Below are 64,060 nucleotides of genomic sequence, written 5' to 3' on the forward strand. Positions count from 1 at the left end.
GTTGAACCTGGTGACTGTGTTTTCATGGGAAACTCAAGTTCTGTGAGTGTCCATGGAAAAGGAAAAGTGATGTTGAAACTTACTTCTGGAAAAATTGTTGCCTTACAAAATGTTTTACATGTGCCTGATATTCGCAGGAACCTTATTTCTGGAGCTTTACTTAATAAAGAAGGCATTAAGTTAACCTTCGAATCTGATAAACTTGTACTCACCAGAAATGGTGATTTTGTGGGAAAGGGTTTCTGTAATGGGGGGCTTTTTATTCTTGATGTTGATGTAATCGTTGATAATAATAATTCTGTTGGTTCTGTTTATATTGCTGAGTCTATTTCTTTGTGGCACTCTAGGTTAGGACACGTTAATGTAGCCTCTATTAAGAGGTTAAAACAACATAATTTAATTCCTAACTTTAGTTCTATAGAGTTTGATAAATGTCAAGTCTGTGTTGAAGCTAAACACCCAAAGAAACCTTATAATAAATTTGTTAATAGGTCTTCTTCTCTACTAGAGTTGATTCACACAAACTTAGGTGACTTTAAGAACACTATGAGCCGGGGAGGGAAACATTAATATCACTTTTGTTGATGATTTCTCCCATTTTACCAAGGTCTTTTTGTTAAGTACTAAAGATGAGGCTGAAGCTAAGTATTTAATTTATCAAGCTGAAGTCGAAAATCAATTAGACCTTAAAATAAAAAGGGTCAGATCAGACCGGGGAGGGGAATATGATGGGAATCTCCTTAAGAAGTTTTGTGAAGAAAATGGAACTATTCATGAACTTTCGGCCCCCTATACCCATGGACAAAATGGAATAGCTGAAAGGAAAAACAGGACTTTAAAAGAAATGATGAATGCTATGCTGATAAGTTCTGGTATGCCTACTAACATGTGGGGGGAAGCCCTTCTTTCTGCTTGTCATGTTTTAAATCGTGTTCCTCATAAAAAAAACTAGACAAGACTCCTTATGAATTATGGAAAGTTACAAGCCTAACCTTAATTATCTCAAAGTGTGGGGGTGTCTGGGGAAAATCGGTTTGCCTGATTTTCAAAAGTCTAAGATTGGTCCTAAAACTATTGACGGTATTTTTATTTTTTATGCTTCTAACAGTGCTGCTTACAGGTTAATTCTTAAAGATGGTTCTGGATTTGGACCTATAAAGGAATCCAGAGATGTAGTGTTTTTTAAACATATTTTTCCTATGAAAATGCATGATTATCCATCTTTACCTGTTGCATCATCTTCTAGCATTTCTTTGCATGACTTTGCATCTTCTAGTGAGCCTGTGGAACCTAGAAAGAGTAAGAGAGCTAGAGTTGAGAAAAGCTTTGGTCCTGACTTTGTTACAACCTTTCTAGCTGAACAAGCTTTAATAGATGAGGAAGTTATAAATTCTTTTGTACTAGAAGATGACCCTAGGACCTACAAAGAGGCCATGAGTTCCATTGATTCTAGTTTTTGGTTAGAAGCCATAAACAGTGAAATTGAGTCCATTATGAGCAATAACACTTGGATCTTGACTGACCTTCCTAGGGGCTCTAAGCCTTTAAGTAGCAAGTGGGTGTTTAAAAAGAAACTAAAGCCCGATGGTTCAATAGACAAATACAAAGCTAGATTAGTAGTTTGTGGAAACCACCAAAAGAAGGGTCTAGATTTCTTTGATACATACTCTCCTATTACTAAAGTTGCCACTATTAGAGTACTTATAGCTCTTGCATCTATTCATAATCTTGTAGTACATCAAATGGATGTAAAAACTGCTTTTCTTAATGGTGATTTGCAAGAAGAAATATATACGAGGCAACTTGAAGGATGTGTAGTACCAGGACAGGAAAGAAATTTATGAAGGCTAATTAGATCATTATGTGGTCTAAAACAGGCACCAAAGCAGTGGTATGAAAAGTTTGACCAAACCATTACCTCTAATGGTTTTCAGGTAAACGATTCTGATGCATGTGTTTATTCAAAATCTGATGAGCATGGTTGTGTTATAATATGTCTATATGTGGATGATATGCTCATTTTTGGATCCAACATAGATATAGTTAATGCAACAAAAACTTTTCTAAGCTCCTGTTTTGACATGAAAGACTTAGGAGAAGCTAACGTAATACTTGGAATAAAAATTACTAGGAATTCATATGGGTTGAGTCTAAATCAATCACACTACATTGAGAGAATTTTGAAGAAATTTAATCAATTTGAGTGTTCACCTGTTAAAACCCCATATGATCCTAGTATACATTTGAAAAAGAACAAAGGTAAGAGTGTTTCTCAAGAGGAATATGCCAAGATTATCGGAAGTGTCATGTTTTTAATGAACTATACGAGGCCTGATATAGCATATGCTGTTAGTAGATTGAGTAGATACACCCATAATCCTAATCGTGAACATTGGGGTGCTTTAGTTAGATTATTGAAATATTTGAAACGGACAATCAATTGGGGTCTACATTACCAAAGGACACCTCGTGTCTTAGAAGGGTACTGTGACGCCAATTGGGTGTCCGATAATGATGAAATTCAATCTACTAGTGGATATGTCTTTACTCTTGGAAGTGGTGCTATATCATGGAAATCTTCTAAGAAAACTTGTATTGCTAATCTACAATGGAATCTGAGTTTATTGCCTTAGAACTTGCAAGATAAGAAGCTGAATGGCTAAGAGGGCTGCTTGCAGACATTCCATTGTGGGGGAAACCTACTCCGTTAGTCTCCATGCACTGTGACTCTCAAGCTGCCAAAGGTGCTGCAAAGAACTAATCCTACGATGGGAAGAGGAGACACATTCGCATGAGACATAGAATAGTTAGAGATCTGATCAGAAATAATGTGATATCACTTGAGTTTGTAAAATCTGAGAGGAATATTGCAGATCCTCTCACCAAAGGCCTTTGTAGAAAAATGGTGCTGGAAACAACACAAGGAATGGGTTTAAAGCCTATTGAGGAGTGATTTGTGATGGATACCCAACTTAGTTTTTTCTAAGTTCAAAAGGGTCAAACGAAGTCACAAATAACTCGAGTTGCATACTACTACCATTCCTAATTAATAAAGTGTTGTAGTATTTCTTTTAATATTTAAGGATGAGCCTTAGCTCTTAATAAGTTAATAGCCTTTAAGGTGGTTTGTGATGAGACAAACTTGATGAACTTACCTATGTGAATGTGGGGAATTTGTCCTACCCCTATGAGGTCATTTAGGCTTGTGATCTCTAGAGCATTCATGAAAACCTAGGAAGTTGTGATGGAAAAATCATTTGTTTTTCGCGAGAACTTAATTAATTTTGAGATAAAGTCAAGTGTGCAATTGTATTCATACAAACCCCATTGAAGGTTCAAGGTTCTTCCACCTTAAATGGTTGTGGGATATACTTGTAAACACTGGGTGTCAATTCAAGTCCACAAGACATTGATACCTGAGAGACTTACATCTCCAATGCCCAAATCATCACCCTACACTCATTTCTTCTTTTCTTTTGAATCATGTGGGGGATTGTTGGAGATATTATTGTATTAGTCTCCTTGGTTGCTTCAAAATAAAATAACTAAAGTCCCACATTGGTGAGGTAAAGAGGTTTTACCTCCTTTATATACTTCAACACTCATGTTTATACTTGAGTATCTTGTTGGGCTAGATGTGGGTATCCCCTAGCGTGCCGCCGCCGCCGCCCGACCCGATTCGTGTTCGTAACATGTGCGCGGGTGTGGCCCAGATTTTACACATGATTCTAATTTTTTATGTAAATTTCGTATAACGGTCACAATATCATCATCGATACTGTAACCGTTATTACGCAGATTCTGTCAAATTACTCCGTAGTTTTCTACTTCATTCACTCTGAAATTATGCCAGTCAAATATATATTTGGGCTGATTATCTCCCCAAAATTTTCTCTTAATTTAACCGTTTTTGCTTGGACTAATAAAATTGATTCCTTTGATTACGTTGCTCTTCACGGTTTAAATATTGAAGTCTTTCAGTTTTCCAGAACACAGAAAAAAAAAATACCTCTCCACTGCTTCTTCTTTTCTCTCGAAAATATTCAAAACTACAATTCGGGCATTGTATTATTCAGTTCTTAATTCACCCTTACGAAGTACACAGTTCGGGTGGAGTCGTGTAACCCTGGGGGTCGATTGCCGTGAGTCCGTGTGTACGAGTGCGGGGCAAATTCGACTATAGGGCAGTGATCTCTGTCACGCCACGACAATTTTCTTCGGTTTCCGAGATAAGTTATTCTTCATTATTAGCCTTTATTTCTAACAGAAAGTTCGTTTCAAATTAAGCTGCAACTAATATGGAAACGGAGGAAGTATATCGATCCGAAGGCATCTTGTGAGTTTTGTAATAACTACCGTAATTTAGATGATGACAATGATAAGCAAACAGCAAAGGTACAATGGATGACATGTACGTAGTAAAAGAGGGGGTACATAAATGTGTGGAAGCATAGCCAACATCCTAATATGGGGAATTTTGTGACCCTTTTTTAATTTCTTTCTTTCATGCTCAGGTGTACTTGTTCGCCACTTTAGCTATGAATGGTTGGAATTTTGTTGCGGACAAGGCATGTTTGATTAAAAGAAGGATTAATCTACCCAATGTTTTATATGTTTATAATTTTCTCAAAACTTTAAATAAAACAATTTTTCTAAATATATTTATTGCATGGGATCAACACATCCTCAAAAGAGCACACCAAACAAGTCCCATCCAACCTAATATATAAATACACTTTGTACACCCTTTAATACACATTAATCAATAGATAATTCAGATTAAAGGTTGATATCTTGTTTGATCTAATGCTGATTGAGAGAAAACGAACTCCTATAATGGACTTTTGCATAATCCATCAGTTAACTTAATGCCTTAGTTTTAGAAGTACTACTATTTTTGCTTTGAAGAAAAAGAGTTTAGAAGTACTTGAATCATGAATTGTTTTCTGTTTGCTTCTTCTAAACCTACCAACAATGACCCTTCACCTTTTAATCTCGACACTCTGTAGGCCTCTATCAATTTACAATATTTTTCTTTAGCTACTACAAATTCATCAGCCAGTTATAATTTATATGATTTCCAAGGGGTGTTAGTATGTCGAGCCAAGTTGAGCTTATTAGCGTAACCTAAGCTCGAATAGTATTTGTTAAACTTTCATTTGAGATCAAGCTTTTTTAAGCCTATTTCGTGTTCAAGGTAGCTAATAACTCAACAGAGGTCTAAAATTCATAACAAAATGAGTTCTTTTTGTGATCTATAACATTTCATAATATAAGTAAATGTTTTTCGATATTTTCTTAAACTTATCAATGGTTGTCTACCAAACTTATAGGTTATCATGCTAAAGAACATGCCTTCTCCCTTTTGTTCTAAATGTTACACTTTCTATTTTTGGAAGTATTTAGTTGTAAATGTTACACTTTTATTTTTGAAAGTTTTAATCTGAATATTACAGTTTCTTTTTCAGGTAATAAACTCTATCTATCTCTCTTTTCTCACATAGCTTTCCTTTTTTCATTATATCTCTTTATCTTACCCCTCCAAATATCTCTTAGGGATCCATCATCCGTGAGTTCATTCAATAGTGTCATGACTTGTAAACAGAGGAAGTAGTTAAAATAATTGAGGATATTCGCAAGCTTTTCGAGAAAAACATACTTGTACTTAACTCATGAAAACTCCATGCTAGTTAGGCTCAAGTTGTAAGTTCATGAACTGGCTTGACTCCTTAGTAGCAATTTAACACCCCGGCTTAAGCCTTAATTAATGATGTTGAAGAAACTATGATACAATTTTCTTGACAGAGTAGCACTTCAATTCAGACATTTTAAAGTAGATAAATAGTTAATTACTAAGTTCTTAGTTCTTTTGAGCTTATTTTCAGTTTAATTCAGTTTAACGCATCTCAATTAAGCTCAATTCAACTTAGTTCAATTCAATTGAGTTTTCTCAACTTAAAAGAATAGCGCCTAAGTGCCAGTATAATTACGAATGAATATATTACTATGTACTAGACGTGTCAAATGGGTCGGGCAAGTCGGGTTATCTTGTGTTACAATTTATTTTGGGTCACGAGTTGAAAAATATAAGACTCTAACCCAAATTTTCAGGTTCGGGTTAACACAACGGGTTTGCACGTAATTATTTTTCTTAAAAAAATTTCCTAATAATTACACCCTCTTTTTATTTTTGTTTGATACATTTGGAATCTCTGCACTATTCACAATTAGAGGGAATATTCTAAATTTATCACAATATGTAAGACTGAACATAATCAAGTGGAGTCTCATTTTAATCATCTCAACAAGTACTAGAAGAATATCATAATTTCACAATTTTAACAATACACAATTAGAGATATTAATCAATGAAAATGTGCATTGGCAAACATGCAAAAGAGAAATATATCAAACTTTTTAAAACGTGAAAGTATAAAAATTTAGGCATTTCAAACTTTTTTTTCCTGCTTTTTTTGGCGCCTTATTTATTCTTCATGTAAGCAACAAAAAATAACAATAATGAATCTAATGAGAATAAGCATAAAAAATAAATAAATAAATAAAAACTTAATAAAATTGAATAAGAGATGATTTAAACAACCCATTTGTGTCATTTTTCTCAAAAACTATACATAATAATTATAAAAAAAAAAAAAAAAAAAAAAAGCCCAAGACCCAACGGGTCAACCCTAACCCAACCCATTTTAAACCGCCACTTTACGGGTTAAGTGGGCTTGTGTTAAAATAGGTTACAGGATGAAAAATTGTGTTCAGAACCCGAAAAATGAGTCAAGTTAACGGGTTGGGTCAAGTTTTGACAAGTCTACTATGCACTATCTACCAAAAGACAGTTTTTGATGCTGCCAAGGCAAATAAAGAGAAAAAAGTATATTCATGTGTGGCCAAGAACAATTGTTTTGGCAACATACAAAATACGTAGTATTTCCTTGGCAATACCTTTTGCCCGTGTTAAATATGAGATGAATTATTGATAATAGTTGAGCATATAATTAAGGATCCATATGTCTTACACAAGCAATCTCGAGGTCAATTATATATACTATGATGATAATTCGTATTAGTTTATGAATCAATTATAAAATCACGTATTAATAAGTGATTTTGTTTAAAATTCTTATACTTCACTCTCATGGGTGGCTATATATAGTTTTGAGAAATTATCAATAGTACATCCAAGGTTTGAGACTTTATCAATGATACACCTACTTAACTATTGTTTATCAGCGATACACCCAAGGTTTCATACCATTAGCAGCCGTACACCTACCGTCCATATTCCGTTAAAAAAACATTAGATTTTGGTTTTAATTACAATGAAATGACTAAATTGCCCCCCCTACCCCACAGACATTAACTATCTCCCTCCAAACTCCAACTACCTAAATTAAAATCACCCGAAACAGAAGATCGTTCATCTTCTTCTTCCTTCTCACTTTCTCCCCTGTTTTTGCTGTTGTGAGGAACCCTAATTCAAGCGCATTTGGAGCGAAATTCCTGGAAAATCTGTACTACATTGTTGATCGTTAAAGGTTAGTGTTGATCTGAGCCTTCAAAATTGTGATTTTCGCATAAAATAGTTTGGTTTTTGATATAAGATGAATATTTGTGTAAATGATTGAAGTTTGATTTCCATGTACAATTGTTACTCGATTATGGTTTGAATTATGCATGATATGCCTCTGATTATGAATTATTGCTTAATTTGTGTTTTTGCACAAATAATTCGATTTGGTTGTGTTTGAGTTGATATTTCTAAGTTTGTTAGTGATAGGTAACCCTAGGTCAAATTATGTGTTATGTACTGTTGCATGCCATGTTTAAATGATTTTTCATTCATTGATGATGGGATTGAATTGTGGTATTTTTCCCTAATTTTGCAGAATGAGTGACAAGGTTTTGATAAGATTTAAATATAAGGTTCATAATGTTGATATTAAAGTGGATCCTGATCTGTGCAATCTCATGGATTTAATGATTGAATAGATAGGTTATTGAAAAAGGGAATAGTTATATTGAACCCTATCTTTGCTTATGCATATAAAGGCAAGCATTGGCCTATTGATGATGATGGTGGTTTGATTAGGATGTTTAGAACATTCCCTGATGCTAACTTGTATGAAATTTTGGTTGACACTGCTAAGGATTCCACTTTCATAAATGATCTAGTGTCTGAGTGGAGGGGGAAACAATTTGCTACTGAACAAGCTAACCAGGCTCAACCACAACCTCTAAATGAAGCTAACCAGGCTCAACCACCACCTCTAAATGAAGCTAACCAGGCTCAACCACCACCTCTAAATGAACCACCTATGAATCAACAACCACCAACACCTCCTGTAAATCAAGCACCACCAACACCTCCTCACCAGCCTACAGATGATGGTGCATCACCTACTGTTGGTCTTGAAAAGAACCCCTCTTCTGCCCAACCTTCAAATGCTCCAATGACCAAACTCAAACCTAGGAGGAGATTGAGATTGACATACTAGTCCACCAATGATGCTATTGCTACTACTGCTAGGGATACTGACATACCCTCATTAGATGATATTGCTACTAACCCCTCATTAGATGATATGTTCCCTAAGGAGTTTAATTATGATCCAACTATTACTGTTGCTGATATACAAGAGGAGCTTGAGGGTATTGGTGTTAACATGTCTAGTAAGGAATACACTGAGGGTAGGAAGGCATTTGAGAAGGCTTGTGAAAAAAGTGTTGCATCTAAGGGTAAGGGCAAGGGTAGGGGGGAAGAGTGAGAATTCTGCTGCACCTAAGGTTAAGAGAAAGGGTAGGGGAAGGGTGAGACTTCTACTGCAGCAAAGGGTAAGGGAAAGGTCATAGAACTAAGTAATGCTCTTGGTCAAAGAATTCCCCCATCTCCAGAATCTCCACACACCATCTTTAAAACTCTTACTGTGAGGAGGAGTCCTAGATTTACAATCCCACTATCTAACCCAAGCATCTCTTTACCTAAAACCACCTTATTTGATAGGAAAATGCCTAAAACCACAGCTATTAGGAAGGGCTTGTGGGCAAAATCTGGAAAAAAAAAAAAAAAAAGTCCAAAAAGTTAGTGTTGTGAGGAGAATGGTGAATTTTGATGATGCAAGTGAGGGTTCTGATAATGTAAGTGAGTGTGCTGATCATGCAAGTGTGGGTTCTGATGATGCAAGTGGGGGTTCTAATGATGCAAGTGGGGGTTCTGAAAATGATGATTCTGACAATGAAGTCATCATATCTGATGACATTCAAGCTGATGAAATGGAAGAAATTAGTGAAGTTTCACATGTATACGAAAATTGGGAGCCTAAACAATGGGATGGCTTTATTGATTCTGATGATGATGTCAGCTACTTGAACAAGTTGTACAAAAATGGAGAAATGTATGAAGAGAAAGACTTTGGGAAAATCCAGCTGAAACCTTGGATGCTTTTCATTGATAAGGGTTATTTGAGGGAAACCTTGAAGGACTATGCTGTCTAGGAGGGGTTTGCTTTAAATGTGGTGTATGCAGACAATAGGAGGTACACAGCCACTTGCTATGCTAAATGTTGTGACTGGAGATTACATGCAAGAAGGCTGCCAGATGGCAGGACATGGGCTGTGAAGAAAGTATGGCCTGATGTGCACACATGTAGGGGTTTGGAGACATATAACCCAATGTGCACTGTCAAATGGGTTGCATACAAAGTGATGGAGGATATTAGAGCTAATCCATATATCCCTGGGAAACCTTTGAATGAGCTGCTGTTTCAAAGGTATGACATATACATGAAGAAAGCTTCTTTGTACAGATTGAAGAGGTATGTGAGAGATGTCCTGTTTGGAGTGCATGATGAGTCTTACACTCACTTACCTACATCTGCAGAGGTGATTACAAGTACTAACCCAGAATAAGCAGCATTTGTAGCATGGCACACTACTACAAAAAAGGCCAAAGAAACCTATAATAAGACACCTGTTGGTTAATACAGCAGGTCTCTTTGACATAAGAGACCTAATATTAGTGATAACAGGTCTCTAAAATGTCAAAGGGCCCACCACTTTTGTTACGAGAAATAGAGGGAGGGAATTAAGAGACCTATTGTTAAACTCAACGGGTTTCTATGTGTGTAAGGGCCCACCATGACCCTTACCTTTTCCTTTTCCTATTTTTTTTTTTAATTTTTTATTTTATATACCTCTTCCCTTATTCATTATACAGTTCATAATTTCATATGCTCCTCTCTTTCCTCATATGCCCCTCTCTCTTTCACCCTCATCACTTGACTCTCCTCTCATCTCATTTCTCGTTCTTCTTTCACCCATATCAATTGAACCGCCGCTAACTCTTCCTCATTAATGGCGCTGCTGCATCCTCCTCCTACACCGGTGTTGCCTCATCCTCTTAACTCAACTTTGAGGCTTTAAATGTCAGTTTTGACCATTACAACTCTAGATCTAGAGTCTTATGATCAAATTTGCCCAAAGAATGCCACAATTGAATTAGTCTTGAAAAGATATATTTCTATATCATTGATTTTGAAAAGTTTTTAGGTTAGTGAAAAGGTGTTTCAGTGGAGGTGGTTTCTGGTTTAGGTTTGGTTTTTTTGAGGGTGGCTAGGGTTTTACCGGGGTTGGGGTAGTCTTGGTTTTTTACTGGGGTTACCGCGGGTAGTTGAGGTTGTTTTTCCTCGGGAGGTTGGTATTTCACGAGGTTGGGGTGGTTTATACAGGGTTGGGATGGTTTTCATAGGGGTGGGTGTTTTAGATCTGCTTTGGTGGGTGTTTCAATGGAGTCGGAGAAGAAAGTGCTGGGTATTTCAGATGTGGGTTCTTGGGCTATGAACATCATTAGCTCCGTCGGTCTTATTATGGCCAACAAACAACTCATGTCTTCTTCTGGCTATGCCTTCAGCTTTGGTTTTTCTCTTTCCCTCTCTCTATGCGTGTTTTAGATCTACTTTATCTGACATGAATTTTTTTTGTTATTGAACCCATCAAGTTGTTACATAATGTGGTATTGTTCATTTTGAAATCTGTGTATCGAAATGCTTTTATGCAAGAATAGGAACATATGATTTGTTGCTAAATCAGTTGTTAAGGTTGTGTTTATGTTGTTGCTATCTAGTTTTTGACCTGAATTAAAGCCTTGTAGTTTTTTTTTTTCATTGATCCTCTTAATGGTGTACAAGAGGATGAGCAATTCAAGAAACTCACTAAGTTGATGAATGGAGGGCTAAAGAATTACCCATGATGTGTTGTATTCACTTATACTTGTAAACTATTTCTATAAGTTCTTGTATACTTGCAAACTATTTCTATAAGTTCTTATATACTTGTAAATTATTATTCTTCTTATTTACTTGCAAATGTTACGTACTCACTACTGTAGTAAGTTACTACTAGTGATTCAATAATAATATAAGTTTATGTAAATTTATTTAATTGTTTGATTTTGTGATTTTACAATTTCTTTCCATTTTTAGTAGAATAATTACAAAATAATAAATATATATTATCAAATTTTTATTTAAAATTAATAGAATAAAGAGACATGTTATCTAACATAACAGGACTCTTAATGGATATCAAAGAGACCTGTTGCGTTAAGTAACAGGTCTATTCCCCTTCTTAAATATGTGATGTAATTACATGCAAAGAGACCTGTTAACTTCTTAAACAGGTCTCTTATTTATTACAAAGAGACCTGTGAGCTAGAGACCTCCTCTAAATAGGTCTCTTATGCCATTTACAACGGGTCTCTTTGGCCTTTTTTGCAGTAGTGGCATGAGAGTGAGAGCATCCCAAGGGTGAACTTGTTTAGCAGCATCTTCATATCTTTTGCTGGGCAATGGAAGGTGCTCCTAAGTAGTTGCAGGCCATTAATTGGTGTTGATGGGGCACATTTAAAAGGCAACTATGGGGGTATCTTGTTGGCTGCCATTGCAATTGATGGAAACAATGAAATTTTCCCAGTGTCATATTCAATAGTGAGTGCTAAAGACAAGGAAAGCTGGTCATACTTCTTTTGGCATTTGTGCAACCTTGTTAAACACTCAGACAAGACAGATTATTGGACTATAATATCTGATAGACAAAAGGTACCTCATACTTTTACTTTCCATCATATAGTTGCATTCATACTTAGAGTAGGACTAACTGATTTGAACTTGGTCTTGTAGGGTGTTGACATAGCTTTGAAGCAAGTTTGACCTGCAGCTAGGAGAAGGTATTGTTGCAGACACCTTAGCAGAAATTTCAAAAAGCTCTTCCCAGGTCCATTGATGTATATCTTATTCTAGAGGGCCTGCAATGCAACCTGTGCATTCAGTTTTAGAAAAGTAATGGAGAAGCTTCAAAAGGAGGGAGGTGAAGAGGTGATGAAGTGGTTTGCAGACATTGGTGATCAGTCCCGATGGAGCAAACACAAGTTTGATCCAAATGTTTGTAATGACTCAAACACATCAAACTTTGTGGAGAGTTTTAACTCAACCCTTGGGGTTGACAGGTGCAGACCTATCCTAAATCTACTGGAGGGTATATTCTCAAGACGTTGATTCATTTTTACCTATAGTTGCATATGCTATGTTTTGCTGAATTGATATTGTTCTTGTGATAGGAATTAGAAGGGTTTGTATGGTGAGGTTGTCAGCTAGGCATGAGAACTCAAAGTCATGGAATGATGATGATGTTTTTCCTAAGATAGCAAAGAAGGTTAAGGACATTAGCAAGGCAACCACCACTTGCAAAGCATACAAGTCTACTCTAGGGGAGTATGAGATACATGAGGGAAAATCTCAGTTCCCATTAAGCTTGAACAGCAAGATATGCTCTTGTGGTGCTTGGCAGCTATCTGGCATACCTTGCAGGCATGCCATTAGGGCAATGGTCCATGCAAAGGTTGATCCCTACGATTACATCAGCTATTGGTATTCTGTGAAAACATATAAGTCACTATATAGCCACTGCATACATCCAGTGTCTGATATGAATCAGTGGCCAATCATAGATGCTTTCCCTCACATTGAACCTCCAAAAATGAAAAGAGGTATTGGTAGGCCAAGTAGGAACAAAAAAAGGGAAGAAGGGGAGGATCAGTTTAGTAAAAGATCAAGGACAGTCAAGTGTGGCAGCTGTGGTTCTTTTGGACATAATGCTAGGACCTGCAAGGGAGGTTTAACCAGTAAAGAGGCAGCACAACAGACTGCATCAGTGCTTGATGCTTCACAACAGCAGAGTCAGCCCCCTCTTAGCCAGCCACAGTCCCAAAATTAGAGAGCTTTGCATGTTCTTGCTTAGAGTTGCTTAGATTTTTGTGTATTGAAACTTTGTGTTGGTTTATGTCTCTAGTAGCTTTTGATAATCTAGTTTTAATTTTAGCATTTTGAATTATGTTGTTGACAATCAATTTGGTACTCTAAGCTTTTGAATTATGCAATGAATGGCAAATGCATTTTCTTTTGGTCAATATTTGTGTATTGAATTATGCATTTTGATTTTTCAAAAATTATTCTACTTTAAATAAGAAGTGCAGTAATATTTCCATAAAAATAACATACTTTGCTTTATTCATATCAAATAGCAGATTACAGCAGCATTACATTATTTCAAAGCTACCAATAATAACACCAAATACATAACAACACCAATTTTGACCACCAAATAAACAAAGTCAGCAAATTCATCTGTTTTGTGCATAAACTCATTGAATTCTCTCCTCAAAAGTTGAACACTTGTAGCTTCAGGTGAATTGCCCACCCTACCTGCTGTGTCACACACAACCTGCTCCTCCTTAACCCAAATGAAAAATTCACACAACCTGCACTTGTAGTAGGGCCTTCCTGGGTTTCAAACAGAGTTTGAGAATCGAATATCAGCAGATATTGAGAGGTCACAGTTGCAATTAACTAATTTGAACCACAAACTCCTTCCATTCCTGTTGCTTGAAGAACCCATGCCAAAGGAAGACATTGAGAAGCAAAAAATAAAAAAGGGAATAGGGAAATTCGAGAAGAAGAAGAACAGTAAGCTGCAAATGAGTGGGTGGGTTAGTTTAAAAGAAGGAGGGAAAGTAAAGAGGGAAAAAAGGAGGGAAAGTAAAGAGGGAAAAAAAGGAGAAGAAGAAGAAGAAGAACAGTAAGCTGCAAATGAGTGGGTGGGTTAGTTTAAATAGAAGGAGGGAAAGTAAAGAGGGAAAAAAGGAGGGAAACTAAGGAGGGAGTTTTTTAAGTTAAAAAAACGTAAAGAAAAAACAAAATCTAACGTTTTTTTTAACAGAATATGGACGGTAGGTGTACGGCTGATAATGGTATAAAACCTTGGGTGTACCACTGATAAACAATAGTTAAGTAGGTGTATCATTGATAAAGTCTCAAACCTTGGGTGTACTATTGATAATTTCCCTATAGTTTTTCATTGTATTATAGAGATTATATCATACACACTATGACACTGATTATATAATACGAAGTAGCATTATAGACTTCTCTATTTGTTTCTATAGTTTTATGATAGGTGAAACCTCTTTATATAAAAACAAAGATTTGATGAAGTTTCTTTTCAATTTTAATATTTTAATAATTAAACACAAGAACTCAATCCCATGATCAATATAAAAAGATATATAGAAGAAATTCCTAAACTCAAAACAAATTTATCCCATTATCAAATTGAAAGATAGAAGAAATCCTAAGCTCAAAACAAATTTTAGTTTTGATGATGCAATTCATATATTCATTAGATTCACAAAAATCTTCCTAGAAGATTTGAGCTGATTGTGTAATAGATATTCTAGGAGCTACTTTGTCATTACATAAAATTTCTTATAAATACTTTAGAAATGAAATTAGTTTATACATCATCCCCTCAATCACTTCACTTATTATAATTATCCTTCCAAGAATAGTTTAATTACGCCGCATCATTTTGTATCTTTATAACGACATAGTATAGCACTATTACTTTTTCTTTCATAATATAAGATGTTATTACTATATATCGTAGTTATAAAACAAATTGTGTGCTAATTTTATAGTGTATGTTTAGTAAGTAAAGGAACTTTTGCTGAGTCATTATGTCAAACAAAATCTAATTTAACATAGAAGATTCATGTACGTGAGCTGTTTCATACATGTACGAGTTATTATAAAACTCATGTAAGAAAATACTAGAATAGTACAATACAAGAGAATACAATGATGATATAGATGGATTTTGTCTATATGCTTGTGCCAGCTTCTTCTATTGGAACCAAAAATGCCTAAACAACTTTGCTCTTGATTATTATTGTACTGTACTTCGTTTTTATCATGACAGACTAATCTTAATGCCATTAGTTTATAATTTCATTATATTAGTAATTAATCATAATAGAATAATAATTGACTAGGAAGAAATTGTCTCCCCACTTAGAATTAAACGAAGGTACTTATAAATTATACTTTTAAACGAAGGTACTTAGAATTTTTCAATGGGATTCAAATGGGATCTTTCTATAAAAAGGTGGGCACAACGGCAAGAAAGACCTTGCATTGGTAGATTGCCTTTTGTTCATCCAAATTCTGGGGAACGATATTACTTACGGCTGCTTTTAACTAAGGTTTGTGGAGCGGAATCTTTTGAAGATATACGAACTGTTGATGGTGTCATCCACCCTACCTTCAGATCCGCATGTCATGCCTTAGGGTTGCTTGATGACGATAATGAGTGGCATGAAACTTTGTCAGAAGCCTCTAACTGGGCATCGGGTTCACAGTTGAGAAACATGTTTTGCGCCATATTGATGTTTTCAGAAGTAAGTGATCCGAAACAGTTGTGGGAGCAACATTGAGGTGCACTTACTGATGACCTTGAGAGAATGATGCAACGTCAAACTAGAAACCCTGACTCACGATTAACTCCCGAAGAGATGCAAAATCAAGGATTACAAGAGATTTAGCATATCTTGAATAAACTTGGAAGGTCATTGACAGATTTCCCTGACATGCCACAACCTTCTTCAGAGATAGCGCGCAATGCCTTAAAGGTTGATAAGAGATGAACTTGATTATGATACACATGATGAAGCCAACAAATTTGATACCTTAGTTAGAGGGTTAAACACGGATCAATATAGAGTATATGCTACAATACTCGATGCTCATTCTCGAGATGTAGGTGGCCTATTTTTTGTCTACGGTAGTGGTGGGAAATTCAGATCCGAAAGAAAGATCGTGCTCTCCGTGGCTTCATCAGGAATTGCTGCTTTATTATTGCTTGGGGGTAAAACTGCACATTCGACTTTCAAGATTCCTTTTGATCCTGATCAACATTCTTCAAAAAAGACTCAACCCGTACTGATTTGATCCGTGAAGCATCATTAATTATATGGGATGAGGCTTCAATGACCCATCGATTAGCATTCAAGGCAGTAGATCGACATTTAAAGGACATTTGTAATGACAATAGAGTTTTCGGAGGTGAACTGGTTGTTCTTGGTGGAGACTTTAGACAGATACTTTCTGTGGTGCTAGATGAAGGACGAGAATCTATTGTTGCAGCTACCTTGCATCGAGCGTCCTTTTGGAGAGAGTGCCAAGTTCTGTGTCTAAGGATAAACATGCGTTTATGTCGAAGTGAAGCTCCCTCCAATACCCTTGAACAAATTCGAGAATTTGCTGATTGGATAATAAAAGTTGGAGAAGGAGATATAGCAGGAGTGCCCATTACAGAGGAAGGGGAACCAAATTGGATTGAAATGCCACATGTTTTTTAGATAACCAATGTTGAACATGGTTTGCAAAATCTCATTAACTTTGTCTACCCCAACTTTCCTTCAAATTACACGGATTGGGAGTACCTCAAGGATCGCGGAATTCTAGAACCAACAAACAATGATGTAGATGAGTTAAATTCAAAAATTTTATCAATGCTACCAGGAAATGTGCAGAGCTATTATAGTTCGGATACTTAGGGTCATACAGGAGATGATGGGTTCCTTAATTAGATGGAGCCTATGGAATTGTTAAACTCATTAAATTTGTCAGGTCTTCCTAATCATTGCTTAGAGTTGAAAGTTGGTGCCCCAATAATATTGATGCGAAATATGAACCAATCCATAGGGTTGTGCAATGGAAAACGCCTTATAATCAAGAAGTTGGGTCATAGGGTGATTGAAGCACAAGTGATCACAGGTCCAAGAGCTATAGAATCAGTTCTGATTCCGCGAATTGATCTAACACCTTCTAACAAGAAGATAGATTCTTCGTCTCAAAAGAAGGCAATTTCCATTAAAATTAGCCTTTGCCATGACAATAAATAAAAGTTAAGGACAAACGTTGAACAAAGTCGCTTTTTCTCCCTAGACCCATGTTTAGTCATGGCCAATTATATGTTGCACTGTCACGAGTTACATCTCCTTCCGGGCTAAAAATATTACTACAAAATAAGAAGGATGTTTCTAATAGTTTGACTAAAATATTGTGTATAAGGAAGTATTAAACAGTGCAAATTGGCTATGTATGTAGTTTTGCTATAACATTCATTTAATAACTCTTAGCAATAACGTTTGTTTTAGTGTATTTTCTTAGCTATACTTTTTTTTAATTCTCTTTGTCATGTTAATGCTTCCATTTTACTTTATGATAGAATTATTTCATTATCTACATTTATATAACCTTCATACATGTGCGAGGTTGGATCGATAATGATATATTATGTAAATTGCTTTTTATGCCCACTTCAATGATGTTAAAATGCAAGAAATGGACACAAGATACACACCATGTCGTTGTATTACCCTTACTACATTGAAAGTGAATATGAGAGTGCGTTTATTGTGGATGATCAACGAACAAGTTAGAGCTAGAGGTACAAATTACGTCCATCGTTCATGGAGTATGGTATTCATTGACTCAAAGATTTGAACTATATTTTTACTTACTACTTATTTTAATTTTCCAATATATTCATTTATTTGACACTTATGTATAAATTTTTCAATTTCTAGGGGGACGAAATTCAAGTCACATTATTGAATACTGATATTGATAAATATAAAGAGATCTTGAAACAAGGAAAGGTTTATTCAATTGCTCAACTAGAGCTTATGCCTCCAGATACATCTTACAAATATGCCAATAACAAAATGAGGTTGAAATATGGTAACAAGACCATGATAACAGAAGTTCTTGATGATTGTGATGATATCCCAAGGTACAATTTCAGGTTTATATAATTTTTCCACATTCCACAGTACCTTCACATGTCCAATTCTCCTCTCATCGGTATGTGTCTTTTAGTAATTAAGATACATAATATGAATATTTATTGCATTTTTAAAATTATTTTTGGAGTTTTAATGGTCATATCATTTTTTCTCAATGATGAATGTACACAGATGTTATTGGATCGGTTATATGTGTGTCTGAATCATATAGAGTCTCAGGTGGGAGACAACAATTCAAAAGAGATGTGTTACTCTGCAACACAAAGTAAGAGCATATTACACAATTTTCCATATGTTTATGTAATTATAACAACTTATGCAATGTTAAGTAAAATCAAAACACATATTTTGATTTACAGCATGAAAACAATGAGACTAACTTTATGGGAAGGGTTTTCTCATGATCAAGGTCGTTTCCTATTCCATGAGCTTAATCAGGATATCAGTTGGCTCCTATGTTGGTAAAATATTTTTTTTTAAAAAAAACTTACATAACCATAGAAAGACGATGGTGTCATTTACTTTATTATCATTGCTTTAAATACTTTTACTAACCTTCCAATAGGTGCATGTCTTTCGAGTGTTGGACGTACCAGGCTTTTTATTGATTCTGATATTGATGAAACTGAAGATCTACATGGATGGTAAGCCTAAAAACATCATAATCAACACTGTAAGTTTATTTTGCATACTTATGTATTTATATAACTCATATAGGTATGCGGATGACGGATATGTCCAAAAATATATCAGCTGGAGTCAGATATTAGCCAATAGTATCTCTCAAATGGAAATGGTGTTTAATGCTAAAAGGATAAAGTTACATCAGTTTTCAACGACTCATAATGTATGTATATCAACTAGGGGTGGTTATTTGGTAGGGCTACCCAATGGCAAAAGGGTCGGGCCTAATATTAAAGGGTTTTGACCCTTTAATTATTTTATGGACATGACTTTTATAGGGTCTTATTTTGTAGGCTTTTATACGGTCTTATTTTGTAATGGACAGGGCTTAAGAATTAAAATAAAAAGCCCAATAATAATGGTTAAGGGTCAGCCTTACTTCCATTTTCTCTCTCTTCTCCTCTATTCTTCAGCCGACCTTTCTCTCTCCTCCATTGAAGCGCACTCAGAGTTCTCCATTGAAGTCACTTTAGCGTTAATAAGCTCAAAATAAGTTCAATTCAGATGGTTATTAGAATTCCAATGAGAATTTTACAAAGAAAACTACCTGGAGCAGTCGAATTTTGGGTTCAATCGAATCGACTTTTTCGACAAAAATCATGATTCCATTGAAAGAAATAATTGTAAAAATTTGTTTATAGCATATGAAAAATCGAATTTTGCTAATTGTAAAAAAAGTACCTGGAGAAGAATCATATTAAAACAGAAAATCACGATTATCAGCGGTGGCGGCGAGATCGCCGGAAGGAGTCGACCAAGCGACGGAGACGACATCGGAGAAGTCGGAAGAAGGAAGGAGAAGGGAAGTGAGATATAACGAAGCATGAGGGCTGGTGGTTAGTTGATTTACAAGGGATGGTGGATCGCATGGGTAGTGTTTGAGTTGACAGTGATTGTAGGGTTGTTGGGTGGGTTAAAAGTAGTCGCTGCCTGGCTGGAAAAACTAGTTTTTTTTTTTTTTGATAAATTTTCCAAAATTATATTCTTGTAAAAAATATTAAATTTAGGTAAAGGCCCGTTAATGGCCCGCTTCACTTTCACCTTGACCCTAACCCGCATTGATCCTGACCCGACTCTGACCCGCTAAATATTCATCATAATCCGCAACTGACCCACCCCGCTACTGACACGCATCGACCCGCGCTAACCCGCCCAATAACCACCCCTACTTATTATTAATTCTTTTGTCATGAGCTCGGCCAGTAGGAGTGGTAGAATTTTGTGTGTTTTTGTTATGTTTTTGTCTGATAATAGTAAACATGAATTTCTAATAAGTTGTTATTAAGTTGTGTATACATACATTGCACTAAAAGAAATAGGTTATTTTGCGACGATTTTTGTGATCCAAAAATAAACCTACTTTTTTATCGCTACTTTGCCAGTTATGTAATACGAGTATATGAAAAAATTAATTTTTTAAGAATTGAGGAACATTGGTTTCTTTTAAATAAATAAATTTTGATAAACAATGTCACATATCACTTAGCTCCTAGGAGTAATTAATAATGTAATCTGGCTTAACTAGCTCAAAGAAGATTAGTATGTTTTGATCCAATATTACAAATCAATAATTTTGTGTCCAAGCCAAGCCTTCAATTCGTTAAGATTTGAACGTCTATATTGATTTTTTTTTTGTTTGTTTGTGCAAATGAGCCACAGGGGCGGGTCATGAGATCCGATCCCAAGATTACTTGAAAAACGAGAGGGTTGCACTAACAAATTTAGACATCCCTCACTGTCTAAAATTTTGTAGATTATGATAAAGTATTAAATATTAAGCTTAGCACAATCAACTTGAGCTGATGATTGAGGCCAAGGAGTAATACTCTATGTCTCTATCAAATTAAAATAGGGTAACTAGAAAGAAAGAAGACTAGCATTCTCTTTAGTTTATATATTATGAAACAAATCATGCCAAATTGCCAATTCACACTAATTTACTATAATACAATCTAACTAGAAAAATAATTCAACTTAAAAGGTGGTGATTAACAGAATATTCTTAATCATTTAGCTGGCTAATTTTATAGCGTCCAAATTCCCTCGTTTAGTCGACATCAGTAACTTTCTAATACTCCGTATAATGATGAAGTGAGACATATTTTTGTGCCAAATTACTATAATGTAATGTCATTGTTTTTTAACTAATTTAAGTAATTAAGCCTCTTACTTTGTCGGCGGTGCATGAATGCATGATGGAATACTTGTTGTGGTATGTTTCACTTCAATGTACATATTCAAACTTATTACATGAACACATGCATCTTTTACAATTTAATTAGCTTGCAAAGTCATAACAATATATCAAGTAGCTAGCATGCACTATTCTTTAATTAATTACTGCTACCTTTTTAGGTTTAAAATCATTGAAGTATCATACAATTTGGCGTGACATACTTAAGAGGAACACTACTTATCCATGATTACCTTAGGTTGTCTTACTTTAGACTTTAGTAAAAACATCCTCTATATATTACTCTTATCAATCAATAAGGAAGATTATAACAAGGGCCGCCGACAATGCATTCAATGGATGATCCAACCACCCAATCTGAATATACTAATGTAAAGTCGAAATAGTCTATATTTACAAATGATGGATGTATTATGAATAGATCAGGCGATGGAAGGGTCGGATACAAATGAGCATACATCTATTCCACCATTCATATTTATCACCCGACCCACATGCACCATTACATATAGAAAGTAAATGTGTTGATTTATGGTTTCTTTAAGATCTAGGTATTTATGTTGAATTATATTCTTGTTATTTACACGTCTCATGTCCTAAGAGAGTAAACTCTAAATTTGAGGTGTGTTATTACATAATAATATGTGCATTCGTCAAGTACTCAATCCACTCGATTCAGCCATATATAAATGACGAGTGTATCAGATGTGGATGGATTTTATGTAACAAATGACAGATGAAGATTTGATAGAGGGAGAAAATAGATGAACTCTACTCAATCCACGTCCAATCCATTGTCAACCTTAAATTAAAAATAACAACATAACTAACATTTTTTTTTTAATTTTTTTTTTTTTGTATAACAAATTGAAATTTAATATGTTTATAATATCTATGGTCCAACACCGAATAATGTACGTTACGTGGAAATATAAAGATGGCCAAATGCTGAAATGCAGTTCAAGTGCAAAGTTAGAAGCTAGTTGAAATCGACAACATTATTTCATGTCCTTAGTTATACCATGGAAGAGAAATATAGAAACAAGTTCCTATTTGAGTCGAATAATATAATTAGTACTGTACTTAGTTTAATAATAACAACCAAATAATAATATAATGAGTGAGCGTGTAAGTACTAGGAATCTGTACCCACTCGTGTTACAATTACAATCTTAATTCGATGAAAGAGATCGATCAATGCAGGACAACCAAGTGTACGCGTATATTCCTACCCCTCATGCATTTCTATGATTGATTGCGTTTTCTTAGGTTGATTTTCATGTTAAAATAAGGCTAGTCTACATACATATATAATGCTCAATTAGATACTCCTTTTCTTCTAAGATAATTTTTTGTATGAGTATTAATTTCTATTTTTGAGATCAAACTTTTATTTATTTTATTTTTTTTTTACATATATATAATAATTTGGACTTATTAGATTCATATAATGCCATTAAAAAAAAAAAAAAAAAAAAAGAAAAAGAAAAAAAAAAATTCATCATTTAATGATTATTTAGGTTGTCTAGCTTGATTGCTTGAAGGTAGAAGTCGAGATCGATAGAGATAAAATTTAGGAGATAGGCTAGGGTTGATCATGGGCAAGACGGCTAAATAAATCTAGTTCGTCTAGCCCGCTATAGGTTTCACCTGCTAACAAATGGACATGCCCAGACATGCCAATTTTATTTTTGGGCTAGTCCATCAACTCGTCTGTTTATAGTTTATTATAAAGCATTATTGCTTTATTTTATTTTATTTTTTCAAAATATATCTTCTTATATATATATATATATATATAAGAAGATATATATATATATATACATATATATATATATATGTATATATATATATATGTGTATATATATATATATATAACCGGGTTACTGTGAGAACTAGCCGAATAATAGGAACTAAGAACTAATCTGGACCGTCAGATATCAATCTAAGACAAAAGGCGCGTGATCTAACGACCTAAATTCGTTCAGACAAATTAAATGTTGCAAGCAAATTCATTGCCATTTTCTCTCTCTTCTCTCTCTCTCCTCTACGATTTTCTCTCTCCTTCGCCATTTTCTCTCTCTTCAAAACCGATCAAAAACCTTCGAAAAACCGCCATAATCGCCAATTTCAACTGCTTAATTTTGCTAAATGAGCACAATTTCAAGTTCTATTATCTACATTCTTCAGTTTCGGAACAAAAATTGTTGAAAATTTGGTGAATATTAGGTATTGCTTCGAAACTTGAAGTTCATACTCTTTCATTTAATTTTGTTGCCATTTCTTACTTATTTTTGTGTTTTTTGTTTGAATTTGTTGAATTTGAAGTAGTAGAAGTTAAATTGGAGTAGTTCGAAGTTGAATTTCTGTGTTTCGAAGTTCAATTTGCTTGATATTCAGGTATTTTTGGAATTTTGTTTATTTTAGTTCTAATTTCGTTTGATTTACTTTTAATTTCTGGTTAAATTTGTTGTAATTTAGTTTAAAATTGATTAAAATTTAATTCGATGTTGAATCAAAGGTTTTTTTTGTTTATTTATTTTTACTTTTTTACGAATTTTGCCATTAATTTAGATCAGTTTTTTTTTTTTTTTACGAATTTTGGTATTAATTTATATCAGATTTTTACAAAGAATATTGGTAAAAATTTAGATCTATTTATTTTTACGAATTTGAGTAATTTTGGTTGTATTGCTACTAATTTCGAGTAATTTTAGTTAATATTTGAGTAATTGTTGATAATAGTTAAAAGAAATCAAATAAAAGTTGATATAAAATAATTAAAAGTCAATAAAATAAAATCATTAATTTGGAGTAGTTTCCTTTGAGTTTAAGTAGTTTGCTTTAATTTTGAGTGGTTTATTTTTACAAGTAGATAGAAATTGGCTAAAAGTAACTTTAAATTGATTAAAAGTTAATGAATTACTGTATAATCTGCAGCTACTATGGCTTGTGTATAAATCAAGAAATTGATGTGGTTGAAATGAGGATTGGTTTTTTTTTTTGTTTCGAAATGTTGCATGTATAGAAATCATCTGTTGCTGTTATTATAATAACAAGAGTTCATTTGAAAGTATATATACCAGGCAGTATAAAACCATCAAGTATAAATTGAGAAAATATGATTCATTTTTGTTTTGAATTGCATGTAGATTAAAATGACGAAAACTACAAAGAAAAATGTTGCAAAAAAAACCTCCAATACAGATTGATGCAGCAAAGAAACTTCAAAAGGAATCTCCTGTAGGGAAAGAAGCTCCTGCAGCACAGAAGATATCTCCAAAGAAACCTGCAAATTCAAAACAATCTCCAATAAAAGGTATATTATCTTGAAGTAAAAGATTCATTTTATAAAGTAAATAGAAACAGTTATAAAGTAAATCATTTGCCTTTATAAGTTTATGCTATCAATATAAATATTATGATGCATACAATTACATGATTGAATATAAAAGTAAATGATAAGTTTAATAAAGTAAATAAAAATGCTTATAAAGTAAATATATATGTTTTTAAAGTTATTTAACATGTTTTGTATTTATATACTCCTTGTATTAACAGAAACTCATTGTTAAACTTAACTGTATTAGGTGCTAAATTTCAAAGGATTTCAAAAAAGAAAATACTGATAAAGAGAAGGCTTAAGGAACTAAAACCTTCAAAAGGTTTATAAAAGTTTATTGTATTAGGATCTAAAGTTAGATTATTTTGTGAATTAGGTTGTTTGTTCTTGAATCTTTTAATTTAAAAAGTAAATTTTTTAATATCTTCTAGTTTAACAAAATATAAGAACCAAAAAAAAGAACAAAAGCTGAAGTTAAAGATAACAATTATGAACCAAAAGAAGATAAGAATGAAGAAACTGATGGATCATCAGAAGAAGACAGAAAAAAAAAACGAAAGCTCATTTAAAGAAGAAAATGAAGCTTGACAGTTCATATAAGGATGTACAAGAAGTTAAAGAGGTTAAAGAAGGAAGTGACAATGATGATGGTAATTTAGACATCAAGCAAACACACTACAGACCCAATGTAGTATTTGATATTATCAAGGACTTTAGTGAGAGACAGAGATCAAATGTTATAAGTGTTGGATTTGGAGGCTTGCTTGAACTAAAACTGACAAAAGTTTCAACAAAGATGCTTCCATGCAATGGCTTTGTCATCATTTCAATGAAAAAAGTTGTATACTCAAGATTGACATGATGAAGGAATTCTTTATAAGTTCCTATGATGTTTAAGATGTTTTCTTGCTTCCAAATGTAATAGAGAACAAGTTGACTTATCAGTTAAGGAAGCAACCTATAGCAAACATCATGATTCAGAATGAGTGGAAGAAGAAGCCAGGAATTGCAGAAAGTGATGACGTCTTTGTGAATAATTTGGAGAACAAAATAAAGAGTCTAAGGGAAGGAGGTGATGATTTTAAAAGGTTCTTTATGATGTATGTTTGCAGCACATTCTTGGCCCCTGGTGCAAACAGAGTGATAGATTACAAGATAATCAGTTATGCAGACAATGTAAAAGAAATACGTAACCTGGATTGGTGTGGCTATGTACTCAATAACTTGTGCAAAGCAGTGGGGAGCTTCAAGAAAAACAAGCATAAGGAATCAAGAACAGGAATCAGTGGATGTGTCTGATTCTTCAAATTGTGTACTTTCATCACCTTTCATTTAGAGGGCAACTTGAACCAACAACATTGCCCTTGATCAAATATTGGACAGATGAGAAAGTAAGAAAAAGAATTGCAAGTGAAGCAAAAGCATCATTTGGACAAGGAGAAATACAGAAAGATGTATATTCGGTTTGTAGAAAAGGAGGTCAACAATCAGACTTAGGTGATGTTATTGAGACTGCATATAGGAATTTTGCTGACAAAGAAAGAAGATTAGTCTCTTTCAACCTTCCAGATGGTGTTTTGACAAACAGTGAGATACATGAGGCTGCACATGATGTGAGCATTTTTTCTAGCTTGCAAAGATTTCTTGTTTATTGACTTGTTAGGTTTTTTTGTATTTACTTTTTGTATTATTCTATTTACTTTAAACTGAAATGCCTTTACTTTGAAGTATTTGTAAAGATTAGTTTCTTGTTTATTGTTGCTGCTGCTGAAGCTGCTACCCTAACAAGGTTGTTGTTGCTGCAGCTACTGCCCTGCTGCAACTGCTGCCTTGCCATGGCTTGTTGTTGCAATACTACTTCTTCTTTGCCTCCTGCTGCTACTATGCTACTTTTACTAGAACATTGCTACTTGCTACGTGTTTTTTAGGCTTTAAGTGAAATTGCATATAAGATTGTTTAAGTGATAACCTTGTATAGAATTATATAACTATTAACTTGCTTGTAGGAATTGAATTAGATACTGATAAACCCAAATTTACCATGGAGATTGGTCACAATTTCATATTTTATATTTATTTGTTTTGCTTCTAGTAGTAATAATGTTTAGTAAATGATAAACTAAAAAGTAAATAAAATACACTGCAAAGTAAACAAATAACTTTAAAAGTAAATAGTATTATTTATCAAAAGTATTGTAATAATAAATTTTTGTTATTTATTTGAAGGAAGTTGAAGAAGATCTGCTTTTATTGGCTAGAGATTCAACACTCTTTTCAATGTTACATGCTGAGCATATAAACTACATAACAGACAGGATTAAAAAGAAAAAATCGAGTGTGTCTGCATCGGAATCTCAACTATTTTCTAAAACACAAAGGCTGATAGAAGACCCTAGAGTGCAAAGGGCTATTGATGAAATAGTGAAGATTTACGATGATTTGAGAGATGTATCTAATGTGTTTCTATCAACATGGGAGGAGCAGCATAAAAATCCTGAAGCTAATCCAGATTATGATAGAAATAATCAAGAGGATGCAGATGATCATTCAAATTTTGTACATAATGCTATTAATCTGGATGATGAAAATGAAGATTCTAAAAAGAGGAGGAAAAGGAAGAGGAGAAGGATGAAAACAAAGAGGAGGAGCAAGAAAACAAAGATGAGAAAAAGGAAGATGAGAAGGTGGAAGAGAAGAATGAAAAGGAACAAGAGGAGGAAGCTGAAGTTAGTGTAGCAGTTGATGCAAATACTGTAAACCAGGCATCAGAAAATCCATTCAACTTTTTGAATGAATTTGCTTCTAAGATTAGTGCTCTGTGGATTGTGGGAAAACAGGAACTGAAGTGAATTATGTTTGAAAGTGGATGAAGAGCAACAAAAGCAGAATGCAAGAAATGCCAGAATTGCATCTAGTGGTGGCTAACTATTGTTTTCTGAAAAATTAATCAATGAAAGGGTAATATTATTCTTTGACTTTTAGCATTGTTTTATTTACTTTATTTCCAATTCCTTTTACTTTATAAATATTAATAAGACAACTTGTTTTTGTTTAATATACAATGAACAACTTGTAGCATTTGAAACTCCAATTGCAATACCAAGGGATGATATGATAACTTTAGCACCAACAGCCCCAAATCAATTGATAAATCGAAGCATTGTTCAAGCATGGTCACTTTTAATGAATAAATCAAGATTGATAGCCAGACCATCATGCTTTTTCTTTGGAATTGACCACAATGTAAGTGATACATTGAATAAAGAATAGAATACATACAGAATATAACTAAATACATAATGTGTTTTGTGTTTTCATGAATATGCAGACAACACTGGAGATTTCTCTCGCGTCTCAGAAAACTTCTTAACAGGCTAAAGATCGTTCTCCTAAATCAGTTTTGGCTGAATTAAGCCAAGCTTGGTTAGATTGGCTCCAATTGTGCAATGCAAAACACCAAATTATGGAGGTTGATTTGGTAAGTTTTCTCTAATGTAGTATAAATCTGATTTCAAAAACAAAAAATAAAGCTAACAAATACAATTTGAATCTCAGGTGTTTATCCCAATTCTGGTTAAACTCCATTATAGTGTGGTGGTGGTGGTTAACATGTTGAAATGAAGCATCCAGTACTTGGATAATAGAATTTATGAAACAACTGATATGGATTACTATAAAAATGTGGCATCTACTATTGTATGATTATGTACTTAATTTGAATCTATATTAAAAGTAAATAGCATTCTATTATTATTATTAAGTATGAATATTTTTAAAGTTTATTAATGAATTACACGTAAATGTAAATTATAACACTTCTAAAGTAAATAAAATGATTTAATTTCAATTATTACAGGTAGAAGAAATGTCAGAGTTAATGAACAAACTTAAGCATCCAAAAGCTGAAGATATAATGTCTTATGGGTTTGACAATGTATCATTTCCTTGGAAATCAACAAGACAAACACTTGATTGTGGTGTCTTCTGTATGGTAGATATGTTGTGCTTCAATGGGGAATTGTTAAATGGAGACTTGGGGTTGGCCAACAGAAGGAAGTTGTATTGTGTAGAAATATGTGCTTCCCTTGTTCTGTCATACATCAATTCAAATAGAGATGCCATTGTAGATAAAGTTTCAAAGTTCAAAGTAAGCAAAAAACTTGATGTGGATGATGAATTTTCAAAGTTGAAGGAAATGATATATGTTTCAGATTTTGTGAAAGAAAACAAGGACTGTGTGGAAAACATGAGCTTGCAGTTTAACCAAGTGATTGACTATGTAGCTGTCAATGATTACAAATTGGTAAACAAAAGGTATGGAATTATTGCAAAATTTTTATATTTTCGTGTTTGTAAATAAAATTATTCTAATGATAAACATGTTACAGTGAAGTTGTAGGTTGGTTGGGTGAATCAATTGAAATAACAAGAGAGGTTTGTAAAACATTATCGGATGAATGGGAAGTTACAAATATTTTGATCAATGCTTGGGCTTTCCACCTCAACTGTTACGAAAAAGAGAGAGAAAGGCCTGAGAATCAGCTAGTAAGATTCTAATTTGGATTTGACCATATGGTAATTGATACTAAAATACAATAATACTTTGGATTTCATGTTTATTGACTTGTTAAGTTTTTTTGTATTTACTTTTTGTATTATTCTATTTACTTTAAACTGAAATGCCTTTACTTTAAAATGCCTGCAAACATTAGTCTCTTGTTTATTGCTGCTACTGCCTTGCCAAAGATGCTGCTGCTGAAGCTACTACCCTGCCAAGGCTACTGCTGCTGCAGCTACTGCCCTGCCAAGGCTGCTGCTGCAGCTGCTGCATTGCCATGGCTTGCTGCTGCTATGCCACCTGATGTTGCAATGCTACTTCTGCTCTGTAATCCCCCATATTTTTGAGTAAATTATAATTATATAATTTTTTTTATGCATACGAATATTTTATAATAATTTTATACTTATATAAATATTTTTGGAAAGATTTGACAAAATAAGAACAATAACCTATATTTTAATAGTAATGTTTCTTCACTACTATATTTTAAAAACTTTTCCTATAGTAAAAAGGATTTCAATAGCATAGTTACCCACTTTGGGCCCATTACCATCATCCTAATTCTACTAAAACTAAGAAACAACAAACCCTTAAGCCCATATCCTTATTTTAATTTAAGTTAACTTTACTCCTTATTTCTCCACCATAAAACCCACGTACAAACTACAAACCCCTCCTTCTCCATATACTTGCTGCTGCTCCCTCAAACCCTCACAAAAAAAAAAAAAAAAAAAAAAAAAAAAAATTGTTGTACCTGCTTCCGCTGCTCAGCCACCACCGCTACCCTACGTTTGCCGACCACCACCGCCGCTACTTCCATCCAGACCACCACCAGCCGCTGCCGATTTTGCCTCCCTTCCTCCTTTATCCCTTGTTTCTCCTTCTTCCTTATTATTATTATTAAAGATTGCTATTTTAATTTATATTGTTAGTTTTAATTACTTTAATCATGTTTAAATTCTTTAAAAACATGAGAAATTATCAAGTTTATAATTTATGATATCTAGTTTAAATTTTCATATTACATAATTTGTGAAATTAGGGCTTATACCTTGATTTTTCATGATTTTAGGGCTTAAAACGTGTTAATTAAGTTACCTAATCATACTATATTTAAATTATGTTAAAGCTTAATTATTTTGATTATAAATAAAATTCCAGATTTTTAAAGTTTCAATTTTGGGTTTTGATTTGTATTAGTTTCATATTGTCATGTTCCTAATTCCATTAGATGATTATTATGGGTATGTTGTTACTATAAAATGTTAAGCTTTGAACTTTAGTTTCATGACTTAATTTTCTGATTTTTGTCTATTATTTTTGGAGTCTTTGATCACTTTAAATTAATGGATTTTTGGGTTTAAAGTCTACTAATCTACTATATAATGCAAGTAGTAAGGATTTCAATAACTTCAAAATACTTATTTAAAATAAAATTTCAGATTTTTTATAATGTTTTAAACTTGCTGAAATTTCATGGATAAAGATGTATTTAAAGGATTTTTCTATGGAAATTCATATTAATACTTCTAAACTACTAACCTAGACTTTAGGGAGGCTTAAAGATGTTGTTTCAATGATTTTTGAAGCTTTTAAAGTTAATTAATATTGCTGTAATGATAGGCGTGTCGCGTACCTAACATAAATAACCTAACTAACCACTACTATGTAGACCGGCAAGCAAGGGTCGAATCCCAAGAGACTAAGGTTCAAAAATAATTAAATAGACTCAAATTCCTACTAAGCAGAAATCAATAATAATCGAATAACTAAGGAACTAATGTATGGAAAAATTCGAAAATAAACTAAAGAATATGAAGAAATCAAGTAATTAAAACATCCAAGATCAAGTATCACCACAATTACGAATGATGCAATTATATTTCTACCCCTAACATACGATTCCAATTGAAAGGGGAAAAGTAAACCCTAATAAATACCAAGGACCTCTCTCGAGTATCAATGGCTTCCCTAACATACAATCAAGCTTATTCTCATGGTATCATGCATATTAGAGACATTAAACACATTACTCTCACTTCCCAATTATCAAACCCAACTACTCTCGTAGGGTGTTGAATATCAAACCCTAAATTGATCTACTCAAATCCGTTTAAACCCAACTCTCGCTGTGATAGAAACAATGGAATAATCACAATACTAAGATTACGTCTAATTAGCATTGGCATAATCACAATCAATTTAGCATAGCAATTGCAAAAGTCATTAGAGAATTTAAAGATTTAATTCATGCATCAATCATAATTGGGCTACCCTAGATCTTGGAATAGGGAATCTACTCACTCATAATGAAATAAACAATAACAAAAATAATTGAAGAAAACATAATTAAGAAACAAGAGATTAAAAGAAAATACAAAATCTTGAATTAAATTGAAGACTGAAAGTGTAAATCTTGAATCTTGAATTACAAAAGTAAAGAAAATAAAATAGAGAGAACTAGTTCTTAATAATGTGAATTAGAGAATAAAATAAAACTTAATTCATAATAAAACACTACTTAATGTATATGTAGGCCTAGGAAGATAAAAAGATAAACATCTTTTTTTGGCGCACAAGGACTCCAGGAGGCACGGACGTGCCTCTCCATAGGCACGGACATGCCTCTATGCGTGCATAAACTGCTGTGGCTACTAACTTCCAGGCACGGACGTGCCTGGTGCTGGGCACGAACGTGCGTGCTCTGCTGCGCATATCACTCATCTTAAATCAGTCATAACTTCATATCCTGAGCTCTGTTTGAGGCATGTAATATATCATTGGAAATTTCTTCAAGTCTACTTTCCAATGCAATTTGAATCACTCCATTATCATTTGTATATCAAAAGATATGAGCATAATAGTGAACAGGTGTCATATTTGTCAAGTATTTCATCAACGTTTTGCTTCATTTTCACTCAATTCATCTCGAACACATGATTTGATATTCTTAAGCAATATGTTTTCATACTCCATGATTATTATACTCAAGATTAGCCAACCATACTCCATTTGCATATAAATCACCTGAAATTCATCAAAACAAACACAAACGAAGAGTAGTAGAGCACAACTTAAGCAAATAATGCAAATATGCACCAAAGATCTCTAATTTTGTAATCAAATGAGCTTAGATACCCACCTAAAACATGTGCAAAATAGGACCTATCATGTAAATTTTATTGCGTGGGTATTGATTGAATTATTGTTGTTTGGTTTAGGAGAGGACTTCGTAGAGGGCGATTTCTAGTTCCTAAAGGGGCCAACGAACTCGTTTACTCAAGGTGCATACAAAGATACGAAAAACCTTGACTTTAGGAGTATGTTTAAGGACTTGGAAAATTTAGAATCATGTTACGGAAACTTGTAGATTGGTTGAAATTGTATGGTAGTGAGTTTGATTGATGATTAATGTGATGATTGGTTTTAATTAATGTATAAGAAATGCATATCGATTTATCTTGTAAGTAGTATTTATGAAATAACTTGCAAGATGAGCTAAGAGGCAAAGGTACATAAATATGTGGAATGAATTATCTTATTACTTTTCATGTTTATGAATTGGAATGAGTAAAGGGTGAATTAAAGTCCTATGAGACGAGGTTAAGGATTTGAGGTGCCTTATGCACTTAAGGTGTTTATACACCGAGGTAGTTAAAGGATTCAATAATAAATATTGTTTGTCACTAATAAATCAAGAATTGAATTGGAAATTTGAATTGCTTGAATGATTGATGTTTGATTGGTTGTACTGTTTTGCATTTGAGTCATCACCAAGTTTAAAATTGTAAATCACGTAAAGTGCAAGATGGATGAGCAATAAAACTCTGGATTTGTGCACATCTAGAGTAATGACAAACAGGGGTTGGGGTACACGGGGTATTAGCGGTGCACTTTTTCAGAGGCCGTCTAATCTACGAGTCTCTTGTTTTCAAATACTTTTTAAAACTATAAAGAGTTAGATGAGATCTCATACTAGCTATGGCCACGGAGTCGCGCCCGTCTGCCATTGGATGTTTATTGATGTTTCCGAAAGGAAGCATGGGGTTTTTATTTTATTGATGTTCCAAATTGGACTATAGGGAGACAATCTTGTCTATTGCTTAATCCAATGAATAAAATGAAATGAATTTTTTTTTTTTATTAATTTGAGAAGTCTTAGTAATATTAACAATGGAGTCATTGTGTTGGAGTGAGTAATTAATTTATTGTGCATTGATTGATATTACTAATATGCTAGGAATTCTTTGTTATATTTCGTAGCTTGTATGTACTTAGCGTTGCTGATTATGTGCTTTTGTGTGTCTTTTTCTTGGTCATGGCCTTCGCCCTTCAATGACCCTGTAATGATCCAATCTTTACACTTGTAATATTGGGGAGCAGACTTATCACAGGTGTTTACATAGTTTAGACTTGTATCAAGGTGATGGGATTTTGAGTGGAGAGTTGGTATTGTTCGCAATTTATTTCATTTCATAAGTTTGACTTTATTTAAACTCTAGTTTGATTTATTTACTACTTTTGTTAGGTTTGAATAAGGGCCTTAATGGTTCCAACTTGTAAGACTTAATTTGGTTTTGTTCGTTGGTTTTGAAACTTATTTATAACTGAGTTAGTTTTTCTGCTGCTAAATTCTGAATTAGCCTTAACGTTTGAACACGTGGAGGTAGCACGTCAGTAAAATTCTTATATTTTATTAAAGGTATTTACAGGTTTAAAGAGAGAATTATTGGGGTGTTACAAAGTGGTATTTGGGAGCTTAGGTTAGATTTAATCACCACTAAAGCCAATTAGTATGTCTTAGGCGCCTAACTAAATGATTAGGGATTTTGAATTTAAAAGTTGAAAATGATTTTCGAAACTTAGTATGTTTGAAATACTTTTGTTTAAAATGTTTATAAAATAATTTTGAAGTTTGATTTGTTTACTTAAGTTTTGGGTAGACTTAGGAAGGGAATGCATGCATACAGATTACCTTGCATTTATTTAATTATTTTGCAAGTTGCTTATTTAATAAATTGTATGATGGTGTTCTAATTGAATTTCTTTCATGATGTGTTCATGTTATGCTCTTTCGAATGCTCGTTGCATTAGGATGACGTAGAGAGGAGATAAGTGACGCAGTAATCATGTCTAAGGACGAGAGAGACACTAATAGCGAAGATACTCTAGATACTATGGAAAGGATTCTAACTCCGAAGCTAGACCAATCTGAGGAAGGTTATCAGGACTTGCATGAGTTTAAAACGGCTAAGAACAAAAAGAATAAGATAAAAACTTACAAGAGAATTTTTCATGAGATGACTCTTATTTATTTAAACTCTGGTTTGATTTATTTACTACTTTTGTTAGGTTTGAATAAGGGCCTTAATGGTTCCAACTTGTAAGACTTAATTTGGTTTTGTTCGTTGGTTTTGAAACTCATTTATAACTGAGTTAGTTTTTCCGCTGCTAAATTCTGAATTAGCCTTAACATTTGAACACGTGGCGGTAGCACATTAGTAATTCTCTTGTATTTTATTAAAGGTATTTACTGGTTTAAAGAGAGAATTATTGGGGTGTTACATGCTCTGCCTCCTGCTACTGCTATCTACTTTTGCTAGAATAGTATAACTAGTAGCTTGCTTGTAGAAATTAGAATTAGATACTAATAAAGCAAATTAACTTGGGAAAAATTTGCAGGAAGCGTTAGCTGTTTGTTTGAGAGCACATGGGAAAAGGGGAGTGACCCAACTTCAAAAGATATGGGAAGAATGGACAAAAACTCAAGCATTGGACTTGGATGCAGCAGAATGTGTAAGTTAAAGAAAACTTTTTTAAAGTAAATAAAACATTCTTTAAACAATAGTAGAAAATTTGAAATAGGCACCCCCCCTTTAGCATCGGTTCTTGAAAACCGGTGCCAAAATAAATGGGCGGGATTGAAAAATTCAGAGTTGGCACCGGTTCCAACCAAAACCGGTGCCAAATCATATAATTAGCACCAGTTCCAACCGGTGCCAACTTGAAAAAAAATAAAAAAAAATAAATACAAAAGAATGGAATAGCGTTTGCACCGGTTCGCCCTAAACCAGTGCCAACTATGAGAATTAGCATCGGTTTGAACCGGTGCCATTTTTGAAAAAAAAAAAAAAAAAAAAGAAAAACCGGGTATAACGTCTTTCTTCTTCTTTGATTTTCATTGTTTTTCCCTTTTCTCTTTTGCTTCCACCCCTAGCTAGGTTTCACTTGTTACTCCGTTGAAGTCGTGCTCGATCTTTCTCACTTCCATTGAAGCAGTTTCCGCACGCACCACCTTCTCTTCACTCCATATCCATCTCTCCTTCATTGAAGCAGCTTCGAGGTAAGTAGCTAGGTTTCACTTACTCCACTGAATTCCTTCGCATTCTTGTGTTTTTTGAGGATTTGCTTTTCAAGTTAGTAATTATAAGTTTCTTGTAATCTAGGGTTTGTCGCACGGCTCCCCCTCCACAACGACCTTCTTGTCACGGCCTCAAACAGTGTATATAGTGTCTGGTGAGCTTGCCTTTCCGGTTTCCTTTACTTGCTGTGCATTGAGTTATTGCCTTGTTGTGAGCTTGCATGCAAATTTTTTATGGGTATTTCTTGTTTTACTGGTTGGGCTGCGGTGGTATTCGGTTGTGAGGGAGCAGGGGAGTTTGGTGAGGTTGTGTAGGTGTGTCCTGTTTTGCTGCTTGCTGTATGGGGGCGTAATCTCTCCTTTACTGGCTGTGTTTGTCTTGGTGTTGGCCTGTTCTATTCCTTTTGAGCCTGCTGTGGTTTGCTTGGAGGTGTCCTGCTCTGTTCTCCTCTTTCTGTTCTTGTGATGGCTGTTTTGCTCAGTCTTTGTGGGTGGTGTTTATTGCGTTGTTGTGCTGCGCTATAATGCTGTTGGTGGTTGGTGGTGGTGTGTTGCTGTGTAGTGTGTTGTAATTAGTGGTTGTATGGGCTATTTTTTTAATCTAGTTGTTCTGTTGCCTTGGTCCTTGTCTAGTTTGCGCCGTTTGTATGTCGTTTTGTTTTATTCTTTGGTACTAAAAGTTTGAGTCTTTACTAACTTTTGATTTTTGTTTTGTTTTTTCTTTTTGTGTTTTTATAGATTCATATGTGAATTGAAGTTCAAGTTTAGCTTGAAGACTACATATTTAGCTCAAGTGGGAAGTTAGAAAGAATACATCCATTGTACTTGCTATATCGGTATGAATTATAAACTTCTCTAAGCTATATATATTTCTTTCTCTTTATTGTTTTAATAAAAGTTTTTTCATGCTATTACGACTTGTGTATTATTTAATGACAAATAAATACAACAATATATGAAATGCTTGCATCATCATATGCCTAGATACCCGTTCAAGGCTTTCTCATCAGGAGAAAGTCTTGAATAGTCCCCGGTTGGGACTGTTCTTGAACGTTTACTCTCACTTAGGTGGTAAATATATGTCTTTTTTTTCGATTTTAAGGAACATCTTGGCTTACCATTTCCTCACCATGTTCTCTAGGTACATATGTGGGTAAGTTATTACCTACATCGTGCACTTGGAGAACTGGGGGGAAATGCTGCCGGATTTTCCTTAAAATTGGAAAGTCGACATACATTCACTAGTGAGGTTACACGTTCAAGGATGGGTTAGGTTGGAGTGATAAGGACCCTTTGGAAGCATATATGCATTTTTGTATCTATATGAATGTTATATGCATGGTGTGTGTTTGAATTTGATTTACATATATAATAGATGTAGCAATTATACATTATTCGTAATATGTTGCCATGTTTAGAGACAATTTACTTAATGGAGAAGGATCGTGGCTGGATGTATGGTAGACGTGATACATTGGAATTCTTTGATGGGGTTCAAGAGTTTTGGGCTTCATCTTATCAGCGCAGAATGGGTGTCGATTGGCTCTATTGTCCTTGTGTTGATTGTAATAATGTGAAGGTGGTCAATAGTGTTGATATCATTAGAGATCATGTAGTTTGTCGTGGGTTTAAGCTTAAATACCATGTGTGGATTTGGCACGGTGAAGAAGGAGAGTATAGTGGGGATGTGGATGGGAATTATGTGCATGATGATAGAACCAATGACATTCGTGTGGACGAGGAATACAGGAATGATGAACATATAATTGATAATGGTGATGAGGATGGATTTGAGGATGATCAGGTGGATGAGGTCGAGGATGAAGGGGTGGATGAGATGATGCGTGGTGTTGAAGGTGACGTGTTTGAGTCATTATCGGAGGCTTCTAAAAAGCCTTTGTATTCTGGGTGCAAAAAATACTCCAAACTATCAGCCATGCTAACACCTTTTAACATTAAGTCGAAGCATGGGTGGACGGACAGTAGTTTTACTTCTTTGTTGACCGCGTTAAGTGAGATGTTGCCCGACGGGAATGAAATTCCTAAGTCTTACTATTACGCAAAGAAGCTCATGTGTCCATTGGTTTGGAGTATAAGAAGATACATGCATGTCCTAATGATCGATTCTTTATCGAAATGAATATGAACAATTGGAGGAGTGTCCACGATGCAAGAAGTCGCGCTACAAGCGCATGAGTTGCAATGTTGGTACGAAGGGACCTCCTGCTAAGTTGTTGTGGTATCTTCCCATTATTCCAAGGTTTAAGCGTCTATTCTCAACACCAAAAGACGCTAAAAACTTGAGGTGTCATGCAGAGGGAAGAAAGAAAAACAGAATGTTGAAGCATCCAGCTGACTCCCCGTAATGGAAGAACATTGATATTAAGTTTGGGGAATTTGGTGATGAAGTCGGAAATTTAAGGCTTGGTTTGTGCACGGACGGGATGAATCCATTTGGCACTCTTAGTACCCAACACAGCACATGGTCGGTACTTTTAGTGATCTACAATTTGCCTCTTTGGTTGTGCATGAAACGCAAATACGTGATGCTTTCACTTTTGATAACGGGGCCAAGGCAACCTGGAAACGACATAGATGTTTATCTTGCGCCACTGGTTGACGATTGAGAAAGATGTGGGACGAAGGGGTTTCCGTTTTTGATGCTCATAAGAATGAGAAGTTCACATTGCGTGCAGCTCTTATGTGGATCGTTAATGATTTTCCTGCATATGGCAACTTGTCTGGTTACAAGAACAAAGGAAAAAAAGCATGCCCCATTTGTATTGATGACACCCCAAGCATACACCTTTACAATTGTCACAAAGAGGTGTACGTGCGTACTCGAAGGTTGCTCAGGCGCGATCACCCGTACCGTAGGCAGAAAAAGGATTTCGATGGGAAAGCGGAAGAGGGGACTGCACCTAGGCCATTGACTGGTGAGGAGGTTTATGCTCGATTTAAGGGTATATGAACAGTATTTGGGAAAACAGAAAAATCTTCGGACTCAATTGCTCTCTTAAAAAAAGAATCAATCTTTTGGAAGCTTCCGTACTGGAAAGAACATGACGTTAGGAACTATCTTGATGTAATGCATATAAAGAAGAATTTGTGTGATGCTCTCGTGGGAACGCTGATGAATATTCAAGGCAAAACAAAGGACGGAAAGGGTGCACGGTTAGAATTGGAAAAGATGGGGGTTCGTCCAGAATTGTGGGCTCAGAAAAAGGTTACAAAGGGAAAGGAACAGGAAACGGAAAATGAAATGAGTTCGAATAAAGGAAAGGGGAAGAGCAAGGGAAAGGGAAGGCCACGGATGCGTCGATGAAGAAATATGCGGGAAAAGCCAAGGATGACAAGGGTTATTTACCTCTGGCTTGCTACACATTGTCAAGGGTAGAAAAACGGATGTTTGGTGCATGTCTGTACGAAATTAAGGTTCCATCAGGGTACGCATCTAACATGAAAAGATTTGTATCCTTGAATGGAGAATTGAAGCTGATAAGTATGAAATCCCACGATTGTCATGTTCTGATGCAAGTATTCCTATCAATTGCAATACGTGGTATTTTACCAAAGCACGTGAGGGAAGCTATTACAAGCCTCTGTTAGTTTTTCAATACAATATGCAATAAAGTGCTTGATCCTTGTACACTTGATGCTTTACAGGCGGATGTGGTTGTGACTTTGTGCAAATTTGAGATGTACTTCCTACCCTCATTTTTTGACATAATGGTGCATTTGATTCTTCATTTGGTGCGTGAGATTAAATTGTGCGGTCCAGTGTTCATGAGGTGGTGCTATCTTTTTTAAAGACACATGGGGAACATTGCAAAATAAGGTAAGGAATCGGGCTCACCCGGAAGAAAGTATGATTCAAGGGACCGTGGCTGAGGAGATTGGTAATTTTGTGGCCGACTATATAGCCGTTGATGAACCTATCGGTATTCCTACTTCTCGACATGAAGGGAGACTTGATGGTCATGGCACAATTGGGTCGAAACGAATGTCACCTGATCGATATAAGTTCTTACAAGCAAACCTACACATGTTGCACCATGTTGCAAATGTTCACCCTTATTTAGACGAGCACATGGCTAGTTTGCGTGATGAATTTCCATCGAAAGGTGAAAGACACTGATGCAGTTGCATAATAAGAAGTTTGTGAGTTGGTTTCGTGACCGAGTGATGGGTGGAATGGATGAGAGTGTCACAGATATAGTAAGGTGGCTTGCTTATGGTCCTAGGGATGATGTTCGCTCATTTGAGGGATATGACATAAATGGGTACACAGACTGAGCGTCAAGATTTGAAATCTTCCTCGACCCAAAATAGTGGTGTAACGCTAGTGGCATCGTCAAAGGAGTTTGCAAGTGCTAAGGATAATCACCCGTTGATTCAGAGTTGTCATACTACAATCGAATTCAAGAAATATGGGAGCTTGATTATTGTAACTTCACGATTGCTCTTTTCCGGTGTAAGTGGGTTGATAATATTAGGCGTAACGTCAAATATGATGACTTTACTCTTGTAGATCTTGGCCACCTGAATGATATTGCGGAACCATTCATCCTTGCATCTCAAGCTAAGCAAGTGTTTTACGTAACTGACCCAGCCGATTCAAAATGGTCTATTTCCTAGCCGGTAAAAGAAGAATCCTTGGCGTTGGAGATGTCGAGGATGAGGAAGAATATGATGCGTTTGATGACTCGGCACCTTTCACTATTCCTAGACCTGTTGTACCAAATGAGATAGACGACCAAGCCAATTACATGCGATCAGACCACAACGAAGGAATATTAGATTGAGATACTATTTTTTGTTAGTTTGAAATTGTAGGCGTAGAAAGTATTATTAAATCACAGGTTAGGTAAAAATGAATGAAATTGTTAACTTACTTGCCCATTTTCTTATTTTCTTTTAAATGAATGAAGTAACTTTTAAAACATTTGAAATACCGAAAAAAAACGACCTACACTTGCCCATTTTTTATGTTGATTTGTATTATAATTTAGCAATTTGGATTTGATTATAACATTATTACCTTACAATTTTATTTATATCACAACTAATAACGTGTTATGTTTGTAATGACAGGTTTTTACATCTCATGGCGGACGATCAGTACCGTATTGGAGTTGAAGATGTAGAGGATGATGATGATGATTCCTCTGAGGATGGGGACGAGCTGTATGATGTGAACAAGGAGCCTGATTTGGGTGAGGCAGAAGATCAGGCTCAAAATGATTTGGAGCGTATGCTTGATGAGTTTGAAATTGCAGCTGAACAAGCGCCTCCTATCGAAAATGCAATTTCTGAGACGTTTGGTCAGAATCACATTTCCCACACTCAAAGCCAAGAACAAAGTGGAGGGGGGGTGAAGGCACCAGCGAAGAAAAAGTTGAGGGGTCCGACGACAAGTTTCAAGAAACCTGTCAGTCCCATGTCCTGGAGTACGACAAGGTGGGCCAACCTACAGGCAAATGGCCAAATCTTTATATAGCCACCGGTTTTGAACCGGTGCCAAATCTTCAGACATTTGGCATCCCTCAAATACCTAACGGTTCAAAACCGGTGCCAAAGAGGGGGTTTGAACTGGTGCCTATTTGCCTTTTTCGCCTAGTGAAAGTTAAATTAAATATCTTAAAAGTAAATAAATAATTCTTTACATCTAAAGATTGAATAATTTGGTTTGAAGATATTTTTTCCTTTTAAGAAGGAAGATCATTATTTCGTTGTTGTCATAAACTTCAGAAATGAAACAGTTGATCAACTGGACAGCACAGAGTACGAGGATACCGAGGAATGGGAATCAATCAAGACTTTTATTAAGGAGACAGTAAGCATAATATATAAGTTAAATTTTAGGAACTATATTCTGTTTCAATGTTATCTAATAACAATATATATGTTGCAGGTAAATCAAATTCAAAAATTTTTGAACAAAAGAAAGCATCCAAAGGCAGAAAAAATGCTGAACTACAATGTCAGATTAATAGAACTTCCATTCCAGAAAGTAAGGCAAGACAATTACTCTGGAAGCTATCTATTGCTGCACATGAAGGCTTATGATGGTGTGAATAGCTTGGGACTGGGATCTATCAAACATGTAAGTTGACATTTCTATTTTTATAAGTTTAAATATTCATATATGCATTGTCTTAAGTTTTTGAGCGTTTTTGAGTTGACATTTCTATTCATATATGCATTGTCCAGGAATTTAAAAGATTGAAACACCATCATATAACAACACTGCTTCTAATACTTCTCAATGAAGAAAACCAAATGCAAACCAAACTACTTGCAAATGTTGAAGAATGGGAGTTAAAGAAAAAGAAAGTAAGAATCATGTTTATATTTTTTTTTCATATAAAATATAAGAATTTTTGTACAACTAACTCTTTAAATTCATTAATATTTTAGGAGGCAGAAGAAAACAAAGCTAAGAAAGCGAAGAACAAGGAATAGATAGAAATGGTGGTGGTGAAGAAATAGAAGATTTGGACAGCATAGATGTATAGTTTAGATATTAGTGTCTAGGATAAGTATGATGTTTATATTAAAGATTTAAATTTTGTGATGTCTACAGGATATATATGATGTTTGTAGGAAGGATTTCTAAGGATTTTATACACACACACACACACACACACACACACACACACACACACACACATATATATATATATATATATATATATATATAATGTCTTAGTATAGAAAAGTTTGTTGATATATGTGCATATTAGTTAAAAAGTAAACAAAACGTTTTTTAAAGTAAAAAAAATATGTCCTAAAGTAAAAGGATTATCTATTAAAGTAATATATAATTTAATTTTCTTTATTAAGTATTCTTATATTGCAAAAAAATGTTTGTTAATATATTTTCATATAAATTAAAAAGTAAACAACACGTTTTGAAAAGTAAATGAAATATCTGTTAAACTAAAAGGACTATCTATTAAAGTAAAAGGATTATCTATTAAAGTAATGCATAAAAATGAGAATAATATTTATGTTGTGTTCTAATTTTGTTCACTCATTGTCATATGGGGTATATTTTTATTAAATAAAAATGTATATGTTTTGAAATATCTATTACATGAAAAGTAAAAGAAGTATCTTTAAAAATTAAAAACAAATTGTTAAAAGTAAACAAAAATTATTTGCAATACGTGTAAAATAAATTACACATAAATGAGGTTTAAAATAAATTATACATAAAGTAGACCTGGTAATTCTAACCCAAACACGATGACCCGATCCGAATGACTCGACCCATGACCCGAGATTCACCCGAAACCAGTGACTCGAAACCCGAAATCAACCCAACTCGAACCGAAATGGAATTGACCCGACCTTGACCCGAAACCCGAAATGACCTAACCCGAAACGACCCGACCCAAAATGACCCGACCCGAAGTTGACCCAATACCCGAAGTTGACTCGACACCTGAAGTGACCCGACCCTAATTTAACTTGAATTAATTGACCCAAATAGACCTGAAACCCGAAGTGACCTGAATTAAAATTACTTTATACCTGAAAAGACCAGAATAACTTTAAGAAAAAGAATTGATCCGAGCAAACCAAAATAGAAAATAATTGCAATCAAACTGACTTAATTTTTTTATTATTATTAATTTGTAATGTGTAACAGTGTAAGTAATTTACATATTTTGAGTATTACTTTTCTCGATTTCTTCGGCCTTTTCTTTATTGCGTTATACATTATTAAAAGTTCGTAAAAATATTGAAAATTAACGACTATTCTATGAAGTTTGTCCATAAGATTAAGAAATTTTTTTACTAAAGCTTAAATAAAAGTCACAATTCTCACAAGTCTGGAAAAAAAAAGTACAATAATAACGCGTACGTAACATAATGTTCAATACCAAATGAAATTACAAGGTCTGATAGGCAAAGATAGCAACCGACCCGAGTATGACCCGACCCGAAGTTGACCCGAAATTTAGACTCGAAAATTGAACCGACCCATACTCACTATTCTCTCTACTCAAACAATAGAGTTGATTCAACAATAGAAATAACTATTACATGAAAAGTAAAAGAAATATCTTTAAAAGTTCAAAACAAATTGCTAAAAGTAAACAAAAATTATTTGCACTAAGTTTGAGATGTAAAATAAATTATACATATATAAAGTGATTGTAACATAACTTTGAGATGAATGTATATAACTCAGGACAAATTAGAAATTCTATTCCCCAATTCTATTATATACAAAATAATATAAAATACTAAATGAACTGTATTAAAGTAAATAATGTATTACAAAGTTAAAAAGAAATTGCTTAAAGTAACTGTAGTGAGCAGTATTATAATAATAATAAATAAAAAAAAAACTATTACAAAAAAAACTAAATATTTTATGAAGTTCAAGGCATATTTAACATCAGCTGCATTAATCCAATAATGAAGCCTGCCTATCCCAGATGAACCTGAAAAAAAAAACAAAAAGTACATAAGTTGTAATAAAGTAAACAAATATCACATAAAAGTAAATAAAACAATGTTAAAAGTAACATACCAGAGAAATTACTTATTTTGATAGTTTCCACTGTCATGAGAAACACCTTATTGCCCATAAGCTCTGCAAGTTCTTCCTTTTTTGCTTTTTTCTTCAACAGCTACCTCTTTGGAACTTTTCAAGCGTTTAGAACTTCTAGCAGATCCTTTGTTGAGACATTGATTCGGAGGCAAGATATCTACATAAACAACATTAGATCCAACAAAGAGCTGAATATCAGCTTCTTTGCCTTCTTTGAAACTTATACCTGACATTCAAAAAGTAAATAAGTTGTATTAAAGTAAATAAAATCTAAATAATAGTAAATAAAACAAAGTTAAAAGTAACAGACTTTCACCACCGTTCTTTTTCATAAGCTCTTCCTCAAATGAAGACAAGTACTTAACAAAATCAGAAAGATCATCCTCAGAACCCTTTGCTAGACTAACACAGGAGAACATTTTTTACCACACATCAGAGATTAGTTGCTTCTTTTTGTCAAAGTTAGAAGCCTCATCCACTGATGTAGATTTCTTCATAACATCTTTTCCCCAACGATTCAAAACATAATGTTCAGGAATTTCAGATACTGATTACCTTTCATAATGAATAATATATGTTTGCACAAAACACTCTGACTCTCAAACATCTTGCAAGTGCTAGTACACTCTAGTATAGATAAATTAAATGTAACATCAAAATTCCTTTGACGTTCATTATCTACAACAATGGAAAACTCAACTCCATCACCATAAGTAGAATTACAGCTTTCAACACCACAAGAAAAACAAGCAGCCTCGCATTCTTGTTGAAATTCATAGAAAATAGAACGAGTGTAAAATGAACAACCATGCTTCTCTAACTTTAATGGAGTGATCAGTTTAGGCATTTGCTTGTTTAGTCTATTCTGTTCATCTTGCTCATGCCTTTGTGCATCTAGGGTTGTTTCGTACCGAAGGAGAAACTCAACACATGACACATGAGGATTTATGAAATTACAAAAAAGGTTGTTTTCACCCTCAGATCTAGAGGTAGATCTTAACAAACCACCCATTCATAAATCCCTAATATAGGCAGGGATCCAAAGATGCTTGATCTTGAACATATAAGCAAACCATTCATGAGCTACCAAATCATATTTTTCCATCACAGTATTCCAACCATCAACAAACTCATTAGGTTCAATTTCCCTGTCCCAAACAACAGCACAAAGTTCTTTCAAAAGTCAGTGTCATTACAGAAAGTTGTACCCACTTTCTCAGGCACTTTCCTCATGATGTTCCACTTGCACAATCGATGCTTCGTTTTTGGTAAAAAGTTTATGTATTGCAATACCCATTACAGGTTCTTGGTCAGTTATAAAGCAAGAAGGCTCATTTTTCATACATTTTAGAAAAGTCTGAAAAAGCCATACAAAAGACTCCACATCTTCTTTAGATAATAACGCTGCACAAAATGTGACACATCGTTTATAATGGTCAACTCCAGTAAAAGGGCAGAACACTAAAGAGTATTTATTTGTATCATATATGGTATCAAAAGAAATGGAATCTCTAAACAAGTGAAAGTCCTTTCTCCCTATGGGATCAGCCCAAAAAACCCGTGTTAGATGCCTAGTTGCATCAACACAATAGTCCAAATAATAACCACCATTACTGTTTTTGACTTTCTGTTGAAGATTTTCTATACACATAGCCCCATCAGCTTTAGAAATATTAACTCTTAAGTCACGAGAAAAGTTTTTAAATTGATTTTTAGTGCCTCTCACATGTTTATAACCTCCACAATATTCTTTCATCATCCTATAGGACATAACAGCCCTAATGTTAAACTTTGAATTATCAAATATAAACTTCCTATGAATACAAGTTAAGCCATTATCATATGGTTTAGTGACCTGTCTGGTAGTAGGAGTTGAGAAGGGATGACGATGGCTTTCGTGAAAGAAATAAACCACATACTTTCCACCATCACAATACTTAAACTTAATCATAGCAGGACACACAATCCTCCTGACTATCTTCTTCCTAAAAACAGCACCTTCAACATCTTTTTTATCTTTCTTATTATCATTGACAAAACCTTCTTTTTTACAAACCAAATATTTAATAAGTGCAAGACCTTTTTTACCATTAGGACCAGGCAACTTCTTTTCTACCTTGCTAGTACTATGACGGACATTGAATCCACATTCACTAGCATACTTATAATAAAAATCAATTCCATCTTGAAGACAATTAAATTTCATTCTAAAAATAGGCTTATTTTCCATAGAACAAGTGAACAACCAGGAATAAACTCTTTACCACCTTTAGAATTATGAACTGTCCTAGGTAGTACAACATGAGAAGGAGTTTTAAAATGCTTACATTAACATCTCCAGCTTGAACATCAGGAGAAGAGAGCCTAACTGTTTCAGACATCATCTTGAAAAGTAGGAGAATGCAAATTAAAAGTAGACAAAACATCACTAAAACTAAAAGCAAAACAATTAAAAAATGAGGAAATGAAATATTTAAAAAATGTTTCAAACATCATGCTGAAAAGTAGATGAATCCAAATTAAAGGTAGATTAAACATCACTAAAAGTAAAAGCAAAACATCACTAAAAGTAGCTGAAATTGCTGCCCTACCAAGGCTGTTGCTGCAGCTCCTGCTTGCCATGGCTTGCTGCTGCTATGCTACTTCTGCTATGCCTCTTGCTGCTACTATCCTACTTTTGCTAGAACATTGATGCTTGCTATGTGTTTGTTAGGCTTTAAGTAAAATTGCAAATAAGATTGTTTAAGTGAAAGCGAAACTAAAACAATACATCAAAAAATCAAAAAAGCAGTAGTGAACATAACATAATCAAATTTAAGTAAAACATATTTAAAAATTGCATTACATTATCAAACGAAATCAAGAATAATAAAAATTACTCAGAAACTAAAGCAAAAATCAATAAAGAAGAACAAAAACAAACTAAAAACAAAAGCAAAAACCCTAACTATATGTAAAATTGAAAACGAAAACAAAATCGAACAAAATAACAATAGAAATCAAACCAAAAGCAATAATAATAGAAATCGACAACGAAATCGAACAAAAACAAAGCAAAAACCCTAATTATATGATGAATCAACAAAAAAAATCTAAAAATTACCTCTCAAGAATGTTCGAATCACAGCAAAAAAAGGAAAATCGCAGAAGAACAACGAAGAAGTTACGAAATTGAAGTAGAAAAACGATGAAATCAAAGATCAAAATCAAAGAGCGAAGACGAACAATGAAATCGCCTTCAGAGAGATCAGATGTAGAGAGAGAAAGTATGAACGTAGAGTGAGAAAGTAAGAAAGAAAGAGAAAGAATTAGAACGGAGGTCATTCAACGCCCAAAATTACAAAAATGCCCTTAATGAGGCGGGTGAAACTTTAGCCGTTAGATCTGACGCTATAAACGACTAAGATTAGTTCGCAGTTCTTATTATTTAAGGTAGTTCGTACGAGATCTAATTTCTATATATATATACAGGACCAGATTATAATGAGAACCAATCCTATAATAGGAACAAAGAACTAATCTGGACCGTCAGATCTAAAATAAAAGGCGCGTGATCTAACGGCCCAAATTAAATCAGACGAATTGAATGAGCTTCTCTCTCCTCTCTCCTGCGCGATTTTCTCTCTCCTCTTTGTCATATCATTGACGCCATTGTTCTCTCTCCTCAAGCTTTCTCAATTCAATCAATAGCTCCAATATCAGAAAAAATTGCTATAATTTACATACTTCTTCAATGTTGTGCTAAATTCGCTGCAAAATTTGTCAACGTTAGAGGTAAGCATTGGAAATTTCGTATAAATCGATGTTTAGGGTTTAATACTTTTTTTGCCTAATCAAATTATATATCCTATCAATTTGCAGCATATATTTGCAAATTCGTCAATAGTTTGGTGCATTTTCAGTTTAGCTTAGTGATTATAACTGTTTTATGGTGACTTTTAAAGCTCGTAGTTATGCGAAACTTCAATACAGAGATGTTAGATTTAAATTTTGTTTGATTTTCAATAGTCTATTGTGATTTAAATTTTGATGCACACTAACTGTTCGACAAAATTCCTCAATGAATCCTATTATTTTATCAATTTCAAATGCAGATAGAAACTAAGTAGAAGTAAAATCGATTATATTTTGAAGTAAATCAAAAATCAAAGGGAATGTAGATTTTGGAATTCTTCTATTGCAAATCGAAGTGAGATGGATTAACTGTCAAATGTGCTAGAATTTTTTTGGTAAGATAATGGTAGAAGTTATAAAGTAACTTTTAATCGATTTATAATAACATTATGGTAGACGTTGTTGCTGTTGTGTTAGTTTTGAGGAGGCCAGGAAGTAGGAAGATAGCTGCTTGTGGACTACTTTGTGTTGTTGTTGTGGTGTGGATAAGCTGGCAGCAAGATTGATGAGAGGTGAATGTGGATTTTTGTGTAGGTTGAATTTTTATTCTAGAATCTGTAAAATTATAAGTGGACTTGAATATAATTCCACTAAAAGTAAACTAAATATTTTTAATAGTAGATTAAATTGCTCAAATAAAAAGTAGATAATCAATGAGTTTATGGTTGAGGATTTTTACCCCCTATAATAAGCAGATAGAAATATGATAAGAGTAAATCAAAAGGGGGGTGCTGGTATGCCCCTTCCTATAGCCTGGTCACCACCTGATGAGGGGTGGGGAAAGCTAAATGTTGATGCTGGAGTTGTAGGGGAATCAGGGACTGGTCTGGGGGCAGTGTTGCGTGATTATAATGGCTCAGTTCAGGGTTATTCTATGGTGCAGGGCATCGAGTGATGGAAGACAAATGTAGCTGAAGCTACGGCTATCATATGGGGTATGAAATTTGCGTATGACTTGGGCTGGAAAGTATTATTGTAGAAGGAGATTGCCTTGCTGTCATTCAGGCTTTGAGAAACAAGTCAGTAGGATCAAGCTCATTGCATTTAGTTTTAGAGGATATTTTAGAGATGTCTTCAATGTTTGTTTGCATTAAATGGTCTTTTGTTAAGTGCGGTGGGAATAGAGTGGCACACGAATTGGCTCACTTCCAACCTTGGGAAATCGATCAAAGAGTGTGGAATAATGTAATCCCACCCCGTATTCTTGATGTAACTTGCTCTGATTTAACTATTTAGTTCCCTTTGTGGGTTCTTTCAAAAAAAAAATATAAGTATATTTCATCTGCCTGTATAGTTTTGCTCCAACTAGAAGTGCTTCGTAACTATAGATCATCTTCACAGTTTTTGCATCAACTAGTTGTGCTCATTATTGTGCTAATGAGAGTCGTATCTATGAAATTGCTATTAGTTGGAAGTCTTATTTTGCTATTATCTATAATATGTTGCTATAGTTTTGCTCTACTGTATCTAGTGTAGTTTTGCTTAATCTAGTGAGTTTGATTTTTACTTAGTGTTATGATTGTTGCCTATGTTGTTTTGTCATGGTGTGGTGTTTGGGAAAATATCCTTCCTAAAGAGTGATCCCATCAACTACTAAAATGCTCTTATGTCTGCATTTATCCCTGGACAAAGTATGCTCTTATGGTGGCACTATAGGGTGCATTGTAGTTATTCTGAAATGGCAAAGGCATAGCTACGCTCTAGAAAGACTTTGTTGTCATTTTTTTTGTTGCATCAGATTTATAGGAAGGTGTCAGCTTGATGAAAAAAAATACTAGTAAAAATAATCTAAAGTAAATTAAATCTAATCTAAAGCAAATAAAAAAGACTTTAAAGTAAACCTATTAGCTCAAGTGGTAGAGCACTATGCGGATGCATAGAGGTGTAGGTTCAATTCCTACATAGGTTATCTCTAAAAGTAAATATTAGACACTCTAAAGTAATTCAAAACATCTCAAAAGTAAATCAAATTAGCTCTAAGGTGTACAAACAAAAGAGGTTGTTTTTTATTATCTTTGTAACATGAGGTTAACTCGATCCTATAGTGGACACACCTGCTCTCATTCCTGTCACTCAGTTTGATAGATCAATGATGAAGGAAAAAAATACACTAAAGTAAAAAAATAAAAATCTCAAAAGTAAATAGAAAATCTGAAAAAGTAAATTAATATATCTTTAATTTAAATTAAAATAATTATGAAAAGAAATTAAAAGTAGAGCAACATATGTCAAAAGTAAATCATAATTAATCTAAAGTAAATACAAAATGCTAAAAAGTAAACCAAAATATCAAATAAATAAATAAATAATATCATCATTAAAGTAAATAATATTTACTCAAAAGTAAATTAGAAAAACTCAAAATTAAATATAAAAAAATAATATATGTAACCCAATGGTTCGAAGCGTAAGAAGTAACCTATGTGGGATTCGAACCCACATCTTTTGTGCACTTGCACAATGCTCTACCTATTGAGCTAGTAGGCTAGTAAATAATATTATTGAACATTCAAAGTAAAGTAAAAAGAAAAAAAAGAAAGAAATCAAAAGTAAATTAATAAATCTTAAAAGTAAATAAAAATTATATAAAGTATATGTTGCCTTCATTGTTTGTTATAATTAAGTCACACCCAATAAATCGACCGCGCACTATATTTGGTACGAGTCAGTAACACATGGAATTTTCAAGATAACAAATAGCAACCATAACCAATTAACTCTTCAAGATAACTAACATTGGAAGCATGGCATTCAAGCTCAACCTTCGCATACCCCAACTGACCTGCTAGCAACACACCTAGCCTCGCAGCAGCAATTTCAGCCTGCTCCACGTTCCACCTTGCTCTCAAGCGCTTTACAGTACACCAAGCATCATTCTTAAGAACTGCACCCAACCCCACCTGGTTTCCAGCAGCCAAGTGGGCATCAGAATTGATTTTTATAGGCCAAACAACAGGGAGACGCCAAGTCCTAGAGGTAGCAGCACTTGTAACCTCAACTGGCTTAAAGACTCTAGCAACATACTCTGAAAAATCATGGAGTGACTTTGTGAAGTTATAAGAAATAAGTAGTATGGAGTTCATTGTAAAGGTTTTTAAATTAAAAGTAAACAATACAATACCAAAAGTAAATTAAGAAAAAAATAAAAAAAATTCAATTGTATTTGTATAGTGAAGTCATTGAAAGTGATAAATGAGCATAGAACGAGTCATTTCCTTTTATATCGCTCTAAAAATGAGTAGTAATCAACCAAAAGAAAAGTATATGAGTTGAGGTTAAAGTAAAGGTTTTCAAATTAAAAGTAAGTAAATCAGTGTAAAAAGTAAATTATTATCCAACCACCCAAAGCATATCCCTGATAATCCAATTCACCATTGAATTATCCCCTGGAAAACAATTAGAAATGCATTGCACTTTTCAAAATCTCAAAAATTATATGTCCCTGATAAGCCGATTGTACCTAAGCTTCCTTGAATTCCCGGATTTTGATTAAACACCTCATTATAGCCCTAACCAATTCTAAGATCATTTTGCAAACAAATCCAGATCTGAAAGCCACAATCAAGCACCAATATCAAATTACTTCTGAAAAGAAAATCAAACCAGAATGCTGCAAATTTAGCAATTAAAATGTATCAACTATATCAAACGAATTATAATTATTACAACCAAATAACAATAGAACATAAAATTACTACCGAAACAATATGGAATCATAAATCTGATTAAAATAAGCGAACAAAAATTATCAAAAATGAACCTTAATTTCAACAATCTAAATTGCAAATATGCAAACATTTAATTGCAAAATCCCTAAAATATGAACTATAATCACAAATACTGAAACAAATAATTGGGAAAACCCTAATTTTCGCAATCAAATTCGCAAAAACTTGTTTCAAAATCGAATTGAATCAAAGCAACAACAAAAATGAAAATAAATCAACGTACCTGCCCATTCATTTTCCTAAGCAACAATAATCAGAGATGAGAATTTGCAAAATTGATGACATGCGACGAGATTAGATAAATCGAAAGAGAGAATTTGCAGGAGGAGAGAGAAAATGCAGAAGAAGAGAGAGAAAGAAAATGAAGCGATGTATGAGTTAGGACGAAGGTCATTCAATGCGTAAATTACAAAAATGCCCTTAATGAGGCGGGTGGAATGTGAGCCGTTAGATTGAACGAGATCTACGGTCCAGATGAGTTCTTAGTTCCTATTATAGACCTAGGTTCTCACATGATCTTGATTCTATATAGGACCAGGTTATAATGAAAACCAATCGTATAATAGGAACTAGGAACTAATCAGAACCAAGGTGAATAATAGGAACTACGGATTTTTCATGAAATACCACTGAGTTTTTTCAAAATTCACCATATACCACACAAAAAATTTTAATTCACCATATACCATTCAGTTACTGTACGTTAACACAGAATGCCATTAATGGTAACTTCCGTTAGTGTGCTGTTTGGGGTAAATTACTAATTCACCATATACCATAATTTTATGTTTTTTTGCATGAAATACCATTTTTTAAAATATAGCCGTCGAACAGTTATAACGGCTAGTTTGTGTAAATATATGTAGTTCTTGAGGGAGTCACGCACCAAGGCACACCTCTAAGAGCATTTGCAAAGATGTCCACAAACTCGAGATCATCATCATCATCGTCTTCCTTCGGGTCTTCGTATGTAAGGGTGCCAAACAAAGCATGTTTGTTGTGGTAGGAAGTTTGCAATAAGAAGCTCCGATTCGGCGAAAAATCCACAAAGGTTGTACTATAAGTGTGATGTATGTGATACATTCAGATGGTGCAAGGGCAATGCTGATCAAAATGTCTCGTGGGGTTATGAAAATCAAAGCAGAGGAGGGATAGACACGCATGGAAGTGAGACCGTGTTGAAGCAAGAGTTGAAGGAGCTGAAGAAAAGAGTAGCAAAATAGCAAAAGATAGTGAATGGAGCAATAAAAATAGGAGCAATAAAAACAGCAAAAGAGTAGCCTTGAAATGAAAAATGTAAGACAAAAAATGTCGTTGCTTAAATAAGTTACACTTCAATTGCTAACATTGTTTGCAAAAAAATATGCCTACATAATTGTTGAGTACTTGCATTACATACATTGGAATTGTGAGAAACAAAAGAAGTGCCAAATAAACCAAGTACTTAACATTTTGTTCAAAAACAACTTGACACTAAACACTTAAGATTAAACATTGTTCACCAAAAAATTACACTTGACAACCAGCTTCAACAATGCTAAGTAGCAGTCTTTCTCTTCTTCCCCCTTATGTTGCCTTGCTGTGAAGAGGAAGCTGCATTTTCTTCCTTCTTCGCTTCTGCCTTTCTTGCCTTACAGGTCACTGCATTGTGTCCCAGTTCTTTGCATAGGCTGCATTTGTTGTTCTTGTGCCTCTTTCCTTTTTTTGCTTCATGAGGGGCTCTTCTCCTTTGCTTAGCTGGTCTGCCTGCACTTCTTTTGCCTTGGGGTGGTGCAATTCTTGGCACATCAAGTGATGACCAGTGATTTGGATTAGCCATGGGGTGGATGTGGTCTCCATAAGTCAGTTTGTATGCAGCCCCCTTGTAGAAAGGGGACACAAAGTCCCTGGGTTCAAATCTCTGGTTGTAAATGACCCCGAGACCATGCTTGCATGGGATCCCTAATCCTTGCCATTTCCCACACCCACAAGTCATATTCCCAAGTGTGAAAGGGAACTTGACATGGCCATCCCTCACCTCAAACTCTCCACCACCAGCTGCAGTGACATGGCAGAACCTAGACTCACAAGTCCTGGTATCCAACACCCCCTGTGCATGCTCTGTCAGCTGATTTGGTTCCATGTCCACTGCTTTATCGAACCTGGAACCCATCCTTTTCATGCACCAATTCCTAACAGCTGAATTATTCCCAAAAAAGAAAGTCACGGGAAGCAACAACAAGTACACAGACATAGCATCAGCTTATTATGGTACAAACAAACCAATTTGTATGCATTGAAATGAACAAAATAGGCACAACAGTTTACCTTCCAGCAATGTCAATAGAGGCATGTCCCTGTTGCACTTTGTTATTGCATTGAATGACTCTACGAAGTTTGTTGTGTTATGATCACAACATACTATCCTGTCAAACATGTGCACACTCCACTGCTCTTCCACATTTGTCAGGTAATCAAATGCTGTTGCATCATACTCTTTTATCTTGGACATTGCTTTTCCAAACACATATTCATTGTAGGCATTTGCAGCAATCCAAAACAGCTTATGAAATGTTGTCCCACTCCATCCTGCACCCTTGCAATTTGAGTACAAATGCTGGCAGCATATTCTCCTGGTAGCTCTTGGGAACACCTCAAACAAAGCTGATTCAACCCCCTTAAAAAAAAACAAGACTAAGTTAGTAAACAACATCATCATTACAAATTAAAGACGAAGAAGAAACTTACCCTCATCCTGTCACTTATAAAAGTCCAGTCATCCTTCTGAGATCCATACTAAGCAAACAGGCACCTCAAGTTTCTGAAGAAATAAGTCCAGGAATCTATGCTCTTTGTGTCAACAATCCCATAGGCTAACACAAAAATCTCATTATTCCCATCAATTGAAACTGCAGTGAGCATAATCCCTTTGTAATACCCACTTAAATGTGCCCCATCTATTCCTATGATAGGTCTACAACCACCTAAGAATCCTTTCACTTGAGCTGCAAAAGATATGAAACAGGCCTTGAATTTCAAAATATGATCCCCACTATCAGTCCATGTAATAAGAGCATATGACCCAGGTTTTGTGGACTTTATCATTTCAGCATACTTTGGAAGAGCTGCATAGGACTCAGCAAACCCACCATGTAATTGCTCCCTGCCTAAACTCTTCACTTTGTATAACAACCTCAACTTCACATGGATCTTGTACCTTTCCATGCACAGTCTCTGTAATGAATCAACTGGGACATTTGGGTTTGCCTCTAAGTCTTGAAACAAATGCCTGCATAGCCATGCTGAAGAGACCATAGGATTCTCTTCCAGCCTCCCACAAGTTGCATGCTCTCCTTCTAGCTTCTTTATGGCCCAACTGACTTTGTCTCTCAGAACTGAAGCATGAATCCTCCAATTGCAATCCCTCATCAGACACCTTGCTATGTACCTTTGACTGTCAGCATGGTCAACTGAAACAGAGAAGCCCTCTTGTATGCAGTAATCTCTGAAAACCTCTAGAAACTGTGTTTGGTTTCAAAAATCAACCACTCTTCAAGTTCAATGGATCCAAATGGTAAGTGAGACCAGATTTTACCATTTTTGTACATTTTGTCTAACACATGGGACCCATCTAAGTAATCCTCAAAGCTCTTCTCAGGTATATTATCAGGAACATCTTCTTCTCTCACAATGTACTCATCCTCAATGTCCAACTCCATATCATAATCAGCCTCAACATCAGAAACTTCATAATAAGCATCTTCACTATCATCAGAAGGCCAATCATTAGACTCAACATCACTTTCCTCAACAACCAATTTTTTTTTTGCTCCTAGTGTTGATTTGCCTCCCTGCTGCATTTTTCTTCCCAACATCAAGCCCATACTTAATTGCTATGCTTCTAGGCACCCTCCACTCTTTGGATTTAAGCCTAGTTTGTGCTTTAGGCTGGGTTGGTTGCCTTGGTGCTCTTGCTGTTGGGTGTGGTGGTTGTGGTGGAGGGGGTGTAGGCTGCCTGGGTTGGTGTGTTGGTGTTTGTGGTGGGGAAGGATGCTGTTGGGAAACATTTGGTGGTGGAGGTGTGGGCTGTCTTTGTGGAGAGGGCTGTCTGTGTTGAGTGGACTGTGTAGGGGGTTTTTTCTTCTTCTTTGGGGTAAGTTTTTTTCTACTTAAAGGGTTCTTTGGTTGAGATGTTTTTGTTTGTGAGGGTTGAGGTTGTGAATCCCCTGTAAAAACCTCATCAGCTGCTGGGATAGCAAACACCCTTACATAGTCAATCCCATCATCAACAGCATCCACAACAGGGACCTCTATAGCCACAGAATATGCCTGCTGGGCCAAAAGCTGCTCCTCAGCTTCTGCTTCCTCTACTTTCCTTCTATTCTCTTCCTCCATTAGCCTAATATTTTCAGCCCACTTCTTCAAAGTTTTTGCCTAACGAGCTTCTGCAGACTCAAACACAAGAGATGGTGTTTCTGTCTCTTCTATAAACACTTCTACTTCACTCTTCCCTTCATTCCACTCCCACATTTTTAACATTGCCCCATCATCAACTAACTCTAACTTACGATTTGTTCTAGGTTTACTCAGAAACAGGGTGAAGTATCTGAAAGGAATGGTGTCCTTCCAACAAGTGTATTATTCCGATAGAGGGTTTAGAATTATTACGGAGCTAATTCTTCAATAAGGTCAAGTGATCGGAATGCCTAGGTGGAGGCCGCTTCCGATCAGTAATATCAATGTACAATTAATGTTACAGCTTAATCTTAACTGAACCCTTCGGGTCGAACCTAATCGAATCACCGATACGAGACGAAGAATTAATCCAAAAGGATTTAATGAGTCGATAGAGTTTTACGAATACAAACGTCGGATATCGAGCCTAGGGCGTCGAGACCGAGCGTCGCAAAATCACAAAGGGACAAGTATGAATGTAGCCCTAGCAACACACTGGCCTAGCCATGTGGATGCTAGGCTAGTTCGAGCTAGCATGCACCTAGCATGGCTAGGCGCAGCCTAGGCGTGCCATCGCAGCCCATCACAAGCTCTAGGCGCACCATCGCAGCCTAGGTGCACCATCGCAGCCTGGGCGTGCCATGGCAACCTATCGCAAAGCACCACAAGCACCAGGCAGCCCATCGCAGCTAGCAGCATGCTAGCATGGATGCCTGGGTGCGCATGGGAGCCTATCGCAAGCACCACAAGCACCAGGTAGCCCATCGCAGCTAGCATCGTGCTAGCCTGGGTGCCTGGGTGAACATGGCAGGGCCACACACGCACCAAACACAGCCATCGCAGTGCTGGGCACTAGCGCATGTGCATGTGAGTGTGTACGTGCCTCGCACCAAGCATAGCAGTGCTAGGCACTGGCTGATGCGTGTGCGAGTAGTGCGTGGTGCATGCTGCGTAGCGTGCTGCGTAGTGCGTGGTGCGTAGCATGATGCGAGGGAAAGGGGGCCAGCATGCGTGGCTCGCTAGCAGCACGCATGCTGGCCATGCTAGCAATGGTGCGAGAGATGCGAGGCATAGCACCAGCGCCAGCACGCACCAGCGCATGGCACTAGCACACACCAGCGCCAGCACCAGCCCAGCAGCAACACGCACTGGCTGGCTGGCTGGGGTGCTGGGCAGCAAGGCAGTGCTAGCTGGCAGCCAGCTAGCCTTCCTTGACCCGGTTTTGTGCATAGGATGTGGGGACCAAATCAAGGCCTTGGGGAGCAAGGCATATGGTCCCCCACCTAACCTTGGCCACCACTCTTTTGCATATGATCATGCCACTTGTCGAAATGTGATTAACTTAATTATTTATTTAATTTGGAAATTAAATAAATCATTGATATTCAACACTCCCACATTGTTGGAGGATGAAAAATCAAGGGTTCATTTCTCTACAAATACCAAGCTTGGGTATTGGGAAATGAACAACCTTGAGTGGAATTAAAAAGGCAACTCTAATTAAGAGTAAACCTTTGATTCGTAAAACTCATAGTTATTTTGTCCTGGTCTTGACTAACCTTCAAGACTTAGGACGCTCGGGTCGGGTCGAGGGTACGATCCATCGGAGATCTCGTGTTTTCGGGATTTTGAAGTAAGAGCTCTTTGGGAGCGAAGTACGCGACAAAGGTATAATTCTTGTTCTTAATCTTGTTTGATTAAGTTTAATATGTTTGTTAATTGTTTTAATTAAGGGGCGGGTCTTGGTGGGTTTCCTTCCGCGTAGTGTCGGGTCACTACGAAACCCTACAGCGGTATCGGAGCCACGCTCCTTTTAATTTTTGCAATTATTTTTTAATTAAGGTGTTTTAAAAGAATTTATTTTTTCTGGTTCATGGTCTTCTGATTAGATTAGATGATCGTTTTAATTAATTTTAAAACTCGATTTTAATTTCGATTTGGTTGTTGAACCCAGATTTTGGCTCAAAAATAGTGATTTTTGGGTGGAATCGACATTCTGGAACAGATTCAACCCTTTGAGGCCTGCCCAGAAGCCAAATTCGAACCAGAAACCCAATTTTTCTAGGGTTTTTCGTTTTTCAACGAAAATTTTAATTCTTTTAAGCCTTGATTAATGCAAGCATTAAAAGGTTAGATTAAATGCACATCTGCATCACTAATCTACTGGTTTTAAAATATCCTTAAGCATAATAATGGAGTTTTTATTAGTGCTTAAGTTGATATACCATTTTTTCACATAAACTTGTTTTTCACAAATTTTGCAAATAAATTGCAATAAAATGTGAAAGCTTGTTGTGATCTTGTAATTTTAAGTTCCTATAATGTTAAAGTTCTAATCTTTAATGTTTTAAATGATTGGAACCCTAACCCTAAATTCCATGTTGAACAAAGTTTGGATTTTTCATGTTTGGTTGATTAAAATCCATCAAGTTCAATTACTTGTGAGTAAAAGTTGACTAATCTTCATATTAGAAGATGTAATTTGGTATTTTACGCAAGTATGCAAGTTGGAAAATTTTTATCATTGGATGGTTAATTTATTTTTCCAACTCCCATTTGTCAAACCCATTATAAATTTGCATATTGGCAAGATTAATTATGGACATAGCTCATTTTATTTTAAGCATAAAGTTAGACCTAATTTTGTTCAAAATTAAAATTTTGGATAATTTAGGCTTGTGCACCAATAAAATAAATCTTATTTAAGTAGGACTTAATTTAATTTTATTTTATTTTCCCTCAAATTGATTCTAAAATGTAATTTAGAATAAATTATTGTCACACACAAATCGGAATTAAATTTCGAGAATTGGCACGCAAATCAAGGCATAAACACCCAAGCGCCACCAAGGCTAGCCGGGCTGCCCAGCAGCTCACATGTGGCTGCCCATGGTGCGCATAAGGGTGTGCCATGATGATGCGTGTGGGTGTGTGGCAGGGAGCTTGCTGGGCGCAGCAATGCGTGGGGCAATGGCTGGGCAGGAGCTGCCTATGCATGCTGGCTAGCATTAGTAGGCGCTAGCCCAACACGCAAGCAGCTCGCAAGCACCAGCATGCTAGCAGGCATGCGCAGCATGCTAGCAGGCAGTTGGGCTAGCAGCGATGCTTGCTGGGCATAGCAGGCCTCGCCCACGCACCATGGCGCCATGCCATGGGCTGCCTAGCAGCCATGGTGCGCACCCTCAAAGGGTTGTGTTGGGGCATTTTGCTTAAGATTTGGGCTATGATTTTTGCATTATCCCGTCTTTAAAATATTTTGGTAATTATTTTAACGAGGCTAAAAACCTCGATTTTCGGTTTTGCAAAATTTTGACAAATTATGGGTTATGCCGACTTAATTAATCGGATTAATTAAGTACGGATGCGGAATTTAGTGGGAGCTTAATTAGTTGCATAAGCATTTTGCGTTTAGAAATAATGGATTAAACAATTTTGACTAGTTTTAATTAGGCGCGTTAATTGGATTAACCACCTAAGTTAGTTACTAGTTTTGCGTGTTTAATTATGTATTTCGTAAAATTGCATGGGCCATTCACAAATAGTGCATGGGTGAATGGAAGATTGTTTTTCAAAAAAGTTCTTTGAAAATGGCAACTAGTGGGGCCCGACTAGGATAGAAAATACGGACTGCGTTCCGTTATGTATTTTTGTAAATCTAAATACGGTATGCGAACCGTTAAGTATTTTTGTACTATTGGATTAATCTTAGTCGTTCTAGCTAGATTCTTTTATTTCATTTTGGCCAAGATGTCTCAAGACGGCGTTTCGATGAAGACGAGCCAAGATGAAGACCCATGGAAATTGAAGATTTCAAGGGGTCATGCTAGTTGCCAAATGCATCTATTTTATGCCTTATATATATATATTGTTATTATATATGATTGCTAGATGCATGTCTAGGATTTCTATTATGTTGCGACGATTAGTTAAGTTCACTTAAATCAACCAACATAGAAACCCTAGGTCCCTTAATAATATTGAGCTAAAATTTGTCGTTCCAAGAACAACACTTACCGAACTAATGCGCGTACGTGATGGACTACGCCAAAGCGAGACATCACTACTTCCCTAGGAACGTAAGGTATACTAGGTATACAAGTTGTCTTGGTTAAGCTCAACGATATCAATAAGGAGTCCTTAGATGTCGTGGCAAAAGAGATAAAATGTCAAGGATGCATTAGATGCGACATTTTATCAAACCGAGAGTAGCTTGGAGCTATTAGCAATTGGATTGCTTACCTTAAGATATTTAATGATTAAGACAAGCCAAAGCATGCTTAACCATTTCTTGATCTTTGGGATCTCGGAATCATTTTATTCTCGCCCATAAGGGACATTTTAATTGTGTGAATAAAATGCTCAATAAGATTGAATATATGCATGAACGTTTTAAATTTCAACTTATTGATTTATGAATGGTTTTTTCACTTCAAATTCTTTCAATTGTAGAACAATGTCTGCAAGTAACTCAAACAACAACCATGTGTGCCCGAAACTCCCCGAAAAGTTAGCTATCAAGCTGAACTTAACAAACCTTGAAGAATGGGAAGAAGAACTCAGGAGAACTCTCCGGAGTTGTTCCAAGGAGTATGTTCTGGATACTTCCCTCCCAAACCTCTATTCTAAGAAACACTTGAGTGACGAAACTTATTGTGCATGGTCAAAAGATTGCAAATTAGTGTCACAACTCATGGCTAACTCCATCCAGGAAGAATGGAAAGAAAAACTTCCATTCTCTTTCTTGGACTTGTTCCTTGGAGGACTAAGGGATGTTGTCGGTGTGAGATTCTCTAAGAGTTTCAACGACAACAATGATGGACTCTTGTTTGAAGTGACTAGCTCACTTACAGACATGAATATAAAGCCATCGGATCAAGGTTGTCTTGCGAAAGAGAGGTACCATCTTTGGTCTATAGTCTGCAACACCAAGTTGAGACCGGGTATGCCCCTCCGACCCCATGTGGCAAGAATGACTACGCTCTTCAAGCACATGGAACTCCTCGGAATTCCACTAGAAGATGGAATGGCTGGTCATATTATGCTCACTTCACTCCACTCTGGATATGATGCACTAAGGGCATATATTTCTGAATCGAAGGAGACACATTCCTTGAAGAATGTGGTGGAGCTACTTCACCGAGCCAACTCATTTGGGGCAACCAAAAGACCGTCAAGAAGGAGGGATTTCAAGGTTAAGGCTAAGATGCGTTGCTTCTATTGTGGCAGGCAAGGCCACTTCAAGAGAGAATGCAAGCTCTATCGAAAAGAGGAAGAGAAGAAAGGTGCATCTACCTCAGGTATCTTCCTAAACACTTGTGAATTAAGCTTATCATAAGGTATTGGATACCAAGTATGACTCACTTTATGTTGCCTTTTTCAGGAACCAAGTGAGAAGCTTATCAAGTGTTGGTGCAAGAGCAAGAAGACGACGAAGATGGTTTTTCGGTCGTGCTTGCATGCACCATTTTGTCTTTGAGATGTAATTAAAACTAATTCTAGTTTTGTCATGCTTTTGAACAATATTTTGATCAATGGTGTTGGACACCAAGATGTTTGAAATGAAAGACTTCTAACGTAGTTGTTTCAAAGATTATCGTTCAAACATATGTTCAAATTAAATTTCATGCTTTACACAAAGAAAATAGGAATGATACCAAATGAACTAAGACCATCGAGTCGAATCAAACCTACTTGTGGCATTGTCGTCTTGGCCATATTAACATCAAGCGCATCAAGAAACTTCTTCAATAAGGTGTTCTTGACTCATTCGACTTAGAGTCGTTTCAAAATTGCGAAGGATGCTTATTAGGCAAGATGATAAAACAGCCATTCTCCAAGTTGGGAGAAAGGGCAAGTGACTTATTAGGTCTAATACACACGGATGTATGTGGACCAATGAGTACACTCGCAAGACAAGGTTACCGATATTTCATCACTTTCACCGACGATTATAGTAGATATGGCAATATCTACTTAATGTCGAATAAATCTGAATCCTTTGAGAAATTCAAAGAATTTCAGAAAGAAGTTGAAAATCAACTTGGCAAGAAAATTAAAGCACTTCGATCGGATCGAGGTGGCGAATATTTGAGCCATGAATTCGACGATCACTTGAAAGAAAATGGTATTCTTTCAAATTTGACACCTCCCGGAACTCCTCAATGGAACGGAGTGTCTGAACGGAGGAATCGAACCTTGTTAGACATGGTTCGATCAATGATGGGTCTTAGTGAACTCCCTATCTCTTTCTGGGGACATGCGCTACAAACTGCAGCACTAATACTAAACAGAGCTCCGTCAAAAGCTATTGAAAAGACTCCATATGAATTATGGACTAAGAAACCTCCTAGGTTGTCTTTTCTCAAGATTTGGGGATGCGAAGCATATGTCAAGCGATTAATTTCGAACAAACTTCACCCCAAATAGGATAAGTGTTTCTTTGTGGGATATCCAAAAGAAACCAAAGGGTATTACTTCTAAAATAAATCCGAGAACAAAGTATTTGTTGCTCGTGATGTGTCTTTTTGGAGAAGGATCACCATTCCAAAATGACAAGTGGGAGGAAAATCTAACTCGACGAAGTTCGAGAGGACGAGCAACAATGTCAACCTGAAAAAACTGACAATCTAGATGCTTTGGAAGCATCTAAGAAGATTGGTCAGAATCAAACTGACAATGAAAATGCTCAACCGATTACCCTTCGTAGGTCGCAACGGCAAAGATCTCAACCAGACAGATACCTCGGTATCGTCTTAACCGATGATCAGGACATCCTAGTCATGGATGGTGATGAGCCGGCGACATACAAGCAAGCTATGACGAGCCCCGACTCTGCAAAATGGCAAGAGGCCATGAAAATCCGAGATGGACTCCATGTCTGAAAATCAAGTCTGGGACTTGGTGAATTTGCCCGAGGGTTATACACCCATTGGTTGTAAATGGATCTTCAAAGTGAAGACAGACAAGGATGGAAATGTATCAATATACGAAGCTATACTGGTGGCAAAAGGTTATAGATAAGTCCATGGGATTGACTATGATGAAACTTTTTCACCAGTTGCAATGCTAAAATCCGTTCGGATAATCCTAGCGATTGCTGCATATTACGATTATGAAAAATGGCAAATGGATGTCAAAATCGCCTTCCTTAATGGAATTTTGGAAGGACACAACCAGATGGTTTTGTCGATCCAGGCAACGCTGGAAAAGTTTGCAAGCTGAAGAAGTCCATTTATGGACTAAAGCAAGCCAGTAGAAGTTGGAATCTGCGATTTGATGAAGCCATTAGCAATTTTGGTTTTATCAAAAATCCAGATGAATCTTGTGTATACAAGAAGGTCAGTGGGAGTGATATTGCAAACCTAGTCCTGTATGTCCATGACATACTTCTCATTGGAAACAGCACAAAATTGTTGGAGTCCGTAAAGGGCTGGTTGGGAAAGTGTTTTTCAATGAAGGACTTAGGAGAGGCACAGTACATATTGGGCATCAAGATCTACAGGGATAGATCTAAGAGGATGATTGGATTAAGCCAGAGTACTTACATTGATAAGGTACTGGCTCGATTCCACATGGAGAATGCCAAAAGAGGGCATTTACCCATGTCCCATGGCAAAACTCTCAGCAAGAAACAGTGTCCACAGACACCTGTTGAGCGAGAAAGAATGAATCAGATCCCATATGCTTCGCTAATCGCATCGATCATGTATGCCATGATATGTATAAGGCCAGATGTATCGTATGCCCTGAGTGCAACGAGCCGATACCAATCGAACCCAGGAGAGGCGCATTGGACTGCAGCCAAGAACATTCTTAAGTATCTGAAAAGGAACAAGGATAAATTCCTGGTATGGAGGCCACAAAGAACTGGTTGTTGAAGGTTACACCGACGCTAGCTTCCAGACTGACAGAGACGACTTCAAGTCACAGTCGGGGTACATATTCTGTCTGAATGGAGGAGCGTTTAGCTGGAAGAGTGCCAAGCAGAGCACCACTGCAGACTCTACAACTGAAGCCGAGTACTTGGCCGCTTCAGAAGTTGCCAAGGAAGCTGTTTGGATTCGGAAGTTCATTAGTGAACT

The 64,060-nt window shown here is 35.5% G+C and overlaps 2 protein-coding genes and 1 long non-coding RNA gene across 4 annotated transcripts; 1 reads left to right on the forward strand and 2 right to left on the reverse strand.

The window, feature by feature from the left end:
- Nucleotides 1–43,949: 43,949 nt before the first annotated feature.
- On the reverse strand, nucleotides 43,950–46,129 carry LOC110700213 (protein FAR1-RELATED SEQUENCE 5-like). Its single transcript, XM_021877721.1, has 4 exons — nucleotides 45,217–46,129; nucleotides 44,997–45,096; nucleotides 44,234–44,325; nucleotides 43,950–44,149 (listed from the first exon to the last, which is right to left on the reverse strand). The coding sequence occupies exons 1-4, from the start codon at nucleotides 46,127–46,129 to the stop codon at nucleotides 43,950–43,952; spliced, it is 1,305 nt and encodes a 434-aa protein (XP_021733413.1).
- A 1,170-nt stretch (nucleotides 46,130–47,299) lies between these two features.
- Nucleotides 47,300–49,278, forward strand: LOC110700162. 2 transcript variants are annotated; one of them, XR_002507153.1, is made up of 2 exons: nucleotides 47,300–47,697; nucleotides 48,235–49,278. It is a non-coding gene; the product is annotated as an uncharacterized LOC110700162 (long non-coding RNA). The 2 variants fall into 2 exon arrangements; XR_002507154.1 differs by having other exon boundaries at nucleotides 48,701–49,278.
- Nucleotides 49,279–53,082: 3,804 nt separating this feature from the next.
- Nucleotides 53,083–54,278, reverse strand: LOC110700214. The gene is made up of 3 exons (XM_021877722.1): nucleotides 54,273–54,278; nucleotides 53,853–54,201; nucleotides 53,083–53,723 (listed from the first exon to the last, which is right to left on the reverse strand). The coding sequence occupies exons 1-3, from the start codon at nucleotides 54,276–54,278 to the stop codon at nucleotides 53,083–53,085; spliced, it is 996 nt and encodes a 331-aa protein (XP_021733414.1).
- Nucleotides 54,279–64,060: the final 9,782 nt, after the last annotated feature.

Source organism: Chenopodium quinoa, unplaced genomic scaffold, assembly GCF_001683475.1.
Source record: "Chenopodium quinoa cultivar QQ74 unplaced genomic scaffold, ASM168347v1, whole genome shotgun sequence".
Taxonomy (NCBI): Eukaryota; Viridiplantae; Streptophyta; class Magnoliopsida; order Caryophyllales; family Amaranthaceae; genus Chenopodium; species Chenopodium quinoa.

Excerpts from the sequence above, each read along its gene's own strand:
- LOC110700214 (XM_021877722.1), bottom strand. Across the intron at positions 53,724-53,852 it reads TCTATTGACATTGCTGGAAG|CTGTTAGGAATTGGTGCATG; the intron begins GTAAACTGTTGT and ends GGAATAATTCAG.
- LOC110700213 (XM_021877721.1), bottom strand. The coding sequence starts at position 46,129 with ATGAAATTTAATTGTCTTCAAGATGGAATTGATTTTTATTATAAGTAT. Across the intron at positions 45,097-45,216 it reads TGACCAAGAACCTGTAATGG|AACTTTGTGCTGTTGTTTGG; the intron begins GTATTGCAATAC and ends GACTTTTGAAAG. Across the intron at positions 44,150-44,233 it reads GAAAAAGAACGGTGGTGAAA|GTATAAGTTTCAAAGAAGGC; the intron begins GTCTGTTACTTT and ends TTTGAATGTCAG.